This window comes from Mytilus galloprovincialis, chromosome 11, assembly GCF_965363235.1.
Source record: "Mytilus galloprovincialis chromosome 11, xbMytGall1.hap1.1, whole genome shotgun sequence".
NCBI classification, from domain to species: domain Eukaryota; kingdom Metazoa; phylum Mollusca; class Bivalvia; order Mytilida; family Mytilidae; genus Mytilus; species Mytilus galloprovincialis.
Genome location: NC_134848.1, coordinates 61,356,985 through 61,417,268, shown reverse-complemented (window position 1 = coordinate 61,417,268; position 60,284 = coordinate 61,356,985). Strand labels below are relative to the sequence as shown.

The 60,284-nt window shown below is 32.1% G+C and overlaps 2 protein-coding genes across 3 annotated transcripts; one reads left to right on the top strand and one right to left on the bottom strand.

Annotated features, from left to right (window-relative positions):
- Positions 1-6,085: 6,085 nt before the first annotated feature.
- Positions 6,086-20,941, bottom strand: LOC143050850 (uncharacterized). The gene is made up of 9 exons (XM_076223956.1): positions 20,921-20,941; positions 17,653-17,769; positions 15,884-15,955; positions 14,092-14,233; positions 13,656-13,753; positions 12,320-12,391; positions 10,227-10,335; positions 9,187-9,308; positions 6,086-7,243 (listed from the first exon to the last, which is right to left on the bottom strand). Exons 1-9 carry the CDS (start codon positions 20,939-20,941, stop codon positions 7,094-7,096), a joined length of 903 nt encoding a protein of 300 aa, XP_076080071.1. The 3' UTR covers positions 6,086-7,093.
- Positions 20,942-21,253: 312 nt separating this feature from the next.
- LOC143052540 (immunoglobulin superfamily member 10-like) lies at positions 21,254-59,864 on the top strand. Of its 2 annotated transcripts, XM_076225592.1 has the most exons (26): positions 21,255-21,313; positions 21,951-21,992; positions 22,968-23,047; positions 25,718-25,789; positions 27,917-28,070; positions 29,131-29,228; positions 29,875-29,946; positions 31,942-32,137; positions 34,580-34,659; positions 35,247-35,318; positions 36,152-36,305; positions 37,084-37,181; positions 39,119-39,190; positions 40,010-40,187; positions 40,824-40,945; positions 41,805-41,946; positions 44,482-44,600; positions 46,388-46,532; positions 48,037-48,158; positions 49,083-49,239; positions 51,250-51,371; positions 51,917-52,064; positions 55,377-55,501; positions 56,608-56,755; positions 58,484-58,605; positions 59,376-59,864. In XM_076225592.1, exons 1-26 carry the CDS (start codon positions 21,304-21,306, stop codon positions 59,517-59,519), a joined length of 2,994 nt encoding a protein of 997 aa, XP_076081707.1. In that variant the 5' UTR covers positions 21,255-21,303; the 3' UTR covers positions 59,520-59,864. The 2 variants fall into 2 exon arrangements, with proteins under 2 accessions (XP_076081708.1, XP_076081707.1); XM_076225593.1 differs by lacking the exon at positions 58,484-58,605 and having other exon boundaries at positions 21,254-21,313.
- Positions 59,865-60,284: the final 420 nt, after the last annotated feature.

Sequence of the window (60,284 nt, the reverse complement as noted above, 5' to 3'; positions counted from 1 at the left end):
TTTCTTCCCAATTATTGAATTTCATTGACATAAACAAATTAAGTCCGTTACGTAGTAATAAGTGGAGATTACATTAATCAGTTATTAAATTGTATAAATGCACAAGTTATATAAATCTTCCAAAATGACCTCCAATGGGTGAACCTTAAGAGTGAACAAAATATTATAGGTCAATACCAAGTATAACAAAAATTTAAAGGGATTTTGTTTGTAATTTATAGGCTTTTTGATAGTGAATCCATCTTTTTAATACAACTATCATTGGTAAAACCGAAGTAGATGCGAGGTATACATGAAAATAGAGTAAAAGTTACAAATACAAAAAATTCTAACATGGTGATGTAGAGATCATCAAATGTGCTTCGGTAAATGTGTTAACGATGGCGCAATATCTCTGATTCTCTTCGGTATATGTGTTAACGATGGCGCAATATCTCTGATACTCTTCGGTATATGTGTTAACGATGGCGCAATATCTCTGATACTCTTCGGTATATGTGTTAACGATGGCGCAATTTCTCTGATACTCTTCGGTATATATGTGTTAACGATGGCGCAATATCTCTGATACTCTTCGGTATATGTATTAACGATGGCGCAATATCTCTGATACTCTTCGGTATATGTGTTAACGATGACACAATATCTCTGATACTCTTCGGTATATGTGTTAACGATGGCGCAATATCTCTGATACTCTTCGGTATATGTGTTAATGATGGCACAATACCTCTGATACTCTTCTGTATATGTGTTAACGATGGCGCAATATCTCTGATACTCTTCCGTATATGTGTTAACGATGGCGCAATATCTCTGATACTCTTTGGTATATGTGTTAACGATGGCGCAATATCTCTGATACTCTTCGGTATATGTGTTAACGATGATGCAATATCTCTGATACTCTCACAATTTATACTTTTTCCTATATAGAATCTGGATTATATGTTCCATAAATCTTTGTGCGACTTCTGTAGCAATTATTGTAATTTCAGGAACTAGGCTTCAATTTTTTCTCCGAACTGTTATCTCAAATACCATAAATCGCATTCTGAATTTCAACAAAATTAATAATTGTTGGTTTTTTTTTTAGATAAGAAAATAAATAATTTCTTTAAATATGTTTCATATGACATTAGGCAAGTTAAAATGTAAACTGTTATCTAGTAAGCGCAAAGAACGACGAATCAGACAGTACTACAATGTGACGAGCGATTTATGCGTTTACTTGCTGCTTTTTTTTCTAAATTCAAATCATTGTTGTATTATATTAATGTTAAATTTCTTTTTATCTATTATCGTTTAACTATTTGCCCTGTGTTTGATAAATGTCTGTAATGGTTTTTTTTTCTAACGTTCTTCTAACGGACTTTTTTATAATAGTATAGTTTTTGTAAGAATTCTCCAACTGTTTGACACAAGACACAACATAGAAAACACAAGACTAAGCAATAGAAGGTTTATCATTTATCAGCAAAAGGTTCAGATGTTGACGATTAAATCAGCAAAAAGACGAAATAGAACAGCGATTTATATTGCCATACATAGGATTGAGAAAGGAAATGGGGAATGTGTCAAAGCAACAACAACCCGACCATAGAGCAGACAACAGCCGAAGGCCATCAATGGGTCTTCAATGTAGCGAGAAACTCCCGCACCCGTACGCGTCCTTCAGCTGACCCCTAAAAATATGTATACTAGTACAGTGATAATGGACGTCATACTAAACTCCGAATTATACACAAGAAATTAAAATTAAAAATCATACAAGACTAACAAAGGCCAAAAATTGCGGCGGGGTTAAACATGTTTATGAGATCTCAACCCTCTCCCTATACCTCTATCCAATGTAGAAAAGTAAACGCATAACAATACGCACATTAAAATTCAGTTCAAGAGAAGTCCGAGTCCGATGTCAGAAGATATAACAAAAGAAAATAAATAAAATGACAATAATACAAAAATAACAACAGACTACTAGCAGTTAACTGACATGCCAGCTCCAGACCTCAATTAAACTGATTGAAAGATTATGTCTTCATTATATGAATATCAGGCACAATCCCTCCCGTTAGGGGTTTAGTATCATACTTTCATAAAATACATGAGAAGAACATAACCCTAGTCATGCCAACAACTGCTTTTTTTAAATAAGCATTGATAAGGTATCAATTTAATTACAGAAAAATGTATGCAAATTCTCAAAGAAACATCTTCTGAAAGTGTTACTTCACTTGAAAAATAATGGGATATTGGTCTTTTTCCTGTTTTATCATATCTAATTGATCTTTTTTTTTTAAAGTACTTTTAAGAAGAAACAAGAATGTGTTCAAAGTACACGGATGCCCCACTCGCACTATCCTTTTCCATGTTCCATGGACCGTGAAATTGGGTAATAATCTAATTTGGCATTAGAATCAGAAAGATTATACTATAGGGAACATATGTACTAAGTTTCAGGTTGATTGGACTTCAATTTTATCAAAAACTACCTTGACCAAAAACTTTAATATGAAACTCCCACTTTCATTTTCTATGTTTAGTGGACCGTGAAATTGGGGTCAAAAGTCTAATTTGGCTTCAAAATTAAAAAGATCATATCATAAGCAACAAGTCTACTAAGTTTCAAGTTGATTGGACTTTAGCTTCATCAAAAACTACCTTGACCAAAAACTTTAACCTGAACGGACGGACACACAGACGGACGCACAGACGAACGGAGCCACAGACCAGAAAACATAATGCCCCTCTACTATCGTAGGTGGGGCATAAAAAAAAACTTTTTAAGAAAAAAATATATTTATTTTTTCTTTGCAAATTATATGTAATGGTCTAATATCTGAGGGACTGACACCCCTCAGATATGTAATACAAAAAAAATATATAAAACCTGATAATCTTTATATAACAGTCACGTTAAAACACATGTAATATATATGTTATTGACACAACGTGACTTTCATTTTCATTTTCCGATATGATCACACGTGTTGCACGAAATAAATTGTTAATAGGTTATCACATATTAACGGCTATTTAATATTATTCATAAATTGTAATGATTTATTAACTATCGCTATATATAAGTAATGACTATATGCCTTGAAACGTACTACGTACGGGGCGCCGAATGGGACTCTTGTGGTTTTGTACAAAATTCAATTCTGTCATAACAAAATCATTTTTGTCTTACAAAACTATGTGCTACAGACTTGTTTTGTGAGAACTTCAATTTTGTGATGACAAAATTCATTTGTGTAGACAAAATTCATTTTTGTCATGACAAAATTCATTTTTGTAGACAAAATTCATATTTGTCATGACAAAAGTCAATTTTGTCTAAAAGGTATGCAAATATAAACATATTTGCATACAAAATTGACTTTTGTTACCTGATATGGAAATTAAATCACAAAAGTCAATTGTGTGAGGTAAGATTCAATTTTGTGAGACAAAATTGACTTTTGTGAGACAAAATTATCTTTTGTGAGACAAAATTATCTTTTGTGAGACAAAATTGACTTTTGTGAGACAAAATTCAATTTTGTGAGACAAAATTCAATTTTGTCGATTTTGTTGAGACAAAAGTCAATTTTGTTAATTTTGTTGAGAGAAAAGTCAATTCTGTCAATTTTGTTGAGACAAAAATCAATTTTGTTGAGACAAAAGTCAATTTTGTTAATTTTGTTGAGACAAAAGTCAATTTTGTTAATTTTGTTGAGACAAAAGTCAATTTTGTCAATTTTGTTGAGACAAAAGTCAATTTTGTGACGACAAAATTCATTTTTGTGAAGACAAAATTCAATTTTGTAACAACAAAATTGACTTTTATGTGACAAAATTGACTTTCGTGAGACAAAAATCAATTTTGTTGAGACAAAATTCAATTTTGTCAATTTTGTCAATTTTGTTGAGACAAAGTCAATTTTGTCTCACAAAAGTCAATTTTGTCAATTTTGTTGAGACAAAAGTCAATTTTGTCAATTTTGTTGAGACAAAGTCAATTTTGTCTCACAAAAGTCAATTTTGTCAATTTTGTTGAGACAAAAGTCAATTTTGTCAATTTTGTTGAGACAAAGTCAATTTTGTCTCACAAAAGTCAATTTTGTCAATTTTGTTGAGACAAAAGTCAATTTTGTCAATTTTGTTGAGACAAAATTCAATTTTGTCAATTTTGTTGAGACAAAAGTCAATTTTGTCAATTTTGTTGAGACAAAATTCATTTTTGTCAATTTTGTGTAACAAAAGTCGATTTTGTATGCAAATAAGTTCACAGAAACCAAACTAAACTAATTTGAATACAAAATTGACTTTTGTCGCCCAATTTTCAAATTAGGTAACAAAATTCAAGTCTGTGTAACAAAAATGAATTTTGTCATGACAAAAGTGACTTTTGTCCGCTGATAGATAATTTTGTATGACAAAATTTTAAATTTGTAGTATGATACAAATTTTGTTAAACTGAACTTATTTTTGTTGAACAAAAGTCACTTTTGTCCGTACAAAATTGAATTTTGAGTACAAAACCACAAGAGTCCCATTCGGCGCCCCGTACGTACTGCATATAAATACATGTGTATAAAGCATCGATGCCTCATGACAGCGGATATATTCCATAACTTGAATTTCCTATCAATATTTCCTTGATTGGTGATTTATGCTCTCTAGGAAACAATTTCATCAAGGGTTTTCAAATATTAAAGTTGAAGTAATTCTGACTGTTTTACAAACGCCATGATCAAAATTTGGTTAATCGTTATGGAATATCATTGTTACGACCCTGTCCTCGAATTGTTACACTACCAAGTACGACGGATGCCACTTGTGGGTCAGGGACCACTTTCTTTATTGGAGTTCACCCTGTGTTTCTCAATTATTCGTTTTAGTGTTGAATTTTATGGTCAGATGTTTATCAGTTCGTCTATTATTTTTGTTTTGATACCGGTGTTGTCTTTTTTCGCCAACTTGTTTGCATTGGTGGAGGATGGCAAGAATACCTGCTTTGCTTGTAACGAGGATCGGAGTCGAACGCATTGTATATTCTAAGGATGTTCGCTCCTCTGTTCGAGAATAGCTTTTTTTTTTAAGGCTGTTATAAATTGATAGATGATAAACATGATAAATTAAGAATGTCCTAGTATTTTAGATTTAATCAATTGCAAATTTAGCGTGAAAATTAATGATTATCTCCAGAATTTTCATACATTACTAGAACACACCCGTGATATCGCGGCTTCCGTGACTGAATTAAAGTATATAACTATGCGTAAGCCTTATTTTAGTATTGGTATTGTCATCTGATAAAGTCATGCCGATTATAAGATGCACAGTTTTCTCTGCTTTCAAATCTTTCTGTTTGAACCCGTCGACCTGGAACCTATCAATTATTGGTAATAATAATAATTTGGAAAACAAAAGGGCCTGGAATGGAGTATTTTTTACTCAACAATATACAGCAAAATTCTAAATACACCGTTTGATGGTGAGCCTGTCAGATGCGGTACAGATAAGGTAATAGTTAACAGGTGAATATACTAATGGTATCGTTGTCGGACTCGATCCGGAACTTCTTTATATAATATTAATCACGTGGGAACAAAAGGGTCTGGAGTGGTGTAATTTTTAATCAACAGCATTGTACTATATTAGTTATATATAAAGTTGAATTCTTTGATTCATCGTTTTTACGTGATGACGGCTGACAAATTGGACCTCGTTATTTTAGTATTATAGATACATTGACACCTTTTTTAATTAAAAAGATATGGAAAAAAAACCTGCTTAATAGAATTAAAAAAAAGAAGACTTTTTACAATATATGTAGTAAAATTATGAAAAGAAAAGAAGAGGTTTCTAATGTAGCGGGCAAAATTTGTATTGGCATACGTTGATAAAACTAGAGGAGTTCAAATATAAGCAAACAATTCAAAAAAATCCTTAACATATATATACTGGTTTTCCGTTTGATTCATAGGCAGATAAACGACATTTGAACAGTACTATTTAAGGTAATTTAATTTTGCCACATTTTCTAATTCAAAATTTTAATCGATTACAAGACTTTGTAGTATTACTCTAAACATTTCAAAATAAAGACATTCAAACGCGAAATGGTGTTCATTTCCCAAATAAAACCAATGATGCAACAATTTGTTAAAAGATGATCATGCTTGTCGCAAGTTTCCAAGTACCACGGGTGAGGAGAACGATATCGTCTTTCCAGACTAATCATCGATATTTGGCTTATTTTGAATAATACGACGGATTCCACACGAGTAACAGGTTCAACTAACTAATTAATAACCAAGAACAAGCTCGCGATCTTTAGGTTTCTGTGTAGTGTTTTGTGATATTTTTAGTTGAGTTTCTTTTAATCAAGATGGTGTAACCTTTTTTTTTCTACTAATTGATTTTGTTGGCACGTTTGGTATCTTTACCATCTATTTTTATCCCAGACTCGCCTTGGAAAAGCCGACAAAGCATGCGCACCCGATGAAGATTAACCGTGGTTAAATTATTACAGTCTCACTTACCTCTTACAGTGTTGTTGTACGACAAGAAAAGTCGACTTCCATAACTTAAAGGAGATGTTTCCGTTTGACTTAAAACTGTGAAACTTGTGTCTATAGATATAGGCAGATTTGGTATGAGTGCCAATGAGACAACTCTCTATCCAAGTGACAATTTATAAAAGTAAATCCATTATAGGTCAAGGTACGGTCCTCAACACGGAGCCGAAGAGTCTTGAAGGTTTTACTTGTATGGCAAACTTATTATCAATACTTCTACACAAACATGTTGAGTTAAAAATTTTATCTATCGAAATTTGAAAATTAAACAATCGAAAATGCAATTGGCCAAAGAAGGATGGAGCGCTAGAATCTGGAATGGTTCTATTGCTTAAATGGAAAATAAAAAAAAATATGTTCCGATCAGATATGGCGGGAAATAGCACGAGGCAATTATACGAGACTTGTTTTATCATAATTTCTAAATCCGGTCAGAATCGGTATAAATGCAGAACATCAATTACATTTGTACATACAATTGGAAGACATTAATATATCCATGATATTTACGATAAAGTTTATCATAAATGTCCTTGTAATTGAAATTGGTAATAGCTATTATCAAGACAGTTAGTTGCCTGGCAACGGTAGACATCGTCATTCCTAGGTAGGTAATTTGATATTGTGGCCGTATTACCATTTATGTGGACATTACTGGCCAACGACTTTCCCTGAAATGAAATCAGTATAGCTTTATTTTTGATCACAGTGATCTTTGACAGACATGGTAAAAAAATCAAAACGGAAAGTGTGCCTTAGTTAAATGTTAAAATCAAAAGCTCAAACACATCAAACTAATTAATGGATAACAACTGCGTTTCTTATTCCTAACTTGGTACATGAAGAAAATTGTGGGTAAAACATGGGTTTACAGCTTGCTAAACCTCTCGCTTGCGTGAAACAGTCTTTGATCTTTTTGATATTTTTTTGCACTCAGCGGTATGTCAGAGTATTTCTTCAACAATTGTACTCAAGATTGTCTTCCTTCATATATATTATTTGCTTCTGAATTTCACGTTCTTAAAAGGGAAACATAAAATACAAATTGAAAGTTTTTGGTTTTGCAAGTTTGCGATTGAAACCACAACTTTAATAAAAAAAAAAAACAAACACCGCTACCACCAGATATTCAGTGGTGGATCCCGGTGAAGAAAGGTTCCGGAGGTTGAAACCCCCTTTGTTGATGACCAATGCATTTGAAAAGGGACGTATATTTGGAACGCCATCCCTTTCTTCTGTGTTGTGTTGCCCATGCCTTGATCCCCTTTAAAAATGATTTGGTCTGCACCTGACCTTAGAACTGTTTTACATTTTTAACCAATCTTGACTGAAGAACATTAAGGTAATTGAATGCTATGAAATACTTATCTAACATTAACGCTAATCACGTGATACTAACCTGCACAAGAAAGTTGACGGACAGTGTCGGGTTTCCTGTTACATCGCGGTATACTAACCTATACAAGAAAGTTGACGGACGGCGAAGGGTTTCCTGTTAAAGCACGTGACACTTACCTGTACAAGAAAGGTGACGGACGGTGTAGGGTTTCTACCTATTACATCAAGTGATACTAACTTTACAACAACGTTGACGGACGGTGTAGGGTTTCCTGTCACATCACATGATACTAACCTGTACAACAAAGTTGACGGATGGTGTAGGGTTTCCTGTTACATCACGTGATACTAACATGTACAACATAGTTGACGGAAGGTGTAGGGTTTCCTGTTACATAACGTGATACTTACCTGTACAAGAAAGCTGACGGACGGTGTATGGTTTCCTATTACATCACGTGATACTTACCTGTACAAGAAAGCTGACGGACGGTGTTGGGTTTCCTATTACATCACGTGATACTTACCTGTACAAGAAAGTTGACGGACAGTGTAGGGTTTCCTGTTGACTGGTTCCCGATCGCAATATTCAGTATCTTACACATATACCAATATAAGAGAGAGTGAGCTAATAGCTAATACCTGGAACGTAGTACCGGGAACCAGGATAGGTTTCCTATTACATCACGTAATACTTACCTGTACAAGAAAGTTGACGGACAGTGTAGGATTTCCTATTACATCACGTGATACTTACCTGTACAAGAAAGCTGAAGGACGGTGTAGGGTTTCCTATTACATCACGTGATACTTACCTGTAAAAGAAAGCTGACGGACGGTGTAGGGTTTTCTATTACATCACGTGATACTTACCTGTACAAGAAAGCTGACGGACGGTGTAGGGTTTCCAATTACATCACGTGATACTTACCTCTACAAGAAAATTGACGGATAGTGTAGGGTTTCCTGTAGACTGGTTCCCGGTCGCAATATTCAGTATGTTACACATATACCAATATAAGAGAGAGTGAGCTAATAGCTAATACCTAGACGTTGTACCGGGAACCAGGATAGGTTTCCTGTTACATCACGTGATACTAACCTGTACAAGAAAGTTGACGGACAGTGTAGGATTTCCTACTACATCACGTGATACTTACCTGTACAAGAAAGCTGACGGACGGTGTAGGGTTTCCTATTACATCACGTGATACTTACCTGTACAAGAAAGTTGACGGACAGTGTAGGATTTCCTACTACATCACGTGATACTTACCTGTACAAGAAAGCTGACGGACGGTGTAGGGTTTCCTGATACATTACACTTTATTGTCACTGTAGAACCATATCTGATATATCTTGGTTGCACATCTATTCCAGAAATATGTGGTTTACTAACTTAAATAAGAAAATATATTATAAAAACATCAACGCTACTTCATTGGTTCTCTGTTGTATATTTGTCTCATTGGTAAACTTACTGTGTCTTCTTAATTTCTTTTATCGCATTATAATCTAATGGCATGTGCAATTATTATGGAATTGGAATGCAATAATGGTTGAGTTTCTTAGATATTCCGAAGGCATATTATCATTACGCAATGATGGTTTTTTTTTTTTTTTTTGCGTTGTTCGTTTCCAAAGGGGCTTTGTTTTTCCTTCTATTAGTTCAAACTTAAGGATGTTTGCTACTCAGTTTCAAAATAACAAGCTCTGTGAAAGAACGTTATGAATTAAAAGTATATAAACAAAGAAACTAACAAAGCAGGATATGGTAAAGGGTCCGTGTGCTCTTTTTTTTAAGTTATAAGCCATTGAAATTGTGGCGGGATATAATTCTCTCTAGATTTTTCAAACATTTAGCATTGGCTCGTCTTTTCTTTCAAAGTTTTTGAATAATAAAAAGAATTTTATACATTTCAACCAGATAACATTTTAAATTATATGTTATCAAATATTGGAGAAAAAAGCAGGGTGAATGGGCAACAAAATGTTAATGGCATAACATGGATAAAACCAGAAAATTCCCAGCATCCTCAAGTTTTAACTTTTGTTGTATAGATATATTTTACATAAATTTAAACATTGAAGAGTTTATTCTATACTTTATTCTGAAACTGACGTAGTCCGGAATTAAGTAGTATTTGTATAAGAATTTTATATGTTTTTATCTGATTTTTTTTCTTGCACATTCATAATTATCATGTATATCAATCTAGACTGGTTCGCTGTCCTTTATCTATTACTCGGGATATCTGCATGTTACCAAAAAGAGAGAACTAGCAGATATAAATCAATCATGCCATGTATGCTTACCTGCAAACAGGTTGTCTGACGTAGGCGACTGTGTAAAGGTGGTATTTGTGTTGCACAAATCCGTATTGCAACAATATGAGCATTGACTACTATTGGATGTTACACATTGCTGTAAGAAATAAACGGAGATGTCATGAAAAATAAAAAATAAAAACAAGAATAAATTACATTAACGGTATACATATTTAGATCACGAACTGTTTGAAACTGAATATTCCGTCATTGCTGTTCTTCATCTTTAGACTTGCTTGAGAGAGTGGCAATTTAATATATAAAGTAAAAATCAGGACAGTCACCGTCAAAGCCTCGTGGATGCTTCCGACGTGAACATGTAATATCTATATTACAATTGCAAATTCGTTTGAATAACTGGGGACGTCATTTTTTTACATTATGAAACAGAACTCATATTAGAAACACGTAGACAAAAGAAATCAAAGACATTATCAATAAACGTAGGGCATGTATATATGAAGCTATAAATCTCGTGAATGAATTGAAAACAAACTTTAACAACAATATCGCCAATTATTAAAACAATTATGATCATTGGTCAAAAACCAGCGAGGTTCCTAAGTTTGACAGACATTTGAATATGCGAACTGTGAAAAAGTAGTGCCTCCCTACACTGTACGTTTGATGGTTGTATTTAACAATCTATGTCATACACACAATTTTTATAACTTTATTTAGCTGTATACGTTTCATGCGGAAATGCTAATATTTTGTTGACTGTATTTCACAGTATCTTTCATGCAGAACAGGTTATTCAATTAAATTAGAACAGATATAGCTTGAAGCTTTAACACTGACCTTCTTATCATTTATCCAATCAACAATTAAACTTGGGAATAATCTGAACATGTCAGTTCGAAATGTAGACTCGGTATCAAAATTCATAGTAGAATAAAAAAAATACGACATTCGAAATGAGAATCAATCTCAACATTATTTATATGGTCCAAGCAAATTATACATATTAACCTAAACCAAATTTAGATGTTCGGCATCCTTCTTGAATTGTGACTTGTTTAGAGCTAACATATACTTGATCCAACATGTAAATGTGGTTTGGATATTGAGGACCATTTTTTCTTTGATTGTCCTTTCTATCTAAATGAAAGGGCTATTTTGTATAATAGTCTCAGCTGGCTTCCCGAAGGCTGCGATTTGGAGTTTAAACTATTGGTTTTTGGAAAAGAAACTCTTTCCTATGATCAAGATGTGCAAATTGTTAAACAAGTGTTCAATTTTATTAAGAGATCAAAACGATTCCTCTTAGTATAGTATCAACATACATGTAGGTAAAACGAACATCATCATCAGTATCATCATCATCCTAATCTCTGTCGTTCTTTCTTTATTCCCTTTTCCTTTTTCAGTATATTTTAGTAATGTTTATGTTTATATTATATAATGCATGCTCACGTTCATTTTGTATTGTTATATAATTATATTGTATTGGGGAGCAGACTTTATAATAAAATTGAGAATGGAAATGGGGAATGTGTCAAAGAGACAACAACCCGACCATAGAACAAACAACAGCAGAAGGCCACCAATGGGTCTTCAATGCATTAAGAAACTCCCGCACCCGGAGGCGTCCTTCAGCTGGCCCTTAAATAAATATCTATACTAGTTCAGTGATAATGAACGTCATACTAAACTCCGAATTATACACAAGAAACTAAAATTAAAAATCATACAAGACTAACAAAGGCCAGAGGACCAGTATGTTTTACTTGTCTCTGATCCTTTTTGCATTGAGCAAATAAAATATGTTTAAACTAAACTAAACTAAAAAAGCAACTGACTATTTGTATATTTTAAAACAGTAATATTGGTGACTGTCTTTCGCGATATTTAATTCATATAGAAACGCATGGGTTATGTCAGTTCTGTTTTTTAATTATATTCATGCGAAAACGAAAATGTCAATTTATTAACTGTATGTTGCTATATTTTTCATGTGGAAATGAAAAGTTAATTTGGTAACTGAATTTCATAGTCTTTATCGTGCAGATATCCCAAACTGAGTTTTGTGACTATATATTGCTACAATTTCATACGGAAACTCAATAAGATATTCGTACCTTTTTATCAACACAACCGTGTCTCCAGCGGATATCTCCGATAAGATTTCTTGTCGATTCCAAGTGGCAAGACTGAAAATTCAAATGAAAAAAGGAACATAATTTTAGATTAAAAAAGAGGGGCGAAATATATTAGAGGGACATTCAAACTCATAGATCGAAAATAAACGGACAACGCCATGGCTAAAAATAAAAAGACAAACATACAAATCATAGTTCACAAGACACGACATAGAAAACTAAAGACTAAGCATCATGAACCCCACCAAGGACTGGGGGTGATCACAAGTGCTCCGGTGCTCCGAATGGTAAGCAGATCTTAACTTCACTGTCAGTATAAACCCCAGATTATGATAGCAATATAATTCAACAGGATGAATGAGGCGCATTTTACTGTTTTGCATGATAATTCCACTTGTTGATTTGTTAATAGTACTAGAAAAGGGTAAGTAAAATAGTAGTGAGAAACATATATAAAAAAAAAACTGTCTTCTGATCAAGTAATTTTATATGCTTGGCATGCTCAATTCTTGAAAATTATTCTGTCTTAATTTTAGTTTTATCTTCCTCTTAAACAACATGTGCTGTATTTCACAAAAAACCGTACTAACACACCGCCCTTTTGTTGTTAAAAAGTTTCTCTCTGAAAACAATTCGAATCCTATAAAAAAAATCTTCATTTTTATACACACATCTTACAATAAATATAAGTCTTCTTAAACATTTCGATCAGATAAACTATAAGTCAAGTTATAAGCATTGCCCAGAGACTTGTCCTTTTAGATTAGTTTCGATATTGTGTTTACATTGTTTCCTATCTATATGATCTGTACCTTTGTGTTTACATCGTTCAAATCATATATTCGTGATGCTAAAACAATGTTGTGTCAACATTGTGTTTATGTTGTATAGCGTCTCTCTAACTTTCTGTTTACATGGTATACATCGTGATGCTGACATTCCTCTTATATATACAGTACGATCTATATTTACATCTGTTATAAAAGTTGCTTAAACAACCTGTCGTCAAGATCATAATTGTACTTATGGTCACAAGTTCTATACACATAGTAAATGAGTAAAAGTACAAAATTGTTTTCAAGATAGTATATATATATATAATTATAATTGTAAGGTTTACTAGTGCCGTCATCATGGTCAGTATCACAATTAATTTAACTGTTGACAAGTATATATTTGTCAGTAACCATGGTGACAAGTCTAGAGCAGATGTTCTTCGTTTTACAAAAAGTTGTAAATATTTTTGTAGATTTATACCTAGACATTATGCTAGTTATCAATTTAACTGTATATTTAAATCTAACCTGTGACTAACCTGACGGCTATTACATAATGTGATTTTGGTGCAGTCATCTGGTTGTCGGCTGACTTCACAATCGTAACATAAAGAAGTTCCAGGTAATGCAATAAATGCTAAAATACAAACAAGTATTAGCTTTCAAAAAGGCTTTAATATATTGGAAGTTGCCTCTTCAATCGATTTTTATCTGATCTACAATCGACCTTTCCACAGTAACTTGTATTAAAGGCATTCAAACCGCATTGTATGCACCGAAAAATAATTTGACGTAGCTAAACATAGGTAAAGGTGCTACAAATCCCTTCAACACACTTTACGACAAAACTGTTAATACCAATTGGAAAGAGGTAGACTCATCAGATTGGTATAAAGAACAAAACAAATATTTAAAAGACAAACAATACAACGCTCCGATTAAGTACTTGCAACAAGTCAGAATCAACATACGTACGAGGAGCTCCACACAGTCCATTTATATTGCACAAGTCTGTTGTATTGCAGCATGCTAAACAAATAGTGGAAGTTCCTTTGTCATCTTCTATATCTGTTTCAACAATGTCTCGCTTTCCAAAAGGATCGGATGTACTACAAAGCTTTGCAAAAATTAACCAATATTATTAAGCAAAAGAAAATCAGATAAATGCATATTACGTATTTGAGACATGAAAAGATATAATAATAATAGGTTTGAAATACTAGTAGTCTTAAATTTGACCTTTTATCATCATATCAATATCAAACATTTAGGTCCCTTTATACATGGAGGTTGATGTTCGATGTGAGCCAAAGCTCAGTGTTGAAGAACTTACGTTGACATATAATGGTTAATTTATTACATATTATGAATGAAAACCGTACTTTGACCTATAATCATAGTGGTTTTATACTTTAACAAAATGAAATTGTAACATAGATGGAGAGTAGTTTCATTGGCACTCATACCACATCTTCTGGTATGTATCATGATATGTTTTAACAAGTAGTTAATGGATTGACATTGATAATTAACTACATACTTTTGTCAGAGACTTCTACATTGGTTTGCCTGGACAATTGGAACATGAAAGAGATAGACCAATGAGAGAGAACACATCTCTTGAAAAATCATAGTACACGTTTTTGTCAATTTTTTGTATATATAAAATTGAGAATGTAAACGGGAATGTTGTCAATGAGACAACTACCCCACAAAGGACTAATGTGGAATAATCCCACAAACAAAGGGGAGTTCAGCTGACCCTAAACAACTATCTATACTAATCATGCAAAATGGACGCTACACTAAACTCCGAGACATAAATGAACCAAAATTAAAAGAATCACAAAAGCTGGAGTTTAATGAATTGGGACATGCAGGCATATACATTTGGCGGAGTTTAATTTGTTTCCTGAGATCTCAACCCTCCCCCATACCTCTAGCAAATGTAAAACAATAAACAAACACACAGCAATACGCTCAGTTTTAAAAAGTCCAAATATGATGTTAGAATAGGTAACAGAAGAAACTAAGCAAAATTACTATGATCAAACTAAATTACCAAAGGACTGCTACATGTAGCAGTTACTGACATGAAAGCCTTAGACCTCAATCGAAAGAGTATAAAATTGAGAAAGGAAATTGGGAATGTGTCAAAGCGACAACAACCCGACCATAGAGCAGACAACAGCCGAAGGCCACCAATGGGTCTTCAATGTAGCGAGAAACTCCCACACCCGTAGGCGTCCTTCAGCTGGCCCCTTAAAAATATGTATACTAGTACAGTGATAATGGACGTCATACTAAACTCTGAATGATACACAAGAAATTAAAATTAAAAATCATACAAGACTAACAAAGGCCAGAGGCTCCTGCCTTGGGACAGGCGCAAAATTGCGGCGGGGTTAAACATGTTTATAAGATCTCAACCCTCCCCCTATACCTCTAGCCAATGTAGAAAAGTAAACGCATAACAATACGCACATTAAAATTCAGTTCAAGAGAATTCTGAGTCTGTCTTCTTCATAAGAATATCAAGCTATGAAGGATTTATTGTTATGCCAACATAAATTTTAAAACAAAACATAACCTCGTATCATGCCAACAACTGGCAATTTGTAATACAATAAATTTTAAAGTAGGTGAAAGAAGGATGATTATGTGTCCCCATTGAGGAGGCAGATATATTGTTTTTAATGTTATGAAAAATGTGTATTGTTCAATATTAAAGCAAACATCCTTTGATTAGAATCAATTTTGTACATACCGATTGAGCACCACATCCAAGGTCAAAGAGTTCAATTCCGCCTGGTTCTACGTATTTCTTGGCATAACAAACCTTTAGAAATAATCATGATAACACATTTTATTAAAGTGAATAGAGGTTTTAGAATTTCGATATTGGTTTCTTACCCGGACGGGTTAGGTATTCCCTTTGCATTCGTATGCTTTATTTCAGCTCTTTAAAGTGTGTAGAGATATAAGACTATAGATTCATTGAATATTTAGACGTCTAGCATCACTGAGTAGACATTAATCATCGGAAAGTGTGTCTGATATAGTGAGATTGGTACCGTTAATGTTATTGATAAAAGATTAAACATATGAATGATGTTTGTTCACATTGCATTCCTCCTATGTCTTACATAATGTTGGATTTTTTTTTTTTTTTTTTTTTTTTTTTTTTTTTTTTTTCGTTTTAGCCATGGATGTCCGTTCATTGTCAACTTATGAGTTAAATGATCGAATTCGTATTATTTGTGTTGTACTTTGGTTTCTTCCGGCTATCTTTAAGCCATACACTATAATTCACAACATAACAATGAAACTGAAAAATATATTTTTACATTATCCAGAATGGCTCAGTCATTGAATATAGGTGTCAGAGAAGTCCTCTCTAAATGTTGTCCATTTCAAATGGAATTCGTTTTATTATTTTCAATTTGTATTAAGGTGGTACCTAACACTACAGGGAGATAACTCTGTAAAATCAGCTAAATCTTTTAATAACGTTGCGTTGTGAAGGCAATATTAAGCTTCTCAATGATCAAAATTAGTGTTTTTCAAACTGCTGTATAAACAGTGTAATTTTTCTGATAAAATGGTTGGTTCAAATTTTTTGAAATTTTTATATTTTTGTCAAAGGTCAAAGTAAATACCTTGTCAAAATTTTATGAAAATTAAACGAGCCAAAGTAATTTTAGCGAAGGTGTTGGGTACCACCTTAAGTTTCTTTAATACAATATTTAAGGATGTTTGCTCCTCCATTTTTTGATTTTTTGCCAGATTTTCGGAATCCTCTTGTTTTATCCATGTATTGTCATTAAAAAAATTTGCCCACTAACCCCTACTTTTCTTTTCATAATCTTATTACATAAAGTTTAAAAAGCCATATTTCAAAATTTTATAAAATTCTTGTTATTTTTTTAAAGTTTTTGAAACAAATAAGGTGCCAATGTTAAGTATATGAAAAATCTAGAGAGAATTATTTCCCGGCAAATTTTCAATGGCTTATATCTCGAAAATGAGCACACGGACCCTCCATTTTTTTCTACTTTTTGAGTTTCTTTATTAATATACTATCAATTCATAATAGTCTTTTAAAAAGCTTGTTATTTTTTAACAGAGTAGCGAACATCCTTAAGCGGATATTCGCACCTCTTGTTTTTAGGCTTTTCAGAGATATTTGGAAGCATCTGGGATCCATGTAGTGCCATTAGAAAATTTCCCCGATTACAACAATTACTTTAAATTTTTCTTTTAATAAATTTATTAGTAACAGTTTAAAAGGCTATGTTTGAAAATCCTATGAAATCCTTGTTTTTTTAAAAAGTATGAAAAATCTAGAAGAATTATTTTCCGCCAATATTTTAATGGCTTATACATGTATCCCCAAAATAAGCACACGAGCCCTTCATTTTTGTCTGTTTTGTTAGTTCCTTTATTTATATACTATCAATTTATAACAGCCTTTTAAAAGCTTGTTATTTTTAAACAGACTAGCAAACATCCTTAAAAAAAACAAAAGAAGACTACCTCGTGTGGACCACATTCTGTAACCGTTTGGCAGTCGAATGGTCCTGGTACTCCATTGCAATTTAAACATCTTCTATTTCCTATTAATAATAATCCCAAAAAATATATACAAAACCACTAACTTGTCAAGCTAACTCTCATTTGGATGAAATAAAGTTTGATGGTGACTCTCTTGCAATTGGAATATCTTTTATTTCCTATTGATAAGAATCCAAATAAATATATGTAAAAGTATATTCTTGTTCTCATTTGGATGACATAAAGCTTGGTGGTTTCTGATATTACGGTCCCCGAAAAACAAACTTCTACAGATTATGTTCATGATAAATGCCGTTTAAGACGTTTCCATTGGAATTTGGTACACACTATACAATATAATCTGGAGGGGGCCTTCATTTCTGTATTCTGAATGATAGGAACACGTACTTATTTTGTCTCTTGTGAAGAGTTGTCTTATTGGCAATCATATTCAATCTTTCTTTATATTTACATGTTATATACTTACGGTACAGAAAAACACATAATAAACTCAGAAAAGAATATTTCATATAAACCTAAGAAACATAGTACTAAATATATACTCACCAGTTAATAGTTGCAGGCACAGCAACAATAAAACTATACCTGGAATAACAGATTACTATCATCAATTCTATAGTGTTTGTTTAAACCTTTCTACGCATGCAGAAACATTTTTAATTTCAGTTGTAAAAGCAACAAAAAAAAGGAAAATTGATGAGCAATTCCTTTATTGTTTTTGCGTTTTGCCATTATGTATTTAATTTTATTTTTAAAATTTGAAAAACATGTAATGATCATTTGGAGGGTCCATCCGAATCAAATAAACGGAATAGGGTTAAAAGACATTCATAATTTTATTTTATAAAAGACTAAAAAGTCTGAAACATTGATGGCCTTTTAGTACAAAATGGTTGCAAGGTAAAATAAAAGAGCATTCCGAATAATAAACCATAACATACACATTCGTAACCTTATCTGTTATCGAACTTGATCTATATGATATTTATCTTTTAAATGTATCGATATTTGTGTTCAATAACTGATCTGATTGTTTAAGGAATATTCACAGTTTTTGATAGCGGAGATAATGGAGTATTTGATAGCCATAATTCCATTAAATATATCTATTATTATTTTAACACATATTTTCTTGACGTATAAATGGCGCATTGTCGAGTACTTAACTGCTTGCTTCTTTAATCATAAAATAAGAATTCAAAACTGAAGGAAAAAAATGTAATAATTTTATCTTAAAATAATCCATTACTTATAGGTAACGGTATCGTCAAACGTGTTTATAAAATATGAGAATAAAAGATGGACGAAAGATACCAGAGTGACAGTCAAACTCATTAATCGAAAATATACTGACAATTCCATGGCTAAAAAATAAAAAGACAAACGAACACTTTATAGTACAAAAGACACAACATAAAAAACTATTGACTAAGCAACACGAATTCACCCAAAAACTGGGGTGATGTCAGGTGCTCCAGAAGGGTAAGGGTAAGCAGATCCTACTCCACATGTGGCACCCGTCGTGTTGCTCATGTTATTACAAACCCGGTAAATAGTCTATTCGGTAAGTCAGATTCGTGGTGAAAAGGGAAAGGGATTGTAGTTACGACATAAGGACCATATCCGATATCATCTGTGAAACGGTTATTCCATAACGGTCAACCAACTCGTGATGGCGTCCGTAATATTTACGAAGGGATAATTTCAACTTCATCATTTGAAACTCTTGGTTTAATAGCTTCCTAGTGAGCAGCAACCCTCTATCGAAAAATCATGATAGGAAATACATCCCGGGAATATCTTATAAGTTGGGAGATATATACTCCGTAGGCAGGCGCTGCTGGAATTTTTCCACACAGAAATGGAAAGTTCACAATTAGGTAGCTGAAATTATCTCTTTTTTCGTCAACCTTTGTTTTCAACCGACCCTCATTGTCAATTTTTAGATGTAAGTCAAGATATGAGGCAGACTTAACTGTATCTGTTGTATCCGTTATCTCTAGTTCGGTGGGATAGATGCGTTCACCATAGTCACCAAATTTTGAATAAAAAGACATTTGCTAATCATTGAAAAAGTGTACAATAAAGTTCCTAGCCAGCGTTGAGTATATATCGGACCTTTAAAGTCGACTGTCAGTATGGGTTGTTCTCATTGTTGGAAGCCATATGGTTTCCTATATTTACACAAACAAACGTCATTTGAACGCTGGTCGATAATTGTCTCATTGGCAATCCCACACCTTCTCTTTATTTTTATTTAATATGTAACTTTTGTTACTGTAATAATATAGTACTAGTATTTAAAAAAAAACAACAAAAAACAGGCAAATGCAATGTGTAAAGTACGATAATTTAACAATTTATAATGTTTTTCTCTTCTGAATATACCAATGCAACGGTTTCGTGTACGCAAGACGCGCTTTGGTTCTACAAAAGACTCATCAGTGTCGCTCGAATCAAAATTTAAAAAAAGCCGAATAAAATAGGAAGCTGAAGAGCATTAAAGATCCTGAATTCCGAAATATTTTGCCAAATCTGTTTGAAGTTTTGAAGCTTCAGTTATTATACAACAAACACACACATACATACATTATACAAAGCAAGGTAACAGATTGAATAAACGCATTGAACTGACCTTTGATCATGACTGAACGTGCCGAATGAAGACTACACATAAATTCGTCGTACTACACATTATTATCAATGTACATGTACATGTATGTAGAATGAATTTATTGGCCTACTATTCCTTTGGTTGTTTATTCCTTTAATAATGTAAATAACTAGAATTAAGCATATTTTTGTCCATCTGATGAGTTAAGCCTTTTTCAACTGATTTTTATACTTCGTTCTTATGTTGCTGTTATACCACTGTCCCAGGTAAGGGGGAGTGTTGGGATCCCGCTAAAATGTTTAACCCCGCCATATTATATATGCATGTGCCTGTCCCAAGTCAGGAGCCTGTAATTCAGTTGTTGTCGTTTGTTTATGTGTTACATATTTGTTTTTCGTTCATTTTTTATATAAATTAGGCCGTTAGTTTTCTCGTTTGAATTGTTTTACATTTTCTTTTCGGGGCCTTTTATAGCTGAATTTGCGGTATGGGCTTTGCTCATTGTTGAAGGCTATACGGTGACCTATAATTGTTCATTTCTGTGTCATTTTGGTCACTTGTGGAGAGTTGTCTCATTGGCAATCATACCACATCTTCTTTTTTATATAATATTACATTAGTTGTCTTCAAATGCATTACTATGTTTTGTTAAAACACGAGGGAGCAAATATCATGTATATAGAAAAGGTGAGAAAATAATTCCCAAAGCATTGAGGAAACATTTACGTGTGTTTCTTTATTTTCAGTTCTATTTCTTCTAAACTTTTGTTAAAAAAAGGTTAATTTCCCATTAACTTACATTTATCAAATTGTAAAGTTAAAACCAATTACACTTTTTCCAAAGTTTACAGACTGACATTCATATATATCTATGTTATAAGTCACTGCACTTTTGGAGACATATGTAGTTAGTTTCCCAATGATTAAGATAAGGTTTAAATGCACTTAATTCTTATCAACAAATTGTCACAACTGCATGGACAATTTTATTTACAAGAATGATAAAAGGTATGGAAACATTTTGATATACGTCCAAAACAAGTATACACATTCAACCAATTGTTTGGCAATTTTGTCTGTATTAAATTATTAACATCAATTTGTGTCAGGAATAATCTGGAAGAAGTTACTAACAGAAGCGGATTTAGGAGAGGAGGGGTGGGGGCTGATTGTTTATTTTTAGGGCATCACTGAAGCATGACGGGAGCGGGCTCCTCTAACACATTTGTCTCCTCCACACACGCCCCCGCTTCCCCCCACTTGTGGATATTTCTGGATCCGCCACTGACTAGCTAGTTCATCAATTAATCTAATAAATATTATTTATTATGTTTTACTATGTTTTTATTTTAGTATTTTATAAGTGCAGTTTAAGTGCTTTACACAGCGTCATTAATAATACAACAAATGGAAGTTTTTAACGACCTTGACTGGCTATACAGCCCTTGCACGGTCATTAATGAGCATGTAATAAAGACTATAAAAGATGCAGTCAAAAGTACAACTAAAAATCATAAATTGACCACGCCTCGGCAAAAAACTAATAACGACGAAAAAACAACACGGGAAGGTCTTGACTGAGCAATACGAATGACCACAGATGCGCCTAAACAGGACCAAATATATCATTATATTATATTTTCAGAAATACTTTGGTTTTTAATGCTGTGTACTTCTTTATCATGCGGTAAGTATTGCTGTTTTTGAATTATAAAGTAGTTGTAATATATTCACTCAACAGTACAATTATTTATATTGTTCGATTACTAACTTTTGACGAGGTCAATATGTAAATAAAAATATATGGACCTGTTCAGATAACATTGACCGGGGACGAAGTCCAGAGTTAAATGAATAGTATCTAACAGGTCCATTCAAAATGTATTGACTGATTTTAAGTCTTTACCATATATATTACATATGGAAATTCTGCATTATGGAAATGGACTGCAAAGTATATGAAATAATAACTAATATGTTGTTAATGTCTAGGAGACAATATCATATCTATAAAATTCCAACATAATCAAATGACGATTTTGATACAAATATGGTCGGAAATTAATAATATAACAAGTATAGCCTAATCTATCTATGAGGTCATACAGGATATAGCGACCCAAAGAAGTATATCGACCTCGGACTTCGTCCTCAGTCAATATACTTCAGTTCAATTTGAAAATTATAAAGATTATTTTATTTAAAAAAAAAAGTATTTTTTAATAACTGTATTCTGAAAATTCACGTGAAATTAACGTGTACAAAACACATCTGATTTATACATAAAGCCATTGATCTAAATAACAAGGATGGTGACGCATGATTTCGGGACATGCATGGCTTCAGTATACATTCTTGGATAGTATTTTAATTTTAAGTTTTTTCTTCGTATATAAGAACATAGCCATCAATTGAAAAATCTAAAAAGATAAGTCGAAAAAAGGCATTTCTCTATATATCTATGTAAATTTGTCTCCAAAATTTACCTTTTTCTAAGAAAATTTCAAGAAAACCATAATACTGACCCCTAATTTTTATAACATATTCGAATGTAACCCGACTCAAAGTACAAGTTAGCCTTACAGTTTAGAAATCGGGAAAGATATGCCATTCGGTAGCGTGGTACCTTAACTTAAAAATCTTTTTTTTTAATTTTCAATAGCAAACCAAAGATGTCTGAGCTGTAAAATGGTCCCTACTCCCATTGATTGTCAAACAGTAACACAGTGTGGACCGAATCAGGTATTTTTGTGTTACATATTTAAGACATTTTTATACCCATGTTTAAAAGTGTAGATGCTACGAATTGTGCGTCATACCCTGTACGTCGAAGAAAAACCAGCAACATCACGACAGTTTAAAGAGAAAACAGTCAATAGAAGCGTCTTATGTGTGCTCATTTGCCATCATCAAAATACATAATTAGATAGATATAGGAAGATGTGGTATGAGTGCCAATGAGACAACTCTCCATCCAAGTAACAATTTATAAAAGTAAACCATAATAGGTCAAGGTACACCCTTCAACACGAAGCCTGGGCTCACACTGAACATCAAGTTATAAAGGGCCCCAAAAATTACTAGTGTAAAACCATTCAAACGGGAAAACCAACAGTCTGATCTATATCTAAACGTGAAACGAGAAACACTTACAAAATGTATGAACCACATAAACAGACGACAACCACTGAACATATTCAGATTAGAGTCCAGTATCTTTTCGAGCCTTTCGTACTGGTTTCGTGTAGGTCCAGGAGCTTTTTAGACTTATTCATCTTCTAAGAAATTCTCTTCGTCAGGAAGCTCTAAGTCATGCTAACGGTTAATAACTTATTGAAAAAAAACATTGTAAAAAAAACTGCAACCTAAAATTTCAACATCATCTCTACTTTAGACCATATATTTTGTAAATTTACTTGCCAGGCAACAAAACCTGTGCATTTGATACACTAAAAATGAGGTAAGTTGAATGATGGCGAATCAAAACACTATCACACCTTATCGAATTCAGAAAAAATATACACCCTATCAAAAAACATCCTTTGAGTTCAATATCTCTCCGATCTTACCGTACTAGCTTCAAGTAGGACAAGAAGCCTTACGCAATGCTTAATTTAGATAATAATAAAACTGCATACCACACTGTCAACATTTTACGCAAGCGTATTAGCGCCACACATTTTTTTTTAATTTTTCTTCCCATGTTTGCGTTTAACGCAAACTTTTGCGATATAACGCAAATATCTTGATTTCAATTATTCATTAAGTTTTGTATATATGTCAATCTGTCATTCATTTCGAATGTGATTTACTAGTAGATAAAAAAAAAAGAAACATACATACAAGGCCAAATCATTATAATAAATATGCATAGGAATAATGGCAATTATACATAAATTAAGACTGATTTGTGCATCAGAAAAGTATATAATTTAACAAGAAAATAGATATAGTTTAGTATATAGTCATATTTAAATTGAAAGATCAAACATAATTTCATACAATTGTGAAACCTCCGAGTCAAATAGACAAAATGATCTTTCTGTTTTAAAATGAATTATTAATAAGGCAACATGTTTTTTTAAATCTCAGAATATGATCAAGATTCTTTGATAGAAAGTCATTGAATTTTCATTTCAATATAATAAAGTATTTTTAAGATGCTTGGGTAGCAATTTGAATAGAGAGAACATAATTTTATTAATAAAAAATCTTCATTCTATACATTTATTGCCAAAGGGTAGCTTGTTTGAATCTAACCTACTTTACACAGTTCTCAAAGGAGGTCTTACTTTGAAAGTATATTTATATTCGGTTATAGCTATATTAGCAGGGTTGATTTTTTTTCTTCGGTATAACCTCATTTTACTCAATTTTCTTTGTAATATATATACTAGTAGTAACATGAATATCGTTTTGGGGGGCCTTTGTAGGTTGTTGTTCAGTGTGAGCCAATGCACCGCGTTGAAGACCGTACTTTGGCCTATGGTGGTTTACTTTTACGAATAGTGACTTAGATGGATAGTTTTCTTATTGCACTCATACCACATCTTCTTATATTATTCTCCGCATTATAAGTCAATGATATGATCTAATTATTCAAGCATTTAACTTTGCAATGACTACAAAGGTGATAAATTTTAATATATACAGCCTCCTCAATTAATAACTACTGTTTCCTTTGAATCTTAAATAAGAAATAAGATAAAAGAAATGTTTGCGTTATTACGCAAATGTTTGCGTTGTAACGCAAATGTTTGCGTTATATCGCAAAGGTTTGCGTTACACAGGAAAGATTTGCGTTGTAACGCAAAAGGTTTGCGTTATACTTTGCTTTATAACGCAAAGATAGGAAGAAAAAAAAGAAAAAAAATGTGTGGCGCTAATATGCTTCCGTAACATTTACTTCAATGTTATAACATATTTTGACATTTTACATGCAAGACAAAAAAAACCTGCATGTGCATTTTTACATTGGAAATGTGGTTAGTAGAATTTTGGCGAATCAAAACAGTCATCTCACAAAATGGCGAATGAATGGAAGAAGTAAAATCGAACTAATTAGTATTGTTTGCAGTACAGTCAACAGTTATCAAAGGTACCAGGATTATAATTTAATACGCCAGACGCGTGGTTTGTCTACAAAAGACTTATCAGTGACGCTCAGATCAAAATAGTTATTAGAAACAAATCTAGCATCTAGGACACTATTCGTTATATATCAGGAACGCATATGTAGAAATGATCGTATAAATGCAAAATATTCATAACAGGTATAAACATACACTCGGATAGATTGATGTAATAAAAAGAATAAATGAAGTAAAATGGCTGCACAAGGCACAATTTGCCTGATCGAAGCATTGTCATCAGAATTAAAAAGTAATATGATCAAGTAACTTTATCTTACAGGAATGTTACGCTAAGCAGTACGTTACACATGCTGGTATAAAGCTGTATGACGTAGGCTGTATTGACAAATTGGTAAGTCAACATCACGATTTCTTTCTTTCAAAAATTATGTACAGTAGTTTTTTCTTTCAATCCCCAATCAAGTCTCAAATGCATTATTGCAAACTGGTTTATTTTCATGTTAAGTCTTTATTTATAATACGAAACGCAGTATTTCATATGATTCGAAACACTCTGTTTTTTTTTCTATCCCAAATATTTATTTCTCTACATACTTGTCAAAAATTTTCGGAATTTTCGGTTTGTGATGTTTTTCATCTTATGATTGTGGTGCTCTATTTGCTTTTAAATGAGGACTAAACTACGACGTTATAAAGTTTTATAAGTTGCGTTCACATTTAATCTTTGCTTTAAATCAGAGTTATGTATACTTTCATACCCAGTGCTGGTGTTGGTAAAATATTTATTACATGTTCACTTTGAATCTTTTCTATCAATCATATACATTGTATATTTATACTTCACACGCAGTGCAGGTATTGGTGAAATATTCATTACATAGATATCAGAAGATTTGAAATAAGTGCCAATGAGACGACTCTCCATCCAAGTCACAATTTGTAAAAGTAAACCATATAAAGGGCCATAAAAAGACTAGTGTAACACCATTCATACAGGAAAACCAACGGTCTTAGCAATATAAAAATCGTGGAACGAGAATATGCTCACATTATTTATTTGCTATCAATCAGAGATATGTATACTTTATACGCAGTGCAGGTACTGGTGAATTATTAATTTCATGTTGATATTTAAAAATCTTTTACTCACTTATACTCACTTAGTCCTTGCTATTTCTAATGGCACATAGTGCAAGGACAAGTTTCTTCCACTCTTCTCGGTTGTTTGCTTTTCTCTCCAATGTGCCCCAGGTATATCCTCTTTCCTTGAGATGATTTTCTATGGTGCGTTTCCATGTTGTTTTGGGTCTTTCTCTTTTTTCCCTTCTGGTGTCCACAAGGGCTACATAGGTCATGTCTTCAGATGGTTTGCGTAGAACATGACCAAGCCACCTTCATCTTTTTTGTATCAGCATCTTTGTAAAAAAAAATTGGCAAGTTAAACAAAAAGTGAAATGGAAAAGAAGTCTCTGTTTATTTCAATGAACGTGTTATGATATGAATTTTCATTTTGTGGTGTATATATGAGGCATTATACATAACAAAATATCTATATCTAATGTACTAGTATTCGTTAAACAGAGAAAACAAGAATGTGTCCATAGTACATGGATGTTCCACTCGCACTATCATTTTCTTTGTTCAGTGGACCGTGAAATTGGGGTCAAAACTTTAATTTGGAATTAAAATTAGAAAGATTATATCATAGGAAACATGTGTACTAAGTTTCAAGTTGATGTAACTTTAACTTCATGAAAAACTACCTGGACCAAAAACTTTAACCTGAACTTCGCACTATCATTGTCTATGTTCAATGGACCATGAAATTGGGGTCAAAACTATAATTTGGCATTAAAATTAAAAAGATCTTATCATGGGGTACATGTGTACTAAGTTGCAAGTTGATTGGTCTTACACTTCTTCAAAAACTACCTTGAACAAAAAATTTAACCTGAAGCGAACGGACGCACATACGGACGAACGAACGGACGAACGGAGGTACAGACCCGAAAACATAATGCCCCTCTACTATCGTAGGTAAGGGCATAAAAAAAAGTCTTTAAACCAATTGAACGGATCAAATAAAGTACGTAGAGAATTGATAATCATACATTACGACATTACATTTTATTGTATCATTCTGCTTCTACCCAAAACGAGCGACTTGTATGTAGTGATATACATGTAGCTGTTTTGGTTTCTATGTTGTTCATCCTAGACTCTCTGCACTGTATTTATATTGTTGTATGTATGTTTTTTGTAACTATTTTGCGACTTTAATATATGTATTTATGTGAGCTAACAAAATACAAAGCTGGATATAGACATGTACAATGATAGGTGACCTATAGTAAAGTTGTTCATTCTGTGTCATTGGTCTCGTATGAAGAGTTGTCTCATTGACAATCATACCACATCTTCTTTTTTTTAATAAGTCGTAAACATTAAATCTTTGAGATGAAGTAAGATTTGTATATTCCACTCATTATTCTGTAGCTTTGTTCTATTTTATTTCTAGATGTGTTCAACTACAGTTGGTGTTCTTCCGTCCGGTTTCGGAAAAAGAAATGGAAATAAAACCCCTTTACACAAACGGCAAACTTCTCATCTTTGTACAGAATGTTGTAATAATAAAGATTTGTGTAATATGAATGGATTATGTGGATCACAAAGTATAAACACGTTATATCTAATATATATATATAGATAAATGTGTGGCCAATGTAGAAATATTGTGACATATTTTGTCAAAATATTAAAACTTAATTAAATATGGCTGCTTCAAATTAACCTTCAGCTTAAGCTTAATTGTTGTGGTTTAAAGATTTAGAGTTACGCCAATTTAGATATAAGCAAAAGTAACTGCACAAAAGAAAAAAAGAAAAAAAATATCTAAATTTTAAAATACACAATTTTTTCTCATTGGAAAGCAAACAGCTCTTTGTTGTGCTACATGTTTTAGTATTCCTGATTTATAAGAAATAGTCGTTGTGGAGTTGTCTCCCATGCAATCGCCATCTTACTTTTTCCAATTCATCGTTGTACCGACACCAATCTAATTAAAAACTGATCTCTCGTCGCTCCTGTTTCTGATATGTCGCGTGGGAGACCTAACGAAACCCGCTTTGAGGTCACATGTGAGTGACCTCGTAGGTGTGTCTTTTTCGACCAATGAAATTGAGTCTTCCACGATCTTGAAAGTTTAACGTAAGGTAAAGGGATGTAACTCATTTTATTTACGACGAAATCGTCAGTGAAAATAATTCATAAACTTTTTTGATTGGCTTATTAATAGGTCGTCAACTCATTTGCATATCATTATAAATTCATAACTTTTAGTTCACTCACATGTGACCTCAAAGCGGGTTTCGTTTAAATATTGTAAATAAGAATAGTAATAGTAGTTAACGAAATTGAAGTTGAATTGTATCATGTGTATATAGTATTGATTGACAATTTCATAACAGACTGATCTGTTGAAATTGGTAAATAAATTCGAACGTGCATTCAATTATGACTATGGTTTATAAATCAAACCATAATAATTGTAATTTTGTTTTTCAATCTATCAAATGTTAGTTGTAGAGAGCATCTTGTGTGCTGACACTGGTGATTAATTTTACATTTTTCATTGTTAGATATTGCTTTTCCATTAAGTGACTTTTCTTACTATTTTTATTGTCAGTTATTGCGCTGCCATCAGGTGACTAATTTTACATTTTTCATTGTTAGATATTGCCCTTCCATCAGGGTCTACATTGTGTTACAACTGTAAGGAAACAAGACAATTAGAAGATTGCCATGATATAACTTTGTGTAATAACCACCAGGTGTGTAACAAATGATGACTAAAATATCTAACTCCAAGTAAAACTCAAACAGAGGAAGTCCACCATAACGCAATAATTAAAAGGAATGAGTCTGACTTGGTACATGCATTTTCCCAAAATAAAATGTATATAGCTTTCTAAACCTCGCACTTGCATGACAGTTGTTTATATAGGTAAAATTGATTGATAAAATGTTTAATGGCTGTAATTGGTTATACCTTCATTCAGCATTCAATGTAATGTTATTAATCCTTTTGTCATATAGTTTATAAGTATTTTTGTATCTTTTCATCTCTGGCTCAAATGTTTTGGTATGAAAGTTCTTGATGAAATGAAATCAAGAAGAAAAAACGAACCTTTCGGAGCATAAAGTTTATAAACTGTTATTCTAATTTATTCATTAAAATCATTAATAATTCATTTACGGAAGAAGAAAACAAACTTAAATATGAAAAGGTTGTAGAAATTAAACTGTATTTGGAAAGTGAGGCCAATTTGACCTGAAGACTTGTTTGCTGTATCCGGCAAAGCCATGTTCAATTCAGCGGTAAATACTGAATCTTTACCTTGTAATCGTCTCTGACATTGATATATGTGGTATACCTGTACATTGTATATTAAAAAATCTGTATTATCATTTTGATAGGTTTGCCAAGTACATTCGACAACAAATACACAGGGAGAAGTTCGATGGCATCATGGATGTGTACAAAAGCAAGTACGTTTTAGAAAGTAACTGATTTTTATATTTTTATCTTCAGCTTCTGCAAGGATCATAGAATACTACACATTTTTTGTTCTTAACCAATGTGTTTTCTTTAGGAATAGGTAGTTATATTTAATTAGATATTTTAAAACTAAATTTGAATATATAAATTAAAAAATGATTGATGGACATTTAAAGCTTAAATTTAACAAAGACCTCTTGTTTTGCAAATATTCTCTTTGGATTATTTACATTACAATATCGAAACTGTATTCTCGATAGTCCTCCTTAATTTCAAATCAGATTTGCCTGGCCATATTTCGCCGAGTTAAAACTGTACAAAAGATAGAAATGACAAAAAAATATAAAGACAAGGAAGCTTGTATTACAACACAAAGTATGGTAGCAGCAAACCTTAATCTTAATCTAGTGCAATGCATGTTTTAAGACAATATAGTATACTTCTAGGTCATCGTTCTATAGATTTATTCAAGCATGATATTTGAGTCAACATGCGCCTATTGTACACATATATCATGCTTATACAGAGTGATATCATGTGTAGTGAAAGGGAGATATAAAAATATCATTTTATATTAAATACAGTGCTTGAAAAAAGAAGATGTAGGCATTGTGTTATTGGATGGAATGTAAAAAGACAGAAAAAAAGAAAGCAAAGTATAAACAAATTGGTACCATTAAAACGTTTAATCCCGTTGCAAATGTTTGCACCTGTCCTAAGTCAGAAGTCTGATGTACAGTAGTTGTCGTTTGATTATGTAATTTATACGTGTTGCTCGTTTCTCTTTTTTTAAACAGTTTAGACCGTTGGTTTTTTCCCGTTTCAATGGTTTTACACTAGTAAATTTTTGGGTCCTTTATAACTTGTTGTTTGGTGTGATCCAGGGCTCCGTGTTGAAGGCTGTACCTTGACCTATTATGGTTTGCTTTTATAGATTGTTATTTGGATGGAGAGTTGGCTCATTGGCACTCACACCACATCTTCCTATATCTATCATTCATCGAAAACAGCTAGCAATTTAATGGCACAAAAAATTGACAAAAATAAAAACAACAAAATACAAAACACAATATAGAGAACTAAAGACTGAGCAACACGAACACTTCTAAAGACCATGATACATCTGCATTACTACAGAAGTGTCAACAAATCCTGTTTCACATGTGCCACCCGTTGTGCCACCCGTTGTGTTGCTAATATAAGTACAACTCCGGTGATGAGTTTTATTCGGTATGTCATATGTTAACTTTGTAACTCTTTATTAAAAAACTTCTTTTTAAAATTGTTAAAGAAGAGGGACGAAAGATACCGTGCAAAGGGACAGTCAAACTCATAAATCTAAAACAAACTGCATGACAACACCATGGTTAAAAATGAAAAAGACAAACAAACAACAGCACACATGACAAAACATAGAAAACTAAAGAATAAACAACACGAACCCCACTTACGTCCAAGAAAAGGTGTTAGTGTCCTTATAGCTAATACGTAGAAGTTAGAATATACTTTTTTATAATTTATTATCAAACAGAAAAAAAAATATTTAGTAAAACTTATAGCCTGTCTTTCAAACGGATATGCTTTAAGTGAGTTAAGTCGATTCTTTTTTTCTTTTTATAAAATTGAGGCCATATTATTATCAAATTTATTTCAACTGATCGGGCGGAGCTTATGTTCTTATTTGCATAATAACAGTCTATTTGAATATGTGTGTGATGAGGACGATTGCCGTTATAATTGTTATTGAATTACAATCACCTGTCAGTGTCACTAAACGCATAAACAAAAGAACTGAGTGTAGGATATGGGACGGATAACTGGACACTTCATTGATGAGTTTATCCCAAAACTCCTGTCTGTAGATGGACTGGTCTTAAATAAGTGACCTTCTTAAACCCCACCCAGTCAAGTGAAATAAATTTAGTAATAACATAAGGTGATACCTTGGTTCAACTAGAATCAGTAGTATATATTTTTTCTCCTAGCAATGTCCAGATTTGACTTTGCCAGATAATTCTTGTCAGACATGTTGTACAAGTGATCTTTGTAATACGAACTGCACTCCATCAACTGCAACAGACACACAAATCTCAACAAAATCAACTACAGTAAAACAAACAACTAGTACTCTGAGGGCTACAACTGGAGCAACAACATTAAAACATAAGATATCAGTTTCATGTAAGTATTTTAACTACTATTGTTTATTCATTAGGAAATTTAGCTACTATTGTTTAATCATTAGGAAACACTTGTGAGTTAAAGAGGGCATACAATTCACCACGATTAAAATTAATTTGGCTCGTTAGGGGCACTAGCTACGAGATATATAAAAAATCAAAAACATGAATGAAAGTGAAATAATTTATAGGACTTTTATTCGGACATTTTTGGAGTATTCATCAGATATATGGGGTAACTGTGGAAAATTAAATTCTGATTGGTTGAAAAATATCCAAATCGAGGCTGCTCGAATAGTTACGGGATTAACAAGTTACGCTAGCAGGAACAGTATCTATTTATAAACGTAGCAGGAACAGTACCTATTTAGAAACGTAGCAGGATCAGTATCCATTTAGGGACGGGATGGGAAACATTAAGCGACAGACGGGAGGTTAAAACATATGTATGTTTTATAAGGTTATAAATAATCAAGCGCCAGAATATTTACACGATTTGGTTCCGGATTTTGTATAAGATATTAGTAATTATAATTTGCGTAACAGTCAAAATATTACTATTCCCGCAAATCGTTTATCAGCTTTTCAACAGTCTTATTTTCCGTCATCTATAGCATTGTGAAATACTGTAGACTTGAGTATAAGACAGATTCCTACATTTTCCCTTTTTAAATTAGATTTGAATAAACTAAAATGTAAACTATAGAAATAATAAATCTCTGAGATATGATTCTTTAGGAGATCGTTTGTATTCAGTTTTACACACAAGGCTGCGTAACAGATGTAGCGCATTGCATACTGACCTGTTCAAAGCAAATTTGATACAAAATGCAAATTGTTCATGTGGTTTTATTAATGAAAATGTTGAACACTATCTATTATATTGTTAATGCCTTTAATGTCAATATTACTATCGAATTGTTATTATTTGGTGATGATGTTTTAAGTACTAAAGAAAATGATATAATTTGTTTATCTGTTCAAAAGTATATAAAAAATACCAAGCGTTTTTCTCTGCTTTGACAACCTTAATACTGTTAACAACACATGTGATAAAAGATATTTTTATATACATGCGATGATCTTGATGAATAACTACTGTAATAAATTTTATGTTATCAATAACGATTCAATGGATTTTAACGAAAGAATATAATATTAAGTTTCAAATCTATACTTACCATTGTGTAGTTGATATCCTTTCCTTTAATTTGCATAATATGATAAGATCCCAAGCATTATTATGAGAAACACATAAACACTTATTAAAGTTATGTCTACACAAAAAAGGATTTGCGCATAGGTAATTCCAAATTATATTTTATATTGTTTCGGAGAAGACGTTATTAAGTTGTAAAACTTGTGTCTGATCCTTTTGTCATTTTGAACACTAAAATATGTTTAAGTTAGTGAAATTTTGAAATAATAATTTGCTTTTATTGGCTAAAATGGTTCAATTTTGTGAAATTAGGGTAATAAACATTGAAAATGAATTATTCACTTGCAAGTGAATAATTCAACCTCATTAAATCCATGTGAACTCCAATTTAACCCCGTAGAAAGATATAGAATAACGCATGCATTGTCCGTGTACGGGTATTTAAAGGAAAAGAATGTCAACATTGAAAGTGAAACAAGGGTAAAAAATTGATTAACGGATTCGATTCACACAAAATTATTCTTTTAAAGGTAAAAATCGACGATAAACAAAAATTTTTAATCCATAATACAAAATTTAATAGACCTATACAAATCCAATTGCACGAGTTGCTTAATCTATTTATATCTATGTTTATGTTTACATCGCTTATATGGTCATAATCAAATCGATAGTTAATTAGATGGCGTCTTGGCTAAAATCAATCGAAACGAAGTCACATCTTATTGAGACCATGTTCTGTAAATTATATATTTTATACTTTTGATAGTTTGGAAAAATGTTTTACATTGTTATAAATGAAATATAAGAATCTGAGTCAAAATTATGAACATGAATTTGGCAGCTAGTGCCCCTTTAATTTTCCTAAAAAGTTTCCTAAAATTTTGACAAAGTATTTACTTTGATTCTTTGAAAAATATAGAAATTTCAGAAAAAAACTTGAACCACACACTTCATCGGAAATTTTTATAGCAGTTTGACCAATAAATTCTGATAATTGAGAAGCTTAACATTTCTGAACAATAGAATGTGATAAAAACTGTTAGCTGATTCTATCAGAGTATTACATGGCATTTTTCATATCGCATGTATGTTCAGCCATAGATTTAATATAAGCACAAGAGTGGAATTTACATTAATTTAATGCTATTATCATACAGCAAACATCATGTATTATTTAGTTGAAGTATATGATGCATTTTCTGACTCAGAAAACAAAACCATACCGTCCGCCCCTTCAACGTTGAATGATTGCTCACTAATCAAGTTTAATTACTTTTGTAGCAAACCAAAGATGTCTTAGCTGTACGATGGTTCAAACACCATATGATTGTCATACAGTGTCACAGTGTGCACTAGATGAGGTATTATTTCAAGACTGAGTAGAAGAATCATTATTAAAATAGTAATACCAATATTTGGTTCGACTGTCAAAATGTTTATACTTATAAACACTATCAGAATGCACAACAATCAGTTATTCAATTTTGGCAGATAACTTTTCCAAATGATAGAAAGTTAAGTAGTATGTTAAAATATATTCTGTTATTTTGAATGTTTTTGTTATATTCTCGCTATCTAAGTATTGAAGTTTGCTGGTATAAAATTTTGACACTTTTTAACTTTTATGAATGTATCTTTCAACAACTTTGTGTCATTTAAGTGTCAAGTACGATTATTGTATTAATACTCAGAATAAAACCAATCAAAACACTGGATCTGTTGTTTCAAGCACAAAAAAATCGTGCGTATAGTACTGATCTAAGTTTTATGACCGAGAGGCCGATTTTTAGGGATATTTGCCTGTACTTTTTACTTTTTCATACGTTTTTCAAAGTTTTTAATTTGAGTTAGATCTTATAATACGTTTAGCCCCCCGGGAATAAACAATGAGACACTGGACATTAAACTTGTGCAGAAAAATATTTCCGGTCATTTTTTTATGTTTCAGGAATGTTATACCAAGAAGTATGTTACACACAATGGAAGCACATGGTATGATTTAGGCTGCATAAATCGATCAGTATGTATTTCACCTATTTGTAAACATATTTTAACATGTATTTATTGAAATGATATTTCCATTATAGAAATAAGTGATTCATTAGAGGAACATTTTGAAAAAGGGCATACCTTCTCCAAGAACGGCTTTTTTCCCAACACATTGAAGACAACACTTAAAGAACTAATACATTGTTAATCCAAAACTTCATTTTTCGGTTTGTATAAAACAAAAACAAAGACAAAAAAAGCAAACTTACGGGCACAGCAAAATAGAAAACTTGTCCAGAACATTGTTGAAGTTTTGATTTTCAGTAATTCTGTTTTAGCTGTTGTCATTAAGATTATTTATACACCAACCCACTATAAAATAGCGAATAAAACAACTTTCGTTATTTTAGTTTTAAAGTTATCAACCAACTATTATGTTGACTGCTGTACCCCTATTTTTGACATTTTTAACTATTGTGTCTGTTTGTTTTGTTCACGCATCGGTGACAATATAATGGAATGTGATACGACTGTCATACAAGTGAGAGGTTTAGCTAGCTTAAAACCAGGTTCAATCACCATTTTCTACATTTGAAAATGCCTGTACCAAGTCAGGAATATGACAGTTCTTGTACATTCGTTTTTGATGCGTTTTGTTATTTGATTTTGCCATGTGATTATGGACTTTCCGAATTGATTTTCCTCTGAGTTCAATATTCTTTTCTTCTCTTCAGTGATTTTACTTTTTATGTCCGGTTGGCTTACAAAATTAGAAGCATGGTATCTCTAATGAGTTTTTTTTTCATTTTACTTGCCATAAATGCATGTTTCATTCATTTATTCTGTATGTTGTACTATTTCTAGATGTGTTTTATTTCTGTCGGCCTTCTTCCGTCTGGTTTCGGAAAGAGAAATGGTGATGGAAAGAGTTTGCGCATACGACAAGCAACAAGCGATTGTACTGAATGTTGCGATGATAAAGACTTGTGTAATATGGATGGATTATGTGGTTATAAACGTACGTATCTATGTCGGTGTATAATTTAAAACAATCATTAAGATTAACTAACGATAATTTTTACGATCCTTTTTGCGATCGCTATGGAGTGTTCAGCATATTTTCGATTTATGAATGTACCTTTGGTATTGTTCGCCTCTCTGTTAACTGTTTCCATTCTGAATTAAGATCCGAGGTAAACGTCAAAGAGATGGATAACAGACTAAACACAGAATAGAATAAATGATAAGGTAGAATGCTAGTCCGCTTACTACATATTATGCTTTACATCTCCAACATGTGCATAAATTTTACAGATAATTTCATTTGATCATGGTGGAAATATTTATTGGAATCACTTTTTTCATCTTCTTTTTTTTGTGATTCTTGTTAATGGACGAAGAAGAAACTGTCATGTAATTATATGTTTTGATAATCACATACAAAGAAATGCTAGTGATAACGAACACCTTGAAAACACTTTACGTTATGTTGAAACCTACCACAAATAAACTTCAATGATGTTTCAACTGGAATATAGACAAGAGGAAATGTTGGGTGTTTTCAAAAAATAGGCAAACCGAACTGCATAAAACACAAGTCACGGAGACGTAAAAATACGATTTTTATTAACAGATAGATGTTTTTGATATGAGATAAGAAGCTCTAAAATGTGAACAAGCTGAATTGATTCAAATATTTCTTGATGTATATTTATGGAATTTTTAACTGATTAGATTGTTACGAAATAAGCCTCTGTGAAAATATTATCTATTACATTTTGTCTTTACTTCTTCAGATCAGACACCTTCGTCAGGTTATACCTTGTGTTACAACTGTTCAGATTTAGGACATATACATGACTGTCATAATATATCTCTTTGTGACAACAACCAGGTGTGTAGCCTTTTATAGCTGACTATGCGGTATGGGTTTTGCTCATTGTTGAAGGCAGTTCGATGACCTACAGTTTATATATTTCTGTGTCATTTTTGGTCTCTTGTGGAGAGTTGTCTCATTGGTAATCATACCATATTATCTTTTTTTATATTGTAACATGTAATTTTTCGCTACATTGAAGACCTGTTGGTGACCTTCTGCTGTTGTTTTTTTCTATGGTCGGGTTGTTGTCTCTTTGGCACATTCCCCATTTCCATTCTCAATTTTATCATTGTTTAATGTGGTCATATTTTTGGGCCCTTTAAAGTTTGCTGTTTGTTGTGAGCCAAGGCTCCGTGTTGAAGACCGTTCTTTGATCTATAATTGTTTACTTTTACAAATTGTGACTTGGATGAAACAGCTGTCTCATTGACACTCATATCACATCTTCTTTTATAATGCTTCACGTTAAAAGGCCAATTTTGATTGGCTAATACGAAGGTGCTAATTTACTCTATCACATGGCTGAGAGGGTGACACTTTTTTTTAATGATACCCTTTCGTCCAAACAAATCAAAAACAGATACGTTAAAGGACAAGGAATTGAATTTACAGTAAGTTATTAAAGGCAATGCTTAAGTTCTACATTTTGGCTCCGATTTATTTATTTGACTTTCAAAATAAAAAATAAAACATCTTGTTTCACTTTATCTAATACCCGTAACGGTGTTATGTACGTGACAAAATACTTTTAAATAAAATTTGTCTGTAAAAGACAATAATTATAACAAATTCAGTATGATAAATTAAATAACACATAGCTAAGAGAGTGATAGAGTAGATTGGTACCCAACGAAAAAGCATTGTCAACCGCAGCGATTCGCCTCGGTTGACAATGTTTTCTCGGGGTACCAATCTACTCTATCACCCTCTCATCTATGTGTTATTTATATAATGTCTATTTAGCATATGTTCGGTGTGAGCCAAGGCTCCATGTTGAAGACTGTACTTTGACCTTTAATGGTTTACTTTTACAAATTGTGACTTGGATGAGACAGTTGTGTAATTGGCAATCATACCACATCTTCTTATATCTATTTAACATATGTCTCACTCTAATGTTCTCCAGAAATTGTTACAATTTTATCATTTATCAAAATTATGTAATAAGTTATATATTAACAAAATCATGTAAACGAATATACATGTCTCCTCTTTATTAAACTTATATTATTTATTCATGTTATTTAAGGAATGACTGTAATATTTTTTCTGTCTATGAAGAAATAACATAAAAAATTTGGTGCCCACTGAATAACTCGTGTAGCGGGTTATTAACAGTTTGCACCACATTTTTTATGTTATTTCGAATAGACAGAAGACATATTACAGTCATTTCTTATAATTTAATTCTAAATTCCATTTTAAACCGTAGAAAATCACGATAAACGTTGATGACGTCACGGTCACATGACTAAATTATGTCTATGGGCTGATAACAAAATAACGTCAGCCAATCAGAAGACGCGTTACACCCAAAATTAAATTATTTAACAATGACACCTGCTTTAATTTACCATTTCAAGGATATGACAGTTGTTTCCCCTTCGTTTAATGTGTTTAAGCTTTTGATGTTGCCATATGATAAAGGACTTGACGTTTATATTTGCCTTGACGTTTGGATTTTTTTTTATGTAACTTTTTACTATAACCTCTGAAATGCCATGATCACATGATAACGGGAAACAAATAGTTACGTTTGACTACCCACGTTTATCATTTTAATTCAGTTATAACTGTAATACATATACATATGTATATATTTAATTCCTTTCATGCAACTCATACGAGAGGACTTGACTTTTTCGAATTAGACGAGTTATATTCATCTTTATGTATGGTTACTCGTTAAGAGTAATAATTCCAGTTAAGTTGAAACTTTATTTTGTTTCAAGGTGTGCCAAGTACATTCAACCCGAAGTATACACGGAGGAGTTCAATGGAAGCAGGGTTGTGTGGCAAAGCAGGTAAATTAAAGAACATTACTTTAATTTTTTATGAGTTCTTCGCCATTGTAAATTACACTAGAATCACCATAAACTATATTCTGCATCGCTAGAAATTAAGTAACATATAAACAAAACACGAAGATTATGATAAAGACATATTCGACAATGAGTCGCATTCAGTGACGTCTAAATCAGGAAAAGGGAACGGTATAATGGGTTCGACAGTTATAACATATATGTGGCCATCTGTGAATTTAATAAAGACCACAGTAGTATACCGGTATTCAAAAATCGATTGAGAAAGAAACAAATTCGGGTTACAAACAACACAGAGGGAAACACTTCAACTGTAAGAGGAAATAAAACGAACAACAGAAATAACAGGAACATCGAAGTGCAACAAAATCAAACGGCAACACTCTTTTGATAAGAACTGCCATATTTCTAACATTTTTAGTTACAGGACTTCTTAAGAAAAATGGGTTGTTGAACCAGGTTTGATGCATGTCAAAAGACTGATATCAAATGTCCTAGATAAACGCCAATGATTCATATCAAGGCTACTGTAAAATATACACTGACGTCCGGAGTGAAATAAAGTGTCATTAAAACATATCATGTGTCTTGCAGGGTAGAAACATGGCTCCTGAAAGAGTAGTATCAATTAATTTCTTTTTTTTTACTGACGGTTTTATTGTGTAATCTTTTCACTAAAACATTAATCTGGTCATGGATATCACAATTCTTTCATCAAACTGTAATTGAAATTTTTGTGGTTATACTCTATCAACATACAGTCAAACATTAATTACATGTAACTTTTATTATTTTATTTAGCAATGCCCAGATTCGTCTTTGCCCACTGAATCATGTCAGACATGTTGTGCAACTGATTTGTGTAATGATAAATGTACTCAAAGAACACAAACAAGTCACATGGCAATTAATTCACTGCCAACAACACCTTCGACGACACAAACAACGATCACGACAACATTAACAACATTGATCCCTTGTAAGTATTTAGATACTCCTTAGTTTTTATTTTATAACTACATATAAGCACAAAAAAAGTTATAAATGCATAAATCAAGTTTGAATATATTAACCAGGAGTACACCAGAAAAGTTGCATGAACTTAAATGGGCTAAGAATGGATCTTTTCATTTGGCAAGTTGCACCTGTCCAGCAACATGTACGATGCATTGCCAGCTATTTAAATTGATTAAGTTTTAGATATTTTGAATCGGCCATGGTACGTTCATTTTTTTGATCAGGCAAATATTCTGGTGTTTTGATAAAAGATTGAAATCGCATATACGAACATTTTCTGAATATATTGAGACACAGACATATAGTTTTGATCAACAAACTATTAATGATGACCGATAAATATCAGATGTAGGGGAAAACATAATAATATATTTTCGTATGCATCCACTTAACCCGTAAAGACTACATGTACTAGTACAGCTACATTCTCATTATATATTCTTCAATTATTGTATGTAAAGATAAGTTAACTAGACTGACCCTCTGGTATCTTTCGTCCCTCTTTTAAGCTGTCATCATCAGATGTTTTTACAAAATTAAAGTATTCAAGCATCTGTTACGTTTAAAAATATCATTTTTTTTTGTTTTGGCTGTTTAGTGACCAAACCGCAAGTTGTTCGGATAAACATTCAGCCGGCACAATTTCATTATGGCAGTACTCTGAAAATTACATGCGAAGCAACCGGAAATCCAGCACCACATTTCGAGTTCATGTATAGAGTAAGTATATTTAATATTTTACATGCAATTGTTTACTCACATAAATATTATTTATGGGAGTAAAAAATTGCATATAAAACTAAGCATGATCACTTTGTTTTATAGGGAGAGGCAAAAAATGAACAATATAAACAAAAACAAATATATACATAAATATAATAAATATCTATAGAATAACGAGCTTGAATTGGTACCATTACAGAGAGAGGCACAAGATACAAAAGGGACATTAAAACTTACAAGTCAAAAATAAACTATAAACGCTATGACTTTTAAAAAGGAAAACACCAACAAAAAACAAATATACATAAAAGACAACATACAAAACTTAGATATAAATGATATAGTTGAATTTTAGAGGAATTCAAATTTGTGTGTAGATATTTAGTTCCTTAGTTAAATCATATCATTGTATTTCGACTTTTATATGTTATCATGTTTTTGTTCATTCACCTAGAGTTTATGATAATCTGTTAAAACATGAAATTGTGTTTCCCAGGATGAAAATCCTCCATCTTTCTTGACTTGTGTTTGAAATGGTCAACTTTTGTTATCCTTTTTAATTTTGAATTTTCATTGTCATGCGGTGCTTTGTTGTTTAATTTTTTGTCGTTGTTTTACATTTCATTAAATGACAGACATGAGCATGGGTCAACCATATTTTAATAACAATGAGTATTACTACCTAATAAAATCGGAAAATTACTTTGGGAATAAACTATAGCATGTTAAATCTTAAATAAAGTTACACATTTTGACATATTCGAAACAAAACTTCCAAACAATTTGTTTGTTTTTGAAAAAACAATGACCAACAATAACTTCAAAACAATTTCATTTATGTTTTTACACATTTTAGGGAATCCCTCAAACTAACACATTGGTTGTTGGAAATACAATATCTATACGTAATTTCAACGAACTAAATAATGGTGATTACAGATGCATTGTTACAAATAAGCTTGGTCAAGATACTAAAACTGTATATTTGCATGGACAAGGTAGGCATAGATTATTTAGAAATAACTTATATTTAGAAATAACGCGTCTTCTGATTAGCTGGGATAATTTCGGCTCAAAGACATAATTTTGTCATGTGACTGTGACGTCATCAGAAATTTTTTCTGATGATTTACACTTGAAAATGGATTTAAAATTAGATCATAAGGAATGACTGTGATGTTTCTGAATATTCGGAATAGCGTAAACAATATTGTAGAAAAATGTGATATAATTTTCATGAGACAAATTCTAGTGTGGAAAAATGCTGGCAGCGCCTGCATATGAAGCAAATATCTCTCTGTAGATACGATATTCGAAAGCCAAGAATTTAAAGTTGTGCAATTGAAAAAATCAATTCGAAAATTAAACAGAAGACCTCATTAGTTGGTTGATCGTTATTGAGTATACTTTGCACCGATAAAGATACTCATCAATTACTGTGAAATCATTATTATTCGTGAGATACTTATGTACATGGATTTCATAGGTGGAAATAAACCATGTATTTAAATGGTCAACAGATTACAAATTCTCTTTATGCTTGTATGCAAAACCACGAACTCAATTTTTTTCCTGTGTCCACGAAAACTCGTATTCAAATTTCCAAATGTGGAACAGGATCTGTATCTTTGTTAAGTTAATTTACCCTTCTTAAACACAGGCAAGCACCCTGAGTTTACCCTTTTAAAAGGACCGGGTTGCTCTAACATGTCTTGCATTAAGTTATAAACGTTAATATTTGTGCCTTTGATTTTTATTGCCTCGCAACAAAGTTGTCGGTGCCATATAGTTTTACCCTTTTCAGTAATTCTGTAATTCCGTAATTCCGTCATTCCGTCATTCTGTCATTCTGTCATTTCGTCGTTCCGCAACAAACCATTAAAGGAGGTTTTTTTTCCAAACGCCTTCAGATATTGGGCTGATTTTTGGTATGTGAGTTACTCATAATGAGTTACAGATCAAGTTTAAGTTTCATTCCGCTCCGAATTTTTGTAATTAAGGGCTTTGGACTTGGATAAATGTTTGAAAATCACAGTTATATGGACCTTTTTTCTAAATGCTTTTAGATATTTGCCAAAATTAAGGGTTTACAACTTTGAAAACAGTTATATGGACCAGATTTTGAGCTGAGTTTTGGTATGTGAGACTACCACAATGTTTGTGTCCACATGTGTTATTGAAATTAAGGATTTTTGAACTTTTTAAGACGGAGACATTCGTGTCGCTTTGACACATCTAGTTATAATTTGTGTTGTTTATACTGGTGACAATTCTATTCAGTAAGAGTCTTGTTCATTATTGAAGGCTGTACGATAACCGTTAGTAAAGATTATTGTCAATTAGTTATACATGTTATATGTCGTCTACCCGTTAATATCATAACTCTACCTGTTTCATTTCAAAAATTCCGGTTAAGAAAATTTTTCTTGGCCAATCGTGAAGAATGTGGTAATGTGTAGCGGTCATTTACTATTCAATTAGTAATCCGCGATATATGATCACTTGTTAAAACTTATCAAAGTAGGGTGTAATGATAACACGACAATATCAAATATTGAGAAGTATCTGTTTACACTTTTGGTGGATTTAAGATTTTCCATGAGTTTGGTGGGATTTGTGTTGTTCAGTCTATTATTGTTAATTGTGTTTTGTATACTGTTCTTTGTTATTTGACCGTTTTTCTGTTATATTATATCCGTGACGACTTTTTCCATTCGGCTCAACGTTATTAAATGCATCATTATATTAGAATTCAGGAATAAAATTCAGTCGGTTCACTTGCGGATAAAGCTCGTTAATTCATTTGAAAATACTATATCACTTTGGTGCATCGGAAGGTCTTTTCAGTGCAAATTTTCTTCAGTTGCTCTTAAACAGAAATATATGAAAACCAAAGGTGTGTATCATACGTAAAACGTTAAAAACTGACGATCAAAAATATACCGAAAAAGAATAGCTAAATGATTCTATTTATTTACTTGTGCTATACATCTTTTCAATGCGTAAGCAGCTGACAAGCTTTATAACTTAAGAGGTATATTGTAACATGAACTTATTAGTAATAACATAAATCATAAAACAAGAATACAGTAAAGAACCAAATTGCAATAGATTTGCATGGTTTTCAAACTCATCAATTCGCTCAAAACCAAAAATAACATTGATTTAAATTAAGAATCCCTATATAGTTTTCGATTGAAGAAATGTTCTGAGTTTACGTTTTAAAGTGAAAACACAGCCACAAATATGATACGACGAATCAAAAATCATATATGTCATTGTATATGTTTGTGGTTATAATATTGAACTTATTTGGAAAAACTTCGATGACCGAATTCTTAATATACTATTAGTATTTCATTTTCATCATCTGTGATGGTGTCTGCCATTTTCAAGGATAGTATTATCGAATATCAATGCCCAACTCATGGTTAAATGAAAACAAATCTACGGCTTCGTTGAAACATTTTTTTAAATTCTCACTCTATATATCATCAAAATGATGTTGTTGTAACATTTCATGTTTTATTTAGGGAGTAAACCGATTGTTCAGATACATAAAAGTCCAAATATAACACATTATGGATCCACGGTGAAAATTACCTGTGACGCCTCAGGAAGTCCTACACCAAACATAGATTTATGGTTTAAGGTAATTTCTCCTCTTTTAAGGAGAATACAATTACTTTCTATGTTATAGAGAGAGTTGAATCTTATAATTTATTTGCACTGTCAACGTTTCTGAGAATTTGGTTAATATTTCCCTATTCACATTCTGTAGGAAATCGTTTGCCTCGAAGGTAGAAAAAAAAGTGCAAACAAAAATGTAGATTAACAAAACTACGGCACTGCAAAGGAATATAGAAACGAAAAGTTTTATAAAAGATCAAAATCAAATGTTCAAACACATCCAATCAATGAAAAAACAATTGTCCTAACCCAAACTTAGTACAGGCATTTCCTTTTTGTTGGATTTTCTTTAAAACTCATTTTACAAATAAGTAAATTTAGTCTTATTTCCTACAAGTGCGTTGTCAATTTAGGTACAAAGTGCCGAAATGTGAACAATAACATATCACCGTACGGTCTTCTCGAATTATCAAAACACATACTTAGTTATAAAAAGGACTCTGAAATTACAAAATCTGTCAAAAAAGAGACCTGATTTATAGTAGAAAAATGCTCTGAAATAACAAAATGTATTCAAAAACAGTTCCAAAGATACCTAATTTCTAATTTATAGTTCAAAATTGCTCTGAAATTACAAAATGTAATCAAAATGTTCTAAAGTACAAAAATAATCAAAAATTACAACATGTGTTATTGAATAGTTATGAAAAAACATGATTTAAAGTACAAAAATACTATGAACTTACAAAATGTATCCACACATAGTTCAAAAGAGATCCGATTTATAGTACAAAATGCCTGAAATTACATAATATGTTCAAATATAGTTCAAAAGATACATGAATTATAGTCCTAAAATTTTTTTAAAAATAAATAAAGAAGACATTACATGCACCAGATTTTAAACAAGTTCATCATGAATGTAGTAAAGTCGAACACGATTGTAATATTCTATTAGTTATATTGGTAGATATTGTCTAGACAATAACAAAGACTAAAAAAACTAAAGGACATTTACATCAACAGTTATAAATAATAAATAAGAAACAAAACGAACTCCACTAAAAATCGGAAGTGAAATCAGGTACTCCGTGAGTTATGTCAGGTTGGCAAATGAATAATAATCACAAATGCTCCCTATGATATGATCTTTCTAACTTAAATGCTAAATTAGATTTTTGACCCTAATTTAACGGTCCAATAAACATAGAAAATGACAGTGTGATGGGGCATCCGTGTACAATGGAAATATTCTTGTTATCATCAATATGTGTTTGGTTTTTTTTTTTTAAAATATGCATTTATTGACTTTCAACTAGTAATAGGTATGACGTCATAGAGTTGTCCTTCATTTTAGAAATAAAAGATACATTTTTATCATATATTTCCTTTCTTGTGACTCAAAAATGAAATGAAGAAACAATATTTTGTCATTCCTTCTAAGTCTAACAAATTTAAGTACTGTTTATGTTTCAACTGTTGTCTTTGGTTATCTTTACTGGTCTTAAGATTCCTTACGAAACAATACATACATTTATATATATATATATATATATATATATATATATATATCTAGGCTTTATAAGACTCTTATACCTGTTTACTGGAATAAAGTGGCTGGTGGGCGTATTTACAAATCAGAATTATTGATACTCTTAGAACTATAAAAAAAAAATATACGAATTTAATGATACTACTCGGCTCCAGAGACCAGATGACGTAGAAATTCGCAAAATGATGTTGTATAAGTGTGAAGTGTTACATAAATAGATATATTATCTTTTAAAACTATTCTGTTCTATATTGCAGAGCGCTTCACTACCAGTGAATACAAAAGTTATTGGGAATGTTATCACAATACGAAATTTTACAACTTTCAACAACGGATACTATAAATGTATAGCTAAGAATGAAGCTGGCAATGATTCAAAAACGATTCATCTTGAGGGTCCAGGTAATTGTTTCTGGTACTGCAAGATCTAAAGGTGGGTGTCATATTAGGTGGCCATGTGGTTTAAGTATGTTTACTTCTGTCATCACTAGCCAGTCAACATTGATGTTGTGAGTTCGAACCCAAACGTGAAGGTGCTCTCTACTCGAATCCTAATTGGATTATGATTGTCAGTTTTCCTATCGAAGTTTGTTTGTTTTCTCAGGGCACTCCTCGAGTAAAAACTGGCGGCGACGCAATAGCTTAAACTTGGTGCTTACAAGCGGCGCTAAAACATCAACAATCAATATATCATATTTGAAGTACATAGTGTACAAACCTTTCGTATCAATTTCAATATTGTACATTCAGAAATTATTGCGATTATCAAACAATGTCAAAAACAAATTGAAACTTCAAAATTATTCACGGTCTACAAAAGACTATTTGTTTACAAAAGACTACACTGAAAGAATTGTGCAACGCGAACCATACACGAAGTACCAATGTATATGTTCTGTAAATGTAATTAGTTATCAAAGGTACCAGGCTTATAATTTAATAAGCAAGAAGCGTGTTTCGTCTGCATAAGACTCATTGGTGACGCTCAGACCAAACTAGTTAGACGCCATACAAATACAAATTTGAAGAGCATTGATGACCCAAAATTCCAAACTGTTGTGCTAAACACGGCTACGTTTATCTTTGCCAGAGATAAGAAAATCCTTAGTATTTCAAATAATTCATACTTTTGATATAATGGACTTGATTTTTTGAGACAAGTAAGTCACTTATCGCTTCTCTCCTTTTAATGTAGAAGGACACAAGTCTTCCTTTGTTTTTTCATAACAGTTGCATGGGTGTTGGGTTTCACGATAAAGCTTTATTTCCAAAAATTCCCTAATCTCTAGGTATTTTTTTTAAATTCCCTAATCTTATATCTTAAAACGTACCGTTTAATCTGAAATGAATTGCTTTTACTAGTGGTATATTTTATGTTGCTCAAAATTTGGTAAATCCGATTTAGTTTATGTTACAGAAGTAAGATAGTTAGATTACGGCATTTATTGGTAACAGTAATCAGTGCCTCGTAACTCAGCATTGCTGCTTGTACAAATCTTTAACTCCAAGGACAGTACGACATTTTAGGAAATTGAAACCATATCAATTCGTTACTTTGAACAGAAATTAACGTGAGGCATTTAAGAAAAAAACAGATGCAAATAAGCAGTTGGCAAAAAGTACCCGAGTTGATCTCTGTTATTTTCTAAAAAGTGTTAATCAAGTTATAATCACATTTTTGGTAATATTATTTTAGTTTATTCTAAGATACGTTTACGCCAACGTATCACATACTTTCTAAATTGACCTACCTCTAATTGTAGGCTTGTTCAACATGCAGAAAATATTCAAACATTAAGCAATATAGATATTTATACACTGAGTTTGAAGAAATATAAATAACTGTTGCATTGTCAATTGATAATAGGTGGATCAGAGCTAAGTATATGGCCTTCATCTATTTCAGGAATTAAACCAACAATCTTGAAAATTAGTATTATCCCACAAGACTATCAAATTGGGGATAATGTTAACATAACTTGTATCGCAACAGGATATCCCAAACCGGAAATCAATTTCTCAATATTGGTAAGACTTGTTCATATACAAGACAATAACAATCAAAACCAAGGAGTAAATAAATACCCATAAAACCAAAGGACATTTACATCAACAGTTATAAATAATAACTAAGAAACAACACGAACTCCACTAAAACCGGGAGTGAAATCAGGTGCTCCAGAAGTGTAAGCATTTCCTGCACTGTATACGGCACCCGTCGTGTTATTTCTTTGTTCAGTTCGGTAATGATGACAAATATCACTCTGTGCTTTTAAATTGAATGATATAACCATTTATGTGACAACATATTACATTAGTTTGTAGGATCTTTCATTATAGATAATTTAGCTGATCTGTTATAATTTCATCTTCATGCCTCATCTATCATGTACTGTAACGACGCTTGATTGAAACTGACGAGGAAAGGTAACACCCGGCCACCGTAAGCTTTATTTTATAGAGCCTAGGTGGCCGAGTGGTCTAGCGAGTCGGGTATACTGCAAGGCGATTTGGTGTCACGAAATCACAGTAGCATGAGTTCGAATCCCGGCGAGGAAGGAAAAAAAATAACAGTTCTAACATTGTGTGTCTGATGTTTAGGCGAATGAAATATATAAGTCTAAACAACTGCACCATTATGCAAATCTTTAAATTTACATATTTATGTCCTTATTTGCACAATATTGTCTATTCTAGACGAACCTGTACATACATGTAGTAAATTTGCTGGTTGGTCCTTTTATAGACTGATATATATATGTTTATTGGTTAAGAATATTTAGAAATTGAAAAACACAAAAAGGATGACTAATATTTTGCTCATGCTATAAAGAATTTGTTTTTTAATTCATACATTGTGATGCCGTTGTTCACTTTTAAACAGGTGAATAAAAATAATTTAAGCATCTGACATTACCATACAGCTTTATTCTTTCTTATATATACTTGCAGGCAACTCATCATGCTTATGGCATACCATCAAACGACAAAGTTATCGGAAATACTATTTTTATCAATAATATAACCTTTAGCAATGTAAAGAGATATAAATGTATGGCATCAAACACTTTTGGTAGAGATGAGCAGCAATTTCAATTACAAGATCCAAGTAGGTTTACTATTTATAGACCTCCGATAATAATTTCCATGTATATTTATTTATAGAACATCAATGTATTCTGATTTATGTTCAAACAATCATGTCGTTTGTGACTCTATGGACAACAATGAATTTGTTTACCGTTTGACGTATTGTGCGTAATTCGTTCACTTGTTTTTTGCATTCATATTGTTTAACGCTTTGTTGTATATATCACGAACATTTATAGACATTGTCTACATCATGTTAATGGTCGTGGTGTTTTATTGCATTTTGCTCATTTTGAAAAACGAATGACCACCCATGATTACGATGATCACCGTCATTTGGTCTCTTGTAAATAGATGTAGTTTTGGCAAACAAACCATATGTTCTCAATTTAACCTATAAAAAGACTTGAAATTTTGACTAAAATGCGATTGGGCACTTTTGAATATAATATTAGGGTTGCATAAGGGTATAATAAAGCGTTGTACGTCCCATTTATTAGTCATTCGTCTTAGTTGCGATGATATTTCAATTTATGTCATGCACAAAAGTAAGAACAATGTATAAAGATATTAGACGATGTGGTATTAGTTGAGACAACTCTCCATCCAAGTCACAATTAGCAAAAGTTAAGCAGTATATGTCGAAGTCGAAGTACCGCCTTCAAAACCATTCCTTGGTTCATACGGAGCAGCAAGCTATAATGGGCCATAAATATTACCATTATTGTAAAACAATTCAACTGAAAACCAAACGGTCTGATTTTTATATAAATAAAAATAAGCAACGAAAAAGCCTTATGAACCACATCAACAAAAGAAAGTCACTGAACATCAGATTCCTGACTTAGGACAGGTGCACACAAATGCATGACTTTAAACGTTTAATTGTTACCAACCTTCACTATTACGTAACAACTATAGTGTAACATCACAACATGGAAAGAAACACTGCAAAATATCAATTGAAATGGCTCAACTCAATCAGAAGACATATTAACACAAACAAGTTAAAGGTAGCATAACTGAAAGGCCAGATAACACCAACAACATCTACGGAATGCTACAGAGCTAATGAATAACCAATACTTAACAAAATATGTTAATATGAAAACTAATCGACGAAGTAGCCATTGAATTCAAAGTGAAAGTTTGGATACCACTTACCTAAAACGCAACAATTATACTATATACGAGAATTAAATTTACATATTTGAAAATGTATGTGCTGTTAGAACCAGGTACTCTCCAAAAATCTCAGTAATGTCAATTCAAAATTTTAAATAGACAATGAATCATTCTGTGTATTTGAAAATGTTATAATTTATGTGAGAATTGTTCAATCGGTGTGTCTATTTGCATTTTTAGTGAATTAGCAAATTTTCACTCCATTTTACCTCGAAATTGCTCATATGAAGAATAATGCATGATATATCAGGGAAATCAATTTTAAGCATTAACACAGCTTCATACCTCAATAGGAGTATGTCCATGTCGTCAAGGATGTTCGGTGAATTCGTATAGCGTTATGTAAATACTGCTAAGAATTGTAACGTCACGTCAACTCCGGCCTATCACGAGTTAAAGAATCATTATGCTTTAATATTTGTGTATTGATTAATGATTGATCATTGGTCAAAGACAAATATTGCGGGTATGTTTAAACGGTACCAAATTAGTAATACATATAATCGAAAAGTCCTATAATAAAGGATCGACCGGATTATAGGCAAGACAGTTGGAACAACACTTGGAAAATGATGGTATGTTGGATAATGGCAAAAAATAAAATCATGCTGCGAAAAGTACCCTTTCGTGAATCTTAAAGTTGATAGACCGTGGCATTCTCTCTGTTCGAGGCTTCGGAATTAAGATCCCAATTCCAACTCGAAAGGGTTCTACAATGCATGTTCTGTGAATCTGACATCAAGAGATGATCATATTTCCAAGTCACCCTCGGGAGTCATGATTTGTTTTCATAATTAACTATCATCCGCTAGAATTGAAATATTTTCATATATTCATTTTTCAGAATCAAAGCCTTCAATCGTCATGATCTCTATTCAACCACAGATTTATTACGTCGGTGATACAGTCAATGTTACATGTAAAGCTACTGGAAATCCGAAACCAAACATAACGTATATGGTGATGGTAAGACTAAAGATTAAATAACTGTGCTAATGTTTTTTTTTTTTCTCAATTATTGACACATTTTAAAATGGCAATGTGTACAAACTGCCACCATATCTTGACTTTTAAAAGCAAGTTCATAATTTTTTATGAATAATAGCCCTTAAACATAATTCTTGAGTGTAAGTTTGTCCGGCCTAAGGAAAACATGGTATCTACATTACATCTTAACAGCAGGTTATATAATACAAACTTTGTTCAATATATTTTATTTCTATATTTATACGAAAAAAAGTTGATTCAGGCTAATATACGCAGCCGTATGCCCTTCAACAATAAGAAAAACAATACCAAAACTAACAGCTTAATCTTTAACAAAACACTTAACGAAAAACACAAAAAAAAGTCATATGAATGACATGAACCAACGACAACCACTAAACTACATGCTACTGACTTTGGACAGTTACATGGTAAATGTGGCGGAGTTTAACTTTAGATATTCCCGAGTTACAACAAGTAAGGAAGATCTGCAATCAACACTATACTGTTTATTGTGTTTTCAGACAAGTTTTGGAAAACCATCTAACGTTAAAGTACACGACAATTCAATCATTATTAGTGATTTCACGTCAGAAAACATCGGCATGTATAGATGTGAAGCATCAAATACATTTGGTAGAGACGGAAGGATTTTCAAACTTCAACCTTCACGTTAGTATATAAAAATACAAATGAAAATCAGCCAGATAATTACATTTTTAAGTTTAAGAAGTAACAACAATACTATCTCTCTAATTGACGCTATGTAGTAATACTGACAAAATAGTATACCAAATATATGTAGATATAAATGTCACTTAAGCTGAGTTTGTACTCGAATTTAATATGTATTGCATAAAGTTAGCACCTCTTCCGTATTTGACATGTTTAAGACTAAGTAAAAACCATTAGGTGCTGTTCAATATTGACGATACTAAAACGTAAACGAAATCATGGAAAATATCGAAAACCTTGTACTTAAGGTGGTACCTAATACTTTCACTAAAATTAACTAACAATACCATTTTCTATGTGTTAACAAGTCTGACTAAATTCACTGTTCTTTATAATCATTGACTTTCATACACATAAATGACTTTTATTGAAAAGGAAAAGGCTTAATATATTGATCGCTTGCCTACATATTTTGTAGAGAAAAACCTCAGAGATAAATTAGTAAGCTCGTTCCACCTTTAATGTGATGGACGATCTAAGTTCTAATACATCGACACTTAAAGAATCAATATACGCATTCATTATCTTAACTGAAGTCAATTATTATCTTGGTGAAAAACTAAACTTATTGCGGAAAAAATTAATAAATAAAAAAAAAAATAGTATGCTTAATTTCTGATTTAATAAAGAGAAAAAAACCTACAATATCAACAGTTGTGCTTGCCACGACATATCTTGCTAGGCTTTCAACTTTTGAAGTACGTGAATAGTTGAATGTTAATGGACTTTTACATCGTCAACATCAAACGTCAAATGGAATCTGAAAACTGTGAAATTAACTGCAACACAAATAATATTAAAAAATATATATATATTTATTGAATTTGTATCACATCTTGCTGTTACCTTTTGCATTCAATTTATATTTGTAACAAAAACAAGAATCGACTGGCGTTAAGATTAAACCCATTGATATGTAGATATAAAGCAACAGCCCTGCAACGACAAACAATTATCAAAAAATAAAGCTTTCAAGATATTGAAGTCAATCAAAAATATTAAATTTCTATAATTTATCAAAGTATCGTTATATTATATTTAGACAGGTCAAACGACTAACAACCCTCAATTGTACAAAACTTTCTTCATTAGCCAATGTCTGCACCCTGTCAGCAATATGACAGCTGTTCTCAATTCGATCGATTGTTTGATGTGTTTGAGCTTTTGATTTTACTATTTGATAAGGGACTTTCCGTTTTTATTTTCTTCGGAGTTCACTATTTTTGTGATTTTACTTTTATATCTACGATTCATTGTTTTAGTGGTTGTACATTGAATGTAAATATAACTACGTGGCCTGTGTTTTGTCAAATAATGGTGTGTCTAGATGTTTCTTTAATAGAAGCTATACATTATAAAGTATACGGTTGTAATTCCTATTGGCTTCAGATAAAATTGTTGTATCATTTATATTTTGTATATTTTACTTTTTGACCTCTTTAATCACATGAAGTTTAGGTTTAGCATGTTCATAAAAACGTGATATTGTTTATTTTATTAACAAAAGATATATGATTTGCAAACTCATTATTGCGTTAAATGAGATGAGTATAGTTCTCAATGAGAATAACTGCTTTCACAACATCATATGGTCAGAAGAAAACATTTGAATAGGGTTGAATATCTGATAATTGTTATACGTTGTTTTGTAGAGTATACACATTTAGCGTATCAATTGTCGAATTGTTAAAATACTAATGGTGTTATTATTGCGATTGAAGTTTTGAAATTGTATGACTTTGATTCTGATAGCAATGAAACGAAAATGAAAATCATTATGGCGTTGAATATTCTGATATATATATATATATTATTAGTTACATAGTTTAGTATTGACCTACTAAGAAGATATATATTGGGTCAGTAAATTTTATATGGAATAAGAGCGGAGCTCAAATCCCTATATGGAACTTACTGACTACATATATATATATCTATAGATTCTTACATTGATACCAGTGGATTATTGGATTTATCCAATCGAGATAGTTAAATTATCACCTCGGCGAGGACTTTAAAGTTTATAATTTAACTATCGAGTAACTATGTAAGATTCTGTTCCTATAACGATTAAAACATGAGTTTTCTTTTTTTGTTTAACGAAAATCCCCTTTGAATGCCTTTCACATTCCACGAAGTTGTCAATTTCATTAACACCTGCTAGCATATTTTGATTCATCCAGTTAGCTAAAAAGGTTATGACCCTTAAAAGCATCCAATGATCTTTTAAGATCATCGGCAACCACACGTTGATTATTTTTTTTATACAATGGGTTCGGAAAGGGATAAATTTCCATAGAATTGGAGAAATCGTATTAGGCAACTATCACACTATGTAACGAATTTATCTTACTGACTATCTAAACATGTGGTATTTCAACTTGTGGCTATTCAATGCGATCAAGCCTTTAATACCGTTAGTATCAATAACCTACTTCCATTGGCCTCTTATTTATGAATTGACAAGCTCATTGTCTAGAAAAGTAGTCGAGTTATCCAAAGAGGTACTGATTCCATCAACAAACGACAACTACGGAACATTCTATCTTATGGATAAAACGAGAGATTTCGTGATGCTAACAATTTCATTTGGATCGTTTACGATGGCTTAAAGGAGTTTTAACAGATATAACTAGCACTTAAAAGAGGGACGAAAGATACCAGAGGGACAGTCATACTTATAAATCAAAAATAAACTGACAACGCCTGGCTAAAAATGAAAAAAGACAAGCAGAAAAACAATAGAACACATGCCACAACATAGAAAACTAAAGAATAAGCAACACGAACCCCACAAAAAACTAGGGGTGATCTCGGAAGGGTAAGCAGATGACGTGTAGTTATGCATACACTATGTTTAATTTACGTATTCCTAATTATACTTTCGTACATATTGAAAACGATATGGGAAAAGGTTAAAACATGTTAAATCGTAAATACTCGTAACGATTCGTGACAACACGTAAGCAGGTCTTAAACCACAGGTAAACGCTTCGATGAATAGAAACATTCCGTGATAAACTCGCTTCGATCCATAAAAAGCTCATTAGTTGTTCGTAGTTATCCATGAAAGCTTGTTACTAATCGTGACATGTTGCGGCAAATACATCTAAAAACTCGTATCAACCTTTAAATTGTTCGACAAAGTGATCAAATTGCAAGGACCCTTGAATTTGTGCGATTCGTAAGGAGTCGTAAAAAAATCTGTGTATGGATTTGACATACATTATGATGTATATTTCTTTACAGAGGTAACACTTCCATCAAATATAAGTATTGAGATTAACCCAACACATGTTACTTACGGACGTACTATACATATTACATGCCAAGCATCAGGTGAACCAAAACCAGATATTTATTTTCAATCCAAGGTAACAACATGAAACGTTATACGTCTTTATATTAAAGAAACAAATATAAAAAAAACAATTTTTAGCAAATATTTCTACTGCTATTATGATAAAATTAAGAATGGAAATGGGGAATGTGTCAAAGAGACAACAACACGACCATGGAACAGACAACAGCAGAAGTTCACCAACAGGTCTTCAATGCAACGAGAAATTCTCGCACACGGAGGCGTCCTTCAGCTGGCCTCTAAACAAATATATATACTATCTCAGTGATAATGAACGCTATAATGCTTTATTTTGTTGGGTGGAATGTTGTATTTTGAAGCCTTCTTAAGCTAATTATAAAAAAAATATCTCACCAATGATACGAACTTTTAAGGGACAACATCAAAAGTTCAATGTAGGATAAAAAAAAACTTAATTCACATAGTTTTTTCACTTACACCCCCCCCCCCCCCCCCTTTAACTTAATTTGGGAAAAAATGATTTACCTATATGGATATAGGTAAAATCGATTTTGGATTAACAAAACTAGCAGCAATGTTGACCCCTCATCCCCACACTATTTACACTGCTTACGTGTTGTCACGAATCGTTAAGAATATTTACGATTTAAGTTTTTTATCCTACATCGATCTTTTGATGTCGTCCCTAACTAATTTTTGATGATCATCTGTTGATATGTTTTCTGATTTTGTCATCATATTCTTTGATTCTTCCTTTGATGTCTTGTGTCTCTCTTTTAACGTTTAATTAGGTATTTTGACTTGCAATAAACAGATTAATAGATTTGATATATTACCAAGTTACACATTATGTATATCTGCGAAGCTAAATGTCTAATTATGTGTGTTAATTATTTGATTTATCTTTTATTTGTTTTTTTTTTTAAGGCAAAACATATCTGCAAATGTCGATGAGACGTCAATATTATAATTAGAAATGTACATTATGGTTGTTCATGGTGGGTCTTTTTCGGGGGAAGGATCGGTATATTTATTTATGTACTGAACAAATGAATTCCATGTCCTACATTAACAATTTTCCTGCATTTGTAATGCTTTGAATATTGTTAATTTGCCTAACTATATATTAAGCATATCAATATTTTTATCAACCTATAGATAGACTCAAATGTTCCGGGAAATGTTAACAGTCAAGGACATACTTTGATCATAGCAAACTTCAGTGTTGCTAACAACGGTGATTATAGATGTGTGGCGTCTAATTTGGCTGGAAATTCTTCAAAACTAGTTCGCGTGGAGGGACCAAGTAAGTAAAACAATAATATATGGTGAAACAGAACAATACGCAACAACCTGTTCAAAATATAAAACCACCCTATTTGATATATAGGAGACAGCAACTCAAATGAACAAATTAAAAAAAAAAGTAAAATCACAAAAATACTGAACTCACAGAGAAAAATCCAAACGGAAAGTCCATAATCACATGGCAAATTCAAATGACAAAACACATCCAAAACGATTGGACAAGAACTGTCATATTCCTGACTTGGTACAGGCATTTTAAAATGTAGAAAATGATGGATTAAACCTGGTTTTATAGCACTAAACCTCTCAATTTGTTGACAGTTTCATCAAATTCCTTTATATTTACAATGATGCGTGAACTAATATATATGTAAAAATACTTGTAAAGATGAACATACAGCCAACATGTTTTTAAGAAACTAACAAAATTTAAAATCGGCTCGGATATTGACATGCAATTAGAATTGTGTACAATTACAATACAAATTCAAAAAAACTCATAAGAATATAACTACATGTATATACCTCCTCTGTTTCCTAAATGTCTGTTTGTTGGAGTTTTCCTAATATTTATCCGAAGTTCTAAACTCGGACAGTGTTCTCACAATTGGTAAACGAATAGTCAGTACAAAAAAAATCAATCGACACTTGTACAACGGTATACTAGAGGATACATATAATTGTTAATGTATGTGTCATTTTGATATCTTGTAGAGAGTTGTCTCATTGTCAATAGTACCACATCTATTTATTTTTATACTTAAAACAAGATAGTTATAATGAAATCGCATATAACGATTAATAACTACGTAAAACGATCTTAAACGCTGTTTTGAAAGAAAATAAAATGACAAAAACAACGTCAATATAAAAATAAATTATAATCCCCAATGTTAATAAAAACATTCAACAGAGCAAATTGTTGGCACAAAAAAAAGGGAATTCCAAAAAAAGATAGATGTAAAATAACACAAGGATCTCTTATAATATTTTACTTCTTGTATAGAGTTTTCACTTGACTTCCTGAATTTGATAAAATGCTTTATATTGACTGCATTACCTGGTTTTATATAACCGTCTATAACGGGATTGTCTGACCAGTTTTACCTGTTTTATATAACCGTCTATAACGGGATTGTCTGACCAGTTTTACCTGTTTTTATATAACCGTCTATAACGGGATTGTCTGACCAGTTTTACTTGTTTTTATATAACCGTCTATAACGGTATTATCTGACCAGTTCTACCTGTTTTTAAATAACCGTCTATAACGGGATTGTCTGATCAGTTTTAGTTTAAATAAGTACGCAACTCTTTTTGACTAGAATAGCTTTTACTCGTTCAATTTTTGTAAACGTGTTGACAAAATATTAACTTTTACCTGTTTACAAATGTGTAAACATTTAAATGAATTTGAACAGAACACTTTACCGGGATTATTTGATTGGGAATATATCAACTTAAAACCATTTTGATCATTTAAAGAAAAGAAATTCATTTTAGTCTTTAGTTTTCTATGTTGTTTCTGTACTATTATTTGTCTGTTTGTCTTTTTATTTTTAGCCATGACGTTGTCAGTTTATTTTCGATCTATGAGTTTTACTGTCCCTCTTTAATTCTTCTTTACTAATAGTTGGGATCAGCTGATTTTTAAAGTTTTATCTTTATATGTGTTTTGTACCCCTTTAATTATTTATTGGAGTGTTCTAAAATTATTACATTGCAGAGATCCCTCCAACGATTTTAGAGGTACGAATCTCTCCAAAAACTATTCACTACAATACCACTGTTACTGCGCAATGTATAGCTACTGGATACCCAAAACCATCAATACAAATTGCAGTAAAAGTATGCTAACTCTTATGTATATATTTTTTTTCATTTTTTATCCCATCCTAAAAACACGGTTTTTTTTTACATACAAACACATTTGTTAATATAACTGAGCCATTTATAAATGTTATACAAGTTAGAAGTTAAACTAGCTATATACCAGGTTTAACCGACCTTTCTCTTCGGAAATGTATGTACCAAATCAGGAATATGACAGTTGTTTTTCATTCGTTACGTTGTTTGATGAAGTCTGGTGTTTGATTTTGTCAGTTGTTATTGACCACCCCCCCCCCCCCCCCCCCCTCGTGAAATTTTACATTTTAGTTCGGTATTTTAAATTTACTTTTTTTTGTTTCTTTTTATCTGATCAGTATCGAGTACATGATAACTTAACGTCAAAATATTCGGTTCATTGAAACGTACAAAACATCGGGTATACAAAACAAATGACGACAACATTAATATTTATTATATAAAACATGAAAGAGGCATTTTACAGAGTCATATAACATAAGCAGTTTTTGTAGAAATTTCAAAACGCAAACTTTGTTCTTACAAAATATCCTTGTACTTGTACCCTTGTAAACTAAACTTAAAGGGTTCAATTTGAATGGAGTAAGAACATGAAATCAAACCGAAAATTAAGATAAAACATCCAAAGTTTGTCTGAACATGTAATTTATATCGACAGTTACTGGAAGTTTTTATTTTTTGCAGAACGAGTTATTTGCCCTTCAACAAGATCGGGACTGTTTATTGAAATTAATGTTCTGACTATATTTCAGGGTTTTGCCCAAGCAAATACAATGGTTGGTCAAGATGGGATCACTATACATAATTTTGCAAGATCAAACGATGGTGTATATCGGTGTAAGGCTACCAATGCGTTAGGAGCAACAACAAAGATATTCGAAATTCACGGAAGTTAAAAGCACATATATTATTCACTTCTTCAATAAAAAAGATATTAAACAATTCGAAAATGGAAAGAAGCTGCAGGATTTACAAACATACTAGAACAAATTATCAAAAAAACATACAAAAACTAATGATTACTAATGAACTGCATAATGAATACCTTTGCAGAACATTTGGGTCACAAATGAACATATATATGTTCCATTTGTCGTTGTCGCAGTATCGGCCCTCCTCCTCAAGTCGATTATATCTTTCAGTGGATTTTTTATTTTTATGTTTAGTGTTGTTAGGAATACCGGAACTATTTTTTCTCTTTTATGGCACCTTTGTTTTATTTAGTAAAATGCTAAACCTTGTTTTCTGTATAATGTTTTGGTTTGTTTTTTTTTGTTTTTATTTGTTTTTTGTCGGGTTTTTTATGGGACGTGAAACTGGTTTAGCCCATCTTTATACTGGTTATATTAAATTCACAAAAATACTTATAAAGAACAACATATAGCCGGGACGTTAATAAATTAGACAAACCATCTGATGTTCCTACTCGCACTGTTTCTACATTAAGATATGGTCGTCAGATAAATTGTGATAAAATATGTTCAAAGAGTCGTGTCAATCAGATGTGGATTCTTAAACATTACAAAGATCTACTCCAAAGTCTGAAAAAGCAGTTATGCAATTTTGCAGTAATATCAAAACCTTTGACTTTCTACCCTTTACACTACTATTCCCCATGCCCAATTGAAGGATTGACTGCATCGACTTATTATTGTCTACAA

What these genes read in the sequence shown, in the direction of transcription:
- LOC143052540 (XM_076225592.1), top strand. An exon ending in TAGGCTGCATAAATCGATCA is followed by an intron (nt 35,319 to 36,151) that starts GTATGTATTTCA and finishes TACTATTTCTAG; the next exon opens with ATGTGTTTTATTTCTGTCGG. An exon ending in TGTATATTTGCATGGACAAG is followed by an intron (nt 41,947 to 44,481) that starts GTAGGCATAGAT and finishes TGTTTTATTTAG; the next exon opens with GGAGTAAACCGATTGTTCAG.
- LOC143050850 (XM_076223956.1), bottom strand. Translation starts at nt 20,941, where the DNA reads ATGCATTTGAAGACAACTAAT. An exon ending in CAGAATGTGGTCCACACGAG is followed by an intron (nt 15,956 to 17,652) that starts GTAGTCTTCTTT and finishes TTATTTCTAAAG; the next exon opens with GTTTGTTATGCCAAGAAATA. An exon ending in GTCAGACAACCTGTTTGCAG is followed by an intron (nt 9,309 to 10,226) that starts GTAAGCATACAT and finishes TTCTTATTTAAG; the next exon opens with TTAGTAAACCACATATTTCT.